Here is a 67746-nt window from a genome sequence, read left to right on the forward strand (position 1 = left end):
TCTGTAGGAGTTTCACCACCCATAGGCATTGCCTGGTGATGGTAAAAAAAGGAAGACACTGTTCTGGACAAGGCACTGGCTTGGTTCAGGAAGGACATCCAACACTGAGTCAGGCAGCAATGCTGCCAGGAAAGAAAAGGCACATTGGGTGTGAGAATCCAGCCGTGGGGTCCTAAGGAATCACCAGGGATGTGGTCCAAGGACCAGAGATGAACACATCAGACGGGCCCAGACGTTGTGTTTGGGCTCAGAGCTGGAGCAGCCTACCCAAGGCTGCAGTGCTGGCCACCAAATAAGGTGGCTGTGCAGCTCATTAAACTCCCACCAACCACTGTGGCCATCACTTGCACCTGCAGATGTGGTTTCCAGCCCCTCTCTAGCCCCCGGGGAGTGTTCTCTCCCACCACACATTCCAACATCACATGTAGCTTCTTTTCATTCTGCCTCATCCCCATAGCTCACAGATCTGCTCTGATCCCTCAGCACACCCAGGTCCTTCTCTTCTTTTGTCATCTCCAAATTAAGCATTCCCTGTTTATAGCTGATTAAGTAGTTACTAATCCCTGAACGCATGAATTTGCATTTGGTACTTTGAATGTCAACTGTTTTGTACTGCTCTGGTCTGAAGGTCCCAGTGCTCCCTCTGCAGAACATCCCCACCCTCTCCTGCTGTTGATGATAAAGTCTGGATGACAGTTAGCAGATTTCATCAGTGGACACTGTTTGTTATGGAAAAGATTGAGCCCCAGAATGGTTCTGGGAGAAGCCCTGCAGTAACCTCCTTCCAGCCTAGCGCTTCAGCCATCACCATTTACCCATGGGGTAAGTCTCTCTGCCTCGGTTTTCCTGCCTGCTTCAAGTGAACGGTCATGTCCCGATGGAATCCCATTTTTAGGAGGTCTCAGGCAGATGTGTGTGCATCCGCACGTGTGCTTGCTGAGGGTACCACTTGGAATCCACTTCTCAGAGCCATGGTCTGAGCAGTGCCGAAGCAGTGCAAACCTGAGCTTCCAGGACATCCTATTCTCAGGCCTAAGCTGGCTCAGAGCCACTTGGTAAGGTCACTCCCAGCACCCCTAAAACAAGTGGCTTAAACCCCAGACATCAGGACTCGGAGCCCAGCAAAGGGGCACAAGAGCCCCTTTAGATCGTGACACTGGGGGCAGCTCCACAGGCACCCAGGTACAGGGACCGGTGGTTCACAGGAGCAGAGCTTGGCAGATTTCCCCCAGGGCCCCCAGCCCTTTGCTCTGTGGGTCATCATTCCTGTCGGGCTAGTTCAGAGTGCCTCTGCCTTTACTCTGGGTGGATTAAGGGGTGGTTGAGCAGTTATTTTCTCCTGCTTTGTTGCTTGGAGATGGGGCTGCAGAGGGGAATGAATTGCATCAGATAATACATTAAACTGTCACTCTAATAAGTAACTGGAAGCCCTGGTCCCTCCCGGAGAACAGCACAAATGGCAAGAGAAGAAAGTGTCACGGAAGGTGTCTCCGTGTCATGCACACGGGTGGACCAACACGGACATAACACTTCTTCCCAGTAATTAATTTCAGTGTGTTATTAATTGTAATAACCATCAATGTCTAATGAATACACTTGGCCCTCATCAAAATCCCAGCGCTTAGTTGTCACAGTTAAAGTAACTGTTGTACTCCCTGACCAGTGGGCTCAGTCCTTCCATCTCCCCACCAGATCAGAGCCCACCTTACAGCTGGGAAGCAAGCCAGGTGATTGCTGCATTATCCCCGAACCTGGGGTCTCTGCTGAAGATTTTCCACAGGACTTTGAGAAAAACTCTCTTTTCCTCCCTCTCATGCAGTGATTAACATCAGTGCCTTGCTGCACTTGTTCATTTGGAGGTAAGGACGTGGCGTGACATCAAACCCAGTGGAACCAGGGTTTCATAGTGTGCTTAAGGAAGGAAAAGATGTGCAGGGAGAGGGGTTATCTTTATAAACCAGCTGCTAAGCTGAAATCACAGAGATGCTTTAGGGTGCTTACACATCTAGATCTGACTAAAAGCAACACATTCCAAGCTATGTTTAGGCCAAGAAAATTGTCCTTGGGTTTAACAGATTCATGCCGATCGATGAGAGAACCTGAGAGGAAAAGCACCTTGTATTTGTGCCAGGTTTTTGCTTGTGAGCACAAGCCCATGTGATGTTCATAAGGCTGATGGACTTTCAGGCTGAAACATCATCATGTTTTGTTGGCTGCAGGTATGGCCAGATGAGGTTCACAATGACTTGAACCGGTCCATGTAAGTGCAGCCTGAGCTGTGGGCAGTCATTCACTTAGTCACTTCCGTGCCCTGACACACGCACGATGCACACACCATGGCAGCAGCGAAATGTTATCACCCTGCAATGTTTTCTTAATGAAATCACTTGGCTGGGGACTGTGACCCCAGCCAATGCTTTAGGACAATAGGTGCATCTTGCCTCTCGCTGTTGTAACCTTCCTGCCGCTCTGTGAGCCTCCTCCCCTCTGTCCCTCTGCTTGCTGCAATCCTCCCACCGCACTCGGACCTCCAGGTCCCGAGTGGGTCCCATCCAGGCTGAGCTCTGGCTGTTGGCAGGCAGTGGGCGACTCACCCGACCCCGCGCGCACCCAGGTGGTGGGAGCAGCAGCAAACACATTTACATACATGTAAATGTGTGCCATTTGCTGTGCAAAAATATCCTGTCTCTGAGATACGGGGAAAACATGGTTCTGACTCAGAACTGATGCTATCTCTCCAGTCAAGATTAGAGTCTAGATTGTGCAACCCAGCTTAACTCACAGTATCAGTTGCTATGCAAAAGGCAGTGTTTCACACAGAGGTGTGGTCTGACCCACGATTGCAGCACCCACAGACCACAGCTGGTGGATTAGATCCAGCACAACTGGGAAGCTCAGCTGAATTTTCAGGTTTGATCCTAAAAGAAACTGATTATTCCTCGTAAGACTGGGACTGACCTCAAACCGTGGCGATACCAATGGGATCAAGAGCTTTGAATGCCTGTGAAGAAACTGCCCCTAAAGACAAAAACCAGAAAAGGTGAAAGCACTTAAAAAAAATAAAAATAAAGAAAAGAAGAAAGAAGCAAAAAGCTTTTTCCCACAGGAAACTTCCATCACTATTGTATTTTCCCTAAGGACATTTCTGTGTCTGTCACTAGAAATGACTGCTGTCAGCAGTAATGCATCAGAGGAACGGAGGGCTGGGCTTCGGTGGTCTGAACTGGGATGTAAACCACCAACACACCTTGGCTACCCTGAACAAGTGCATTGTGTGACAGCTCCAGCCTCGGCTGCAGGAAAGCTCATGTGGGGGAATGCGTGTGCTGCTGTCACAGGCAGGTGCCTGGTGCCTCTCCAAGGCTGGGGCATGGCTCACACGGGGCTCAGCAATGGCCACAACAGGCGGGTGGGAGGAAGGTGCCAGGGGCAGATACACTGAGCCCCACAGAGCCCCCCAGCATGTGCCTTACACATGAGTGGCGCCACGACCAAGCCTGAACCAGCTTATGTGGGAAATAATGGGAAATAACACCCTAGAAAATGCCACCAGCAGTGCAAAGCTAATGAAAAGGTCCCCTGGGAACAGTTCTGCCCTGCAGATAACTCGTCCCTCCTGATCTTAATGAACCCACTTGCAGCTTTGATGTGCTTTTCTTGCATGGCCCTCGATGCCCTGGAGACCGCAGAGCCCGGTGCTCCTCAGGCCCGAGGAACACGACAGAACTCCGAGGCAGTGGTGGAGGCTGCTAATTCTTCATTGCTTGCACAGGGAATAAAAGAGGCTTGTATGGAACTAACGTATGGGGAAATGTTCTTATCACGAGCAGCAATTGCAGTAACTGCCTCTACCATCCTCCTCAGGTAGATTTGAGGCAGACTTCGTTTCATCACTGCAGGTTTGTCTGCTAAACCCCTCTTTCACAACAAGATCCCACTGTGAGCCGTATCCACCACCCTGACCTCCTTGTGTTCCAGCGCAGCCTCCTCAGGGCTCCAGCTGGGGAAGCTGCAGGGCAGCGGTGCTGCACATCTCTTCTCAAGGATGCTTACCAAGGGCTTTGCATGGAGGGGTTTCGTGGCAGAAAGGGGCAGGTTGGCAAATCATCCACAGACAGGGAGAGTGGAAGGCCCTGACCCTCTCACTTCAGCCTGGTGTTCAACAGGGGAGGAGAGGTGAGGAAGGGTGTCTGCTGGCCAAATTGTTGCTGGATATGGACAGAACCAAATGGGATGAAGAGGGTGTGGACTGAAGATAGGGAATGGGATCTCTGGTGATGCAAGAACCATCTTTGTGCAAGGGCACGGTCCAGACTAGAGCTCAAGGCTGTGGCTGTGTCCACCCAGGCTGAGGTTCACCACCACTCTCTGCCCCATAGGGACAGAGGTTTCCTCTCCGAGCCTAAAGGAAGCCAGAAGAACCATGGCTGAAGAGGATTTCAGTCCCTGCTGAGCAAATGCAGTGGGCAGAGCTCCCTGCCCAGTGCGTGCTTGCTGCGAACCCCCTTCAGTGATGCTCAGCACCTCAAACCGTGAGGCCTTGGCACGCCGGCCGTCGCTGCTCCTGTGCTTCCCATCAATGCTGCTTGGGCTTTGCCATCACCTAACACAGAAAAGGGTCTTCCAAAGCTTTTCCTTCACTCGGCACAGGACAAAGTTACTCTCCTGGGGTTGAAATACCTCTTATCTGCCTGGCCAACCCACCGGGATGGTATCAGTCACTCTCCTGTCATGTAACTCGGTCTGGAGAGTGTGAACAAACATCAGCAGGTTTAAACCGCCACAGTTCTGCATCTGGGCTGAGCAGTGCTCAGGGCAGAGCTCCAACGTCATCTCTGCGTGTACAACCCCCTCATGAAAGCACCGGGTCCTGGCTTTCCCCCTTAGCTCCTTTAAGGAAGGTTAAAGCTTCACCCACGCACTAAAAACCTGAGGCCCCTTTAAAACCCCCGGCAGGAGAGGAGACACGTTGGATTTCACTGCGTTTCCTCAAGACTGACATTTGTGTTGGCTCGTGTAAGGGGAAGGAAGGCATCTCACACCTTTCTAAAGATCCTCACATGCACGAGCACCCCACGGAGCAAAGCCTCTGCCCTTCCCAACAGAGAGATCTTCAACAGGGATTTGCTATGAGGGGGAGACAGGGCTTCCGGAGCAGTGTCCATCCCCAGGGGAGAGCAATCGTAGTAAGGGCAGAGGGTTTGTCCCATCTGCCACAAGATCCCACAGGACCTCTGTGGAAAAGCTGTGTCTTGCTGCAGGAACAGCCTCTGCAGGCTGGGGGCTGGTAGCTCAGGATTTCGGGTGGGAATGTCAAGGAGAAAACTGCTTAAGGGGCTGGGGCTCCTGTCCCTTTCCTCATTTTTCATGCAGCTGGGTGATGCCAGGGAGCACACATCGCTTAATGCCAGCTGCTATGGCTCAGAACCAGGAGCACGAGGCAGGTCCCCACGCGCTGATACACCACTTGAGCCAGCTGGGACACAGGCAGTTCATAAAGGATGGCTCCAGGAAACCCCTGGTTGCCTGAAGGATCCAGGAACAATGACTTCCATTCCTGAAGGATGCAACAACAGCTCCTGCACACCTTCAAACAGGCTGGGCAAGACTCCTCCACAACTCCTGCTCTGCTCTCCTCACTGCCCACAGAGGCGCGAGGAGCCGGCCCTTTGCTTTCATGGAGAAGGAAGATTTGCTGTTTTGAGGTATTTCCTAATGGTCATGCCAGCAGCCTCCTCCGCTCCTCGCTTCCTCACCCCTTGCCCAAGTAGCTGAAGGCTACGAAAACCACTGGAGGTCTGATGGAGTCACCTCAGACTGATGCTGAAACTCCACATGGTGGAAATTCAAGGAAATCAATTTGAGTTTATGAACGGTAATAACTTCAGACAGGTCAGTAAAATGGCAAGGAGCAATCCTGCAGATGCTCCGGTTCAGAAGCAGCCCCGTTTCACACCATAACCACAGCAGGGCTCCACAGGACCACATTGATGCTGTACTGGTTCTCCTCCAGCCTGGCTCTAAAGACTCCGTGTTCCCACACCTGCCTCACCTGGTAGTTAAACACCCGACCCAGCCTGCACCATCCTGCACCGAAAAATCTGTATAAGAAACATATATTTTTAATGCAAACACATTCCTGGGAGCACAAAGGCACCTGGTGGGGACATTTCCTCATTGCTGGCTGCATGTGCCCAACTGCCATTAGCACTAAAGAAACATAACAAGAGCCTGGGAAGACCCGTCCTCTTGGGTGGAGGCTTATCTCAGTGCCAGGTCATCAGAGGACTTCTCAGGGTGATTCGCAGGGATTAAGACCTCCCATTTCAAATCCCTGACACTTTACACTCCCCATTGGGCTGCACACTTGTAAAATCACTGAGGGAAGTGAAACCAGGGCACCCTAGCACCAAAAGAACCACAAATCTTTGTGTGCAAGTCCCCTCTGCGCCTTGGCAATAGCCGTGCTCTCAGTTAACTGAACTCTTGAGCAATGTCTTGCTCTGACCATTCCCCACTGGGTTTCTTACACCATCAAAAGTGACTACTGACTTGCTTTCGACTTATCTGATAGACTTGAAAGAAAACACCCTGGCAGTGCCACGGCAGCACAAGAGAGGCTTTGATCACCTGGAGCTGCCAACACACCTTGAAGTGTGCTCACCAGACATGACCGGGCCGATGGCACTGCCTGTGCCCATGGAGTGCATGGGAGGCAAGGGGCAGCTCAAGGGAGAGGTGAGCTGGGTTTGGGTACTCCCTGAGGTTCTTCACAGGAGGAACTTCCAGCCCTTTGCCCAGCACGTTGCCCAGCTCAGGTAAGCAAAGGCCAGAACCTGCATTTCTGAATCACCTTTTGGCAAGAACTGACCTTTCCCCTGTGCTTATGGATGGAGAAACCTTCCAGCAGGGAGAAGACCCTCAGCAGCTCTCATGGCTTTGGGTGCTCATGGCAGCCCAGGGCACGAGGTTCAGCTCCATCAACAGTAGCTGCTCCCAGCCCAGGATGGTGATCCAGATGCCACACTGGACACCGCTATGTCAGGGTTCATCCCTCCCACCCCCTGCCTACCAAGACCCTCCAAGGTGAAAACAGCTCTGACACTGTTCAGCTTAAGAACCCAAGCTCAGGGTTTAGACTTGGCTTTTAAAGGCTTAGATCACGGGAGCAGATGGAGACAAATGCTGGGTAGGAAGCACACTGCTGATGAAATGCTACAACACTTTGTCACAGGCCGTGTGGGGACACCTCAGAAACCTCCTTTTTGGTAAAAGAAGCCCTAACCATCAGCCTTTTATTTCCTGCTGATGGCTCAGGACTCTTCCCAGTTCCCCTCTGCAGCGTGAAACACCGAGGCCGCTTCATCCCCTGCTCCTCTGGGAGCGTGATTCTGGCTTTGCAGGTTATCTGGGGTGGGGAGGGAGCAGGGCAGAGTGATGGGGTGCCGTGCAGATGACTCTCATTAATTTTGGAAGGAGTTATAAAAAGCAAGCTTTAAAGTCTATCCTAAATATAAGGATTCAGCTGATTGAGAACTCATCTGCCTCTATCTCTTGAGCAATCATGAATACACTTCTGCTGTGTCACTTCAAAGGCACAGCACAGCTGGGAGGGTTTTCATCAAAGCTCCTGCATGTCTGGGGGAGGTTTTCCCCCCCATGAATATACATCACTGGAGGCTCCTTTTCCCAGCTTTTCCCATGCCTCTCTCCGATTGATCCTCATTTCATTCAGATGAGCTCTTCCTCTCTGGATGGCTGAAGGGCAAGAGACAGCTCTCTCCGAAGCTTTCCCACTCGCCTGGATGCCTCTCGGAAGCTTTTCCTCTCATCAGAGAGGGGGAGGGAGGGAGCTGTTCAGACAAGAGATTGAGCCTTGAAATTAAATTCTTGTCATCTGAGGGCTGGGCCTGATAGCAGCGGGGGTGGGAAGCACATGCTCCCGGTATCGGGACTGCGGCCAGATCCTCATCTGGGGCAAACGTGTGCCAGGGGCCTGAGCTCAGCACCCGTGGCATCAACCCCACAAGCCTCAGACCTACAGGCTGCTGGGTGAGACCAGCATCACCCCCCATGTGCGCTCCACAGCCTGGGACACTGGAATTGACCAAGTCCCCTCTGTTTCGGTGGGGAGGGAGGGCCGGGCAGCTCGCTGGAATTCCAAACACTCAACCACCCTCCGCTGGGATTGCACAAGAGTCGGGACCCGGAGCGCATCCAGCACGTGCAGCATGGGCCCCTCTCCCGAGCCTGGGTGGGAGCGCTGGGCCCGCTGCCACCGCGGTGCAGAACACGTCCGCTGGCCGGGGGCCAGAGCGGCACAGCCTGAACCTCAGCTCTGCTCTTCTGCCCTCCAGCCTCTCCTTGCGCATCCCCTAGAGCCAGAAGGACCCCAGGACGCTGCTGCAGCGAGGGGATGGCACTGACACCACTGGCCCTGCTGGTGCAGGTGGATGAGGACATGTTCTGCTGATGAGTTAGGGTTTGCATTTTATGAATCTCCTATGCAGTGACCCAGAGAAAAGTGGTCCCCTTGGAGACCACCGATGTCTGCATGTCCAGTGAGATCTTCCTCCCTTCCAGTGAGAACCGCTGACAGACAGGGACCCTCCCTGAGCACAGGAGGGCTTGTTTCAGCAGGCTGCTCCAGCCTCCTGTGCATCCCCTCAGAGCTCAGAGCCCCACAAACGCTGGTAAATCCCTTTTCCAGGGAGATCAAACCAGGTCCCCAAGGCCACATCACCCTCACAGGGACTCTCCCAATACCGCAGCGAACACCAGGTTCCTGCTGGCACCTACAAACCTTTGTCCCCCCCACCCAGTGCCAGGCTGTGACCCTCCCCTCCACAGCAGGAGCCCCTCAGGAGAGGCACCCACAGCCGGGTGAGCTGTGCTGGTGGTGCTGGTGTCACTGGGACCTTCCCAGTGACAGGGAGATGGGATTTTCCCACACCAGTCCCCGGGATGGTTAACTGGATCCTGACTGGTTTATCACTTCTTTCACCGGGGTGTGTTGCTGGATTTACTTTGACACAAGCCCCTTTCTGAACTGCAAGCTGGCAACAATAAAAGGGAGAAGTCTTTAATTAGTTATCTGGCTAATTAACTTTTACAGCACTGTAGAGCTTTGGCATCCAAATGCTGCGATGCAAAACATCACAAACATTCAAACAGCGACGACCCAGCCCACCAGGAACCTGCTGCCATGGGTGGCTGGGGGGGAATCGCTTGGTGCAGCCTGGCCAAGGAAATCCAGCTCTGGCTGTGCCTGCACACCCACTGCTGCAGACACCCCACCTTCCCCTGACGCGGCTCAAATCACGGATACAGAACACACACGGCTTCCCTATGCTGTTCTCCTCCTCCCCAGCGTGTATGCTCAATACCATTGGGTGAAATCCACTCAAGACAGAATTTATTCCCTGCTTGTAAGTGGTGCGTAGAGATCCCTGCACCCTCCTGCCACGCAGTGGAGTTTCACAGCCAGGGCCGGTGTACCGGCACCCCGCAGCCCGGAGCCAAGGCAGGGTGACACCATGGCCCGTAGTAAGGGAGAGGGATACACTCCGAAGCTGCGGGGTGACCCCGAGAGCACAGTTTGGCTCAGGGAGTCCTACAGACAGGCTGCTAGAATCAAGTGGCTCTCTCTGTTGGAACATGCAGGGTCCCCACCGCTTTTCCCACGCTGATCGGTGAGAGCCGGGGGTTTCGGGAGGCACGGTGCCCCCAGGACATTCCCGTGTTGTTGTATCTGCACCTTGTGGGCTAGCACATGTTTTACTCCGTGCGCTCCGGAGTTTCGCCGTTCCGGCATGTCCAGGCAGGCTCCCTGACTGCTTTCAGCACGAATAAAAGGCACGGCGCAGGGGAAGGGACCGGCGTCAGGAAGAGCCAGAGAAGCAGCGGGCAATGGGAATGAGCCCACCAGTTGATCAGAACCACCCCACGCGTCTGCCCCATGGCCCAGGGCAGCTCGAGGGTCCCAGCTGTGCCCACTTGGTGGTAGTTTGGACTTGAGCTGAGGTCTGCGTGAGCGCGCAGAGCTGCACGCAAACAGCAGGGCACAGGGAAGGTAAAAATGCCGTCAGCTCCGTGCTGCGGCGGGAGTGACCTGCAGAAGGGGCAAGGCCCTCCCCACATCCCATAAACATCCCATAGAAGATTCTTCTCCCCATGCACTTGTTGTGAGGGAAGTGAAAGCTGCTGGCGGAAAGGATTTCAGTCCCTGAATGCCCGGTTTGTGTCTCGCTCAGCAGGGGCTTCTCTTGCAGAAGAAAACCCCAAATCTCTGCAGATTTGCACTTGCTGAGCACTAAATCAGCAAGGGATGGTGCAGGATGGGCTGAATGACTGCTACAGGGGAGGAGACAAGGGGAAGGTTGTCCCCTCTGATACCAGCGTGCCATATTAACAGTAACGAGGCTCACAGTGGAGGAGGGTCCTTCCCTTTGCCCTGGCACTACATGCTGCTTGTGCAGGTCTGAAAGGGCTGGGCAACACCGTACTCTCCTTGGGCAGCTCCTCAAGCCTTGTCTGACCACCCCTAATACCTGCCAGAGTATGGTGGTCTAATGAAACCATGACACAGGTACAATCCCTAACATGAAGGTTCACCTACGGGGTGCAGTGTCTGTACAGGATTGCTGTGTCCTCCTTACCATCAGGAGCAGCCTGTGCACATCACCTCCAAATCATGACCCCTGTATCAGAACTGTGTCAGCTACAGTGGCTGTGGACAGGCAAAGCTCAAGTTCCTTTAAAAACCCTGGCCCAGAAGAGAAAATAAAGGATATGAAATGATTCACAGCACTTGTATGGGGAACGTTTTATGGTTTTGTTTTTGCTTTTCATTCCAAGTCTTTTCAGACCTGGTTTTAAAAACAAATCAAGCCCATTATCTTCTCCTCCCGGTGACAGGCTGCCCAGATGCCTGTCTGGGTCAAGGGGACACTGCTGCATTTTATTTTACCATCTGGCATTGCCCAGCTCTGAAGCTCTTTTAACCTCTTCATTCCCAATAGCATTTTGGTCTTGGCTCATCCCATCCTTTCCCCACACTTTCTTCCCTAAACCTTCCAAAGTAACTTCCCCGAAGCCCGAACACTCAGTGACCTGGATGCCAGGCTGGTTTCTGAGCACTGTCAATCTGGATCACATTCCTTTAAGAAGTTTCTCCCATCATCCAGTGAGAACTACTGGGAGATGCCACTCTCATTCCCAAAGACTTTCAGTGTCCAGAATGTCCAGGACAAGTGCCACCTCCTGTGCCCACCTGCAGCGGTCCCTTAGGCTGAGCAATCCCACCCGCACAGGGTTGTGAGAGCCACTGGAGGAGAATGAGCTTTGTCCTACAGGAACTGAGAACGTTCTTCCCAGAACATGCTGAGCTGAAACTCTCCCATGTTTCAATAGAAACCTTGTCCAACTGCATCATCTTGTTCAATTCAGGAAGAAAAAAGCTCTCAGCATTTCAGAGAGAAACAAAAATAGGCTGCTTCATGTTTTAAGAAACTGGAAACACTCAGCCACCCCCTCACACAACCTGGTGCTGCCATTAAGAGCACACGGGGAATGTGCCATTCACATCAGGGATGCCCTGGTCCGTTGTTTCATGTGTGGGTTTGTTCTCGGTGGGATCAGTCACTCTCCAAAGCTCACCGGATGCATCACACACAGATCTGCAGAACAAGTGCCTGGGTGGGTGAGAGCAGAAGGAAGGAGCTGGGATGACACCACCTGGTGCTGCCTATTGCCTCCAAAGGTTTCAAAGGTTTCATAAAATCACACCCCACAGAGGAAGACTGTGCTTCCTGGAGTGCCCCTCCTCGAGAAAGGAAGGTGTCAGTCAGTCTGCCTCAGGACAGGCTGAATCACCCCTTGCGTGTGGAGAGGTGGGAAGCCGAGAGTTCCCCAGGTACATCGCTACTGCGGCAGACGGACCCACAGATGAGGCACTGTGACAGACCCATCCCAAAGCATTTATGCTGCATATGAGTAAAAGAGGGGAGCGCACAGGCACGGCGGCAGCGATGGGCAGTGACACCGAGCCCAGCCCTCTGCAGCACCGAGCATCCTGCTGCAACCCTCCGGTCCCTGCAGCACGCCCAGGGGCAGCCCTGCTGCCAGCCCATCGCACACGGGAGAGCAGACGGTGCGTACGGCACGAACGCTGGGCTGCCATGGGAGGATGCTGCTGGAAGCGCTCCTGCAGGCAGCAGCACTGCCCGCGAGGGCAGGAGGCGATGCAGAGGGCGCAGGAGCTGCGATGGAGCTTGCCAAGGTTTTTAAGCCGCTCTCGCCATGAGCCCACGGCTGGAGGAGCCCGTGCTTTGTCTGCCAGGCAGCGACACCTCGTGGCCTCCCCCCCGACATCGAGTGCCCGGGGCAGAGCCTCGGGCAGGCTCAGGGCAGAGGGAGTGTGGGCACAGATTTCAGGGCAGGTGAACCACCGGAGACAGCAGTGAGGGCAGGACTGACCCCTCGCAGATGCTCACTGAACATCACACGGCGCCTTCGAGAGAGGCTGCCCGGGGGCTCAGCAAGATCTCCGTGAGGTCTGCCCCTGGCTTGCTTCCTACTTGGCTCAGGAAGTGTAAGAGCCCCGTGCTGGCACCAGCTCTGCAGTCTGGATGCTAAAGGGAACAGACCTGCAGCCCTCCAGACCCTTAGCACTGGTTTTTCTTTATCAAGAATTATTAGTTCTATTTGCATGAGGAAGAGAAACTTGACAGAAATGAAACAGAGGCAGCAAACCAGCCATGGAGCAAGAAACGTGCTGGGCATGGAAGCCCATAGTAAGAAGAAATGGAGATTTTTGGAGAAAGCTGTGACTGAAGAAATGTGTCACCATGTCTTCTCCCATTGAGTCACACCATGTTCATCTGATGCCACTGTGATAAAGATACCAGCTTTTGCCAGCACAACCCAGCTCCATCACCTCTTCTGCCACTGAGTACCCAGAACCTGACATTCACCAGTGCAGCAAAGGGCCATTTGCTGGGGAGGGAGGGGTGCTCTGTCTTGGGAAGACGCCCCTTTTCCCTGTGCTGGTGTGACCTCCTGTGTCCCTCTCCCATTCCCCTTCCTAATGGCACAGGCCCGGAGGTGACTGTGAGGGGCACAGCAGGAGCCGATGTGCCAACCAAAGAGCACAACCAACGGGCTGTTTGTCCTCTCCCTGTGCTCGGGGCAGAGGCACAACCGGCACAACACTGACACATCAGTCAGGCTGTAACACCCCGTGCCAACTTCGAAACTGAGCTTTGCCCCAGGAGAGCTCCGGAGCTGAAGGTACCGTGTGCTGCAACCACAACCACCTCCAGGTTTCACAGCCTCCAAGGCCAAGGCCAGCAGCCAACACGTTCACCAATGAGGCCACACGGGGACAAGAACAATCCATGTGTTGGTACAGTCCTGGCTACCAGTCCTGCTCTTGGCTGGGGTTTTGGGGTTCATGGCTAATAACTGATAAGTGGCAAGCAAGGGATAAAGGAATTCCAGCACCAGCACTCACAGAGCCCCAGGGTTTATCAGAAGGACCCAAGTCCTTTCTTTTGTCCACGCTTTAGGGGCAGATCCCTGTCCCCATGCACTTCACTTCCCCATCTGTAAAAGAATTCCCTAACTCCTGAGAAACATTCTTAACCTGGTAACATAAATGAAGAGAAAATCCTTGATCTCTTGTAAACACAAGACTACCATAATCTCTCACGCTACTGACGGATGATTGCTTTTATTACTGCTAGGCTATTATTATCTACCTCATGCAGTAAAACCTCATTTGATTTGTATTAATATTTCACAGCCACACAGGTACATTCCAAAGGTCCATTTCCTAATGAGGTGCCTCACCAGGTAAGGTTCGTGCTGTTTCTAGCGCTCCTTCTACGCGTCGCCTGTGATCGGGGTTGCTTGGTTACACTGGAGGGCGTAGTGCTGCAATCTTTCCGCTTCCCTCTCACGGGCAGCACTCCCACATCTCGCATCACTCCTCTCCCGTTCCGGTGGGGTGCTGCCTCTGGGCCGCACCAGGAAGTGGGGATGCGCACGCTGTGCACTGCATTCACCGCTGCTCCTCCGTAACCCATACAGCTCCATACCGGAAAACAGCATGATGAAAACGTAGCAAGAAAGGAAATCCATTGCAAGTGGGAAAGTTCTGCTTCGGCATGTGCACCTGGGGAGCCGGAATGCTGCTGGCACTGTGCCTCCTGCGCCAGGCGAGAGGTACGGTACAGCCGCCACTGTTGCAGTCACTGCGCTGGGCTCTGGGGCTCTGCCCGTGGGAGGGAATTAAGCAGTTCAAATGGGAATGATTCACGTAAAGTGAAATATTCCACTGTAAAGAAACAGCAATTTAAAATCTGCCTATGGAATGTGTCTTTTGAAGGTGTGCAATGTATGTACTGATCTTTACTGTGAGGGTGCTGAGGCGCTGGCACAGGCTGCCCAGAGAAGTGGTGAATGCTCCATCCCTGGCAGTGTTCAAGGCCAGGTTGGACAGAGCCTTGAGCAACATGGTCTAGTGTGAGGTGTCCCTGCCCATGGCAGGGGGTTGGAACTGGATGATCTTAAAGTCTTTTCCAACCCAAACTGTTCTATGATTCTGTGATCTACTGGCAACAAAAGGTGCCAAGGAAGCCCAAGTGGGAAGTGTGCAATGTTGCATCCCAGGCGTTCAGGGTAGGATCTGCCTTCAAGGAACTGGGATTGAAGGAGCAGAGCCCTTGTGTCTGCCTTCCCTGGGGCTGGGAGGCAGGTTGGCGTCTGGGGGTTGAAAACATGTCACAGTGAAATCCAGCGAGACACTGGGGAATCCAATCCAAATGACAGAGCAGGATGGTTCACACAAACGTGGATGCTGATTTTAAAAGCTGTTGAGCTGAAGATGTTTGAGAAGAGATGAGGAGGACGGGACGACATGAAACACGGACCTGTTTCCACAACTTCCAGTCATGAATGAACTGTGAAACCCCCTTGCTCAAACCCAGGTGATACTTCCCACCCCCAAGGATATTTTAAATCCTTCATGTAATTTTCCCTTTCGATCAGGTCGTGGTCAACTCCCCCCTCCTCAAAACGTTACGCTGCTCTCGAAGGATTTTGACATGATTTTAACCTGGGCTCCAGGAGAGGGCTCTCCCCCCGACATGACATACACTGTGCGGTATGAAAGGTAAGTGCTTACAGAGGCTGTCCAAGGGCAGGCACAGCACCAGCCAACACCTCACATGCGTATTATCCCTGTCATGATGAACACTGACCTGGCTGCATCCTTTCACCAGACCCAATCCTTACCCAACTGGAAAATGCTCCAAGCTCTGAGCAAGATTTGGCACCCATCCTCCAACCCTCTCCCTTATTCCTGCTCTACAACAAACCAACATGTCTAATATTATGGTATGCTTGTCTCTTCCTTTAGCCAGGAACGCCTGGGCAAATGGATGAAGGTTCCTCATTGCAAAAATACCCACAGAACCTCTTGCAATCTGACCTGTGTGCTGCCAAGCTTGTTTGTTAAAGTCCGGGCTCGAGTAAAAGCTGTTTCTGGACAGCTGCGGTCACCATGGGCAGAATCACAGTTCAAGGAATACTATTTGGATGGTGAGTGTCTGCTGGGCTCCAGCCTGGATGAAGCTGGATCCCCAAAACAGTGCTGGCGTGAGCAGATGAGGAGGCCCCACACCATGGAAACAGCAACAAGGTGCCTTAGGAATAGCAGAGATTTGAGTGAGCACAGACAACGAGCCAGGATTGTTTGAAAATCAGTCTTGTAGCAAGAGGCAGGACTTGTTCATCAGTGCCCCGGGTGAACAAAGAGGCTTCCAGCTCTTCACAAAGCAGAGGGGATATGTTAGATAAAACAGGGGTATTCCCCTGCCTTCCTCCATCCTTCATGCCTATCACAAGATAGGAGTAAGAAGTGCAGATCAGTCACAGAGAAGTGTTCCTTCTGTGAAGAAGGGCACAAGCAAACACTCTTCTTACATCTGGTCACTCCATTACAGTGGAACTGGCTCCCCCGGAGCTACATGTGAAGGTCAAGGAGAACAAACTCCATGTGAATGCCTCCTTCCCTTTGGCCACCTGTGTGGAGAGCATCTCTTGGATGTATGACTTGAACCTCTGGGAAGCTGGATCTGATGACAAGGTCAGTAAAAGTGGCACGTAGATGAAATAGAGAATGATGCCCAGCTTGAACTGAAATAGCTTCATATTTCTGGGCAGGGAGGGACTGAAGAAAATGAAATGGCCAAACCAGAATGAAACCAAAGCTGGAGAAGAAAAGTAGATGTGTGTGAGCATCCTTATTTTATCGGTAGTTCCCTGTTTTTGTCGGAAAGATGTCATGGGGAGGCAACACTACAGTCAGTGTAACAGGGCAATAGCTGAGTTTGGGTACCACTAACAGCATGCCATGGCAGAACAGCCCAGCACCAGCTGGAACTCCCACCCTGGAATCCCTGTGCCCTAGGGAGATGCTTGCCACAAACAGCAATCAAGATATAAGTGCCTCTCCACGCACTTTCCAACCACTGAGCCACTCACAATGAGGGCTAAAAAGGTAGAGAACCACCCAAATGATGAAAGAATCAATTATCCAAGCCTCTGTTCTTTGTGTTTCTGAGCAGAAGCAGTATGAAGGCATCTTTAGGAAGAACACAGTGAGCATCGATGCCACTGCCCTTAGAGGCAACTACTGCTTAAGTGCCAGATCTTCCTTCCAGAACATTGACTTCAAGCACAGCAAATTCTCCCGACCGGTGTGTGTGCTGCTGAACCACAAAGGTATGGCCCTGCTGAGGACAGGATGCGGTGAGACATCAAATGGCACATTGAAGGCAAAGATTTCCACCCAAATTAGCCTTTCAGCTGAAAAAAATGGGCTTCCTGGGAAGTTGACTGACCGGAGCTTCTAGTGTAAGGTTCCTGCTTTCGGTAGCAACGTTTGCATTAGAATAATCAAACCCTGAAATACCTTCTGATAATCCTGAAATATTGCCCTTGAGTGAGGCTCACACTGAAATCTCAGGAATACTCAAATTTATCCTGAAATGTATGTGAATAAAGCCTCATTTTTCACAGTGCCAAGTAAGGCACTGGTGGGATCAACACTCCTTTGTGGCTGTGACTCTCACTTAAATTTCATCTTAGACAACTCTGTTTTCCCCTTTCTGCATCTGTAGAACACAGATCTTGAGCCTAAAAATCATTGAGATTTTGGAAAGACAAAATCAGTGAGATTTGGGAAAGCAAAGCTGAGTATAGAGCCCGCTGTTACTATAAAATATACCATCAGCAGGACGTCGGTTTTGTCTTTTTCAGCAGTGGAATGGAAGTTCCTGTTTTCTGCCACCATCCCTGTGTTTGTCCTCCCCATCTTTCTGACAAGTGCCTTCATCACCTGCTTGTTGACACAAGACGTTAAGGGAAAGAAGATGCCTCACGCTCTGGTATGGCCCAACTGGGAGGTCCCCTCCTGCGTCCAGGTCTCACTGATTGTCAGAGGGTAACTGGGAGTTCTGCACTTCCTAGTTTGTGTTCATTAGTCCCATTGTAAGTAAGCTGTCCTCTATCCAAACTTTTCTGTAAAGGGCATCACTAACTCGCTATCCATGTGTCTTGTTTCTTTCTCCTGGTAGGATTTCTCTCAGTCAAAAGCTGCTGGACCAGCCTTCCACTGTGAGCTCAGTAAAGAGGAGTTCTTCAGGGACTGTCTCATCTGCACCGAGAAGCCAATATCACAAAGAAAGACAAACAACACTTCAGGAAGAAACAACCTACCATGGGTGGCTTCTTCCCCATCATCAACATCATCATTATCATCATCATCATCATCATCATCATCATCATCATCGTCATCACTGGAGAAAGAGGAGGAGGAAGAAGACAGCAGTACTTTCACCCCATACACTGAAATGCAGTTTCCAAACAGACATCTCAACTGTCAAGCATCCAGAACAGCTCAGGGGGAATCCAGCTTGGACTCCAGATCTAGAGGCCTCTCCATGGACAGTGAATCTCTGCTTGACCTAAGTACCTTGGGTTTCTCTTTCTTTCCAATAAGAACGAATGAAGTGGACACCTCAGGATCCCAAGGGAATGAGAGGGTGCCCCTTTCTCACAGCTCCTCTTTGGGAAGAATATCACTCACTGATGTGAGATTCCCGGGTCCGAGGGAACAGGGACAGCAGGATACAGCCAGGGATGAATGCCTGGGAACGGCTCCTCTGCAAGCACTGATGAAGGGCGCTTGTTTCAGCCTCCCAGGCGGTGAGCACTGCCTGCACAGGCAGGGTCATCATTCCCCTGGGTGTTTCCAGCAACCAGAAGCTGACCTGCAGGCCCGGCTCGGGGAGATCTCCTGGCTCAGTGTGGATCCCAGCATGGAGCTGCTCGTTTCCTTACAGACATTACAGGTGGCAGAAGATGAAGGCATTGCAAGCGACTGTGACAGTGAGAGCTTTATGGAGGGGACACCCCCCACACCCACAGTGCTCACGGATCCATCTGAAACTTCAAATATGGAGGAAAAATACGATCACAAGTTTAAATTCAAAGGCTACGAGCACACACATTACATGGGAAGGAGGTAGAGTGCCCCAGCAGCTCTGCAGTGAGGCCGATGCTGGAGAGCTCCAGGTATCCAGGCAGGGATACCCAAACGAGAGCAAGGATAGACAGAGGTGCTTTCTGTATTTATTCACCCAGAGTTTCTACTGATGTCTGGCCTATCGAGGCATGTGGCTTTAGGGAGACAAAAGGGTTCTTTTTGGTGCTAGGTAACGAGTGATGCTCACCATCCCTCTGTACCACTCAGCCGTGGTAAGGTGCGATGGCTCTGACCCCGCCAGCGGAGCAGCGCGCACTGACACCTCCCCAGGGTCCTCTCTGTTTCAAGAGAGTGAAGTCACAGTGAGAAGCGTGCACACGTGTGTGTGTGTGTGTGTATTTATGTGGGGGTTACACAAGCACACTTTCCGAAGGTGGAATCCCCCTGCGGTGCAGAAAGGCTGAGAGCTGCTTGATGCAGAGGCAATAACATTTTGGTACATAACTCCGTGTGTGCGTGGTTTTCTGTTTCCCAGAACTACAGAGGGTGAGGGTATCTCCCCTGACAAACATCCCACTTTAAATCAGGACCCCATTATGGGCTTCCTATTGGAAGTGGCATCCCAGGAGCTTCTTGGCCATATCACTTTGGGTCACTGGAAGCCCAGGACTGTGACCAGTTCTCTGAGCAAAGAATCTGATCAGAAGTTCACAAGCAAAAGGCACAGGGGAGGCACGAGCAGTACCAATCTTTTCAGTGTATTTCACATCCCACAGAAACAAACTCCCTCATTTCATTGCAGTAAAAGGACAGGCAGAAACGCAAAGGGTTAAAAGTAAGATGGGGGCACACAACAGCCATTCTCTGGATTCAGAGTTGGATGAGGAAAGGGTGTTGAGGGTGGGTACTGAAGCTGACATCCTCAGGGAATCCAGAGAACAAGCAGAGAGGCAGGGGTGGTAGGAGGGGTTGAGAAAGGAGATGTGCAAATGAAGGCTCTGAAGTAAAGTAAAAAGGGGAGGTGGGAGAAAAGATTTATTAACTAGAACTTTGCTTTTCTTTCTTATCTGTCCTCCACAAAGTGTCCTGGGTACCTCCTGCACTGCAATCCCTCCAGCTCCTTTAGAAAGATACAGACCATCCATAGTCACCACCCATCTTCTTGTGCAATCAAGGAAAAACCTCCACGCTTTGAGTTACAGGAAGATCTGAAGTTGTGCAACCTCTACAGAATTATTTTGGCATGTCTCAGCTCTGCAAACAGGGCCTGGGATCAGCTCTTTGTCTTGTCCAGGTTTTGTCAGGATGGAACTGCAGGAAAGGCTGGGGCCAGAAGGGCTGCATCCCGCTGCTGCATGCCTTCTTCACTGGGATCTTTTGGAGATGTTCAGGTACCAAAAGATTCAGAGAGGTGGATCCTGGGCTATTTGAAAAGTAAGTAGAGAAGGGCAGGCAGAAATAAAGTTTTAAGTTATAGCCTTAAAACTGAAGTCTCACGTGCACTGCACCTCTGCCCTCTCCTGGCTCCTTTCGCAGCAGAAGCATGAGGGAAGGAAAGAATGGACCTCTTTTTAGCAAGTAGGAACATCCTGACGAAACATTGTCCCTAAGGAGATGCTGGCCATGCTGGTGGGTAGATGTGTCCTGTGTAGTAAATCTGTGAGGCCTCTCTGCATTTGTCCAAGTGAGAGGAGAAAGACAAACTGACAGCTATGCAGCAGTGGCATGGCTGGAAGAGCACAGCCCTATCAATCCCAGAGCAGGCAGGGAACTTCAGGGACAGAAAATCCATGAGATGAAGAGGTAAGCAGAAGAGGCTGCAATTTAGAATCATAGAACAGTTTGGGTTGGAAAGGACCTTAAGATCATCCAGTTCCAACCCCCCTGCCATGGGCAGGGACACCTCACACTAAACCAGGTCACCCAAGGCCTCGTCCAACCTGGTCTTGAACACCACCAGGGATGGAGCATTCACAACCTCCCTGGGCAACCCATTCCAGTGCCTCACCACCCTTACAGGAAAGAATTTCCTCCTTAGATCCAATCTAAACTTCCCCTGTTTCAGTTTTAACCCATTACCCCTTGTCCTATCACTACAGTCCCTAATGAAGAGTCCCTCCGCAGCATCCCTATAGGCCCCTTCAGACACTGGAAGCTGCTCTGAGGTCTCCACGCAGCTTCTCTTCTCCAGGCTGAACAGCCCCAACTTTCTCAGCCTGTCTCCATACAGGAGGTGCTCCAGTCCCCTGATCTTCCTCTATCATGTTTGGCCTTAAGGCTGGAACAGTGACAGCAGAATTTGTTTAGTGCACAGCTGGCCTCTGTGGTTTAGGGTGGGTATTCCTGTTAAAGGTTTTCTAGGGCTGAAGCAATCCCAACATGAACGTTCTCAGTGCTCCAAGAGACAATCCAGTTGGATTTGCTTTGGTGGAACCTCATCTTCATGCAGTGGTCCAGTTAATCCTAGGCAAAACAGAGGACCGTGGACAGGACCTCCCCATTTAGGGAGCAGTTATGACCATGGGGTAAGAGTAAACCAGAGAAGTAAGCCAGGGAGGAGGTAACCCAGTTTGTGGCATAAGAACAGCTGTAACATAAAAATGGAGAAGCAGTGGTGACAGGAGTTTCCCAAGCCTCAAATGCAGGCTGCACGGGTGAGGCTTTCTCCCCTTCTGCCATCCTGGGAAGCAGAAGCAGCTGTTCGGAGGTTACACACATCTGGTGGTTCCAGATCCACATCTGGGGACAGGCAATTAGCTTCCACTTCTCACTGAAGAAGGAAACATCTCTCCCTCTTCTGAGTAAAGCCTGAAAATGTAACTTACCACCCTGTAAAACTCAGCCTGCTATGGAACAGGAACTGCATCTCTTTCGTGTTAGATTTCACACAAGCCTACAGTTCTTTGCATAGAGCATTCAGGACACTCAGTAGAGCTTTGTCTTGCAAGCAGCCACAAGAATGGACTGTAGGTCTACACTGGCCTCTGAGAACAGCCACAGACAGCACGGGCTCTTCCTGCAGGAAGGTGACTTCTTCCCATGCCAAGAGAGACCCTCCGGGCTTGAGGAGAGCGACGAGGACAGTGGGAGAGCTTGAAACCAGTGGTCCTCTGACCTTCCTTTTACAAAGTTATTGGACGGTGTTTCTTAAGTAAATGGGGGCTTGCTCCCAGCAGTTTCCAGCCAAGAGGAGCACAGCACTAAGGCTGAATTTCTGGAGTTTTGTGAGGCGAAGTTACCCGCTCAGAAAAGCAAGCCCCAAACCTGAGAAAGTTCCGTGAGGGCGCTGGGGCAGGAAGCTGTCAGCAAAATGGCACTTGGCTCTCTTTCAAAAGCTGGAGATTTTCTAAGCCTCTGGCCTGCGCACCTTTGTACAGGGAGGTGTGCGCGCCCAGCAGGGAGAGGTGCTCCTCTTGCTCTTGGCACTCTCAGCTGCTCTCACACATGCGCACAGACCTGTAGCCGGTGATCTCAGGTGTGCGTGCGGCAGTTCAGCAGCTCCGCAGCCTGTTACTGAGCAACAAATCCAGCACAGCCTCCTCACAAGATCAGCTCCTGGAGAAGGTGATTCACCTGCACGCAGACCGGCTGCCTGCTCCCCAGCCCAGCTCACACAGCTATTCATGAAGAAGCTGCTGATCGTCTTAGCTGCACTTTCAGTGGTCGGTAAGTCCTGATTCTCCTGTCACTGATGATGGTTGTTTCAGTTTGATCCTGTAGCATGGGAAGTAGCCCAATAGTGCTTACTGAAACAAGACCTGGAGAACAAGCTGTTGCCTGAGGTTGTACAAAAGCTCTCTTCTGCCTTCCTCTCCTTTTAAAACCTTCAAGGTACTCTGGGTGTGCTCTGTGTTCCAAGGATTAATAGGGAGAAGAAAAGAGCACTTAACTTCAAAGTGTTTGCCACTGATGTTACAACCCAAATCTGCAGGAGTAAAGGATATTCACTGACTTGGGAAGGTTTGAATCAGTCCCCATGAGTCTTAAGCAGAGACACAAATGAACAGGCCAAATTCCAAACGAGATACAAACAAGGGATCCCTAAAAGCCATTTAAACCTACTCCACATGTGGCAAACTCGCTCCAGGTGAATAAGGGATAAACTTGCTATGTTTTCAAATGCCACCTTTACCGCAAGAAACCTTATCATCATCTGCTCTTGTGCTGGTGATCTTGCACTGGCGGGAAGGCACCTTCCGAAACTTCTAAACCAGAGGGACTTTAATGCTGGGGAATATCCCGGGTTTTCCCTGCCCACACTTGACTGTGCTTGTGTTAACTGCTTTGCATAACTGTGTTTTAGTATGGATAAATGTGGAAAAACAATGAGAGCATTGGTGACTCAGTTTTCATGGAACTCACACAGGGAAATCCACTTGCTTTGGACTGACTGCTGCATTTCGGCCTTGCCAGGAATCCTGTGCTGAGTCTTCCATGAGCTGAACTGCAAGGGCTGAACTGCAGATGAGCTCAGAGCAAAAGCCAGAGCAGACTGCAATCCATTTCAGTGCCGCTTCCCTTCCCAAATGCCAGACACAGGACTGAGAACTGGGTCTATGCTGCTCTGCCTAATTCTCTCCACCTTTAGAGAGGCAGCTGGAGGGAATGCTTGGAGTGAGGGTCCAGGAACTGATGGGCTTTAGTCCCTCCTCTACCGCAACTGCTCCGTGTGATCTTGCCCAAGTCACCCCCATTCAGGTCCCCAGTTTTCCCATCTGTAAAATGGTGCTGCTTTTACTTACTTACCACACCACTTTTTCATGGGGGCACTCACTGATTTGGAGTGTCTGTTTACCACCACCACCACAATGGGACTGTTTGTCTCCAGCTAGGGCAGGCTGAAGGCCGGGTGTGTTCAAGGTGTTTATCCATACTGCAAACCAAGAGCTGAGTAATGTCCAAAGTATTTCCCTTTGAGGACACATCTGCAATTCGAATTTAAACAGCTTACAGATTCTGAAGGTTCCTCTGTGGTGCCTGCTCAGAGGCAGTTTGCTGCAGGTGGATGGCGGGGTGTTCTGCTCTAGAGGCAGCTCAGCCAAGGGGCGTGTTTGTCAGGGGCAAGTGGCATCTCTTACCAGAGCCAGGACCCATCCTCCGTAGGGAAGAGGCACAGGGCTTCGCGTGCTGGGAGCTGAGTGAGTTGTTTGCCTTCACGCCGGCACACCCAGATCAGAGTCCAAGCGTTGGGTCTTAGCACATCGCTGTGAGCAGGCAGGCTCCATCCAAGCAAACACGGAGCACTGGAGGTTAGCGGCAGTCACAGCTTCAGTGATGTGAGACTCATCACAACACGTCACTTCCCTGAGTATGGGCAGAAAGCAGAGACATTCACAGCCATGAATCCAGCCCTGAAAACAGGTTACTGTTCTTGGGTTTCCAGCTATTTAATCGCTTTAAAAGAAAGCTGACAAGGAACGGAAGGATTCTCTTTCTGACTCATGAGGTTTTGAGGTTCTGTAACAATTCCTGACTTACATTTTTTGGTGACGAATCAACAATCTGCAAGGTACCTACAGTGCTGTGTGCAGGGTCTCAAGTCCTGTCCCATTCAAGCGTCTGCTATGCAGCCCACCTTTACCAAACTGGAGGTGCTGTGCCTGGTACTTCTGTTGGCTAAGAGGCTGAACAGCACCAGGCCCACATTCAGCTGAGGGCTGGGATGCCACATTATGCATTTTAACACTAGTTTCTTTGCTCCGTAGGCATTGTGACTACACAGAGGTCATCATGTCTGAAACGTGCAGCATTTTCTTCTACAAACTTTGAGAACATCCTGATATGGGAAACAGAAGCAGACATTCCCCCTGGCACCACATTTGATGTCCAATATAAGCAGTATGTGAAGTTTGCTTCTCTCAGAAGTGCTGTTATTCCTGGGGACACTGTTCTCAGAGAGAAAAGGCCCAAGAAAGAAAAGCAGATTTTGCTGTTCCTGCCACGTGTTTTACTGTTACGGAAACGGTTCTGCTCAGACAAGAACTCAGTACAAGACAGGGTTATTTAAACTGGTAGATGGTGCCCAGTTAAGCAAATAGTTTCACATCTTGGGTTGCCAACTCTGCTCCATTTCTGAGCTACTCTTTGCCTTCAGCAACTTCCTTCTCTCTCTGCTGCAGTTTCCTGTAAATACAGTAATAGCAAATGTCTTTCTCTGGTTCAGTCCCTAAAATTAAGCGAAACCAGACCAGCGCTGCGCAATAGCCCTGTCCTTCGGGGCGGTCTGCAAACCCTGCAGCAAACCCGCAGTAATCATCCAGTGTCAGAGCTGGGCAGAGAGCCCCAGAGCCACTGACTCGCAGGACACTCCCGTGCATACCTTGCAACAAGCTGCACTTCCTCAAGGCGATCGCCACACACAAGCCAGCAGCCAGAACAGGCTGGAGTCCAGGGGAGGTTCCCCTGTTCCTTTGCCTGCCCATCCCCTGCCACTCGCTGATTGCAACAATACATTTAAGAACCACTAAGAGTTGGTAAAACAGCCTGTTTGGGTCATTGTAGAGGAGGGCTGAATTGCTTCTGTTGTACAAAAGTGACTAACAGCTTTTTTTGTCCTAAGGTATGGAGAAAAATCCTGGCTGAACAAGCCTGAGTGCCAGAGCATCACACAGCCCTTCTGCAACCTCACTCGTGAAACAGAAAACTTCACGGAGCACTACTACGCCAGGGTGAGGGCCACTGCCCAGAGCCACTGCTCCTCCAACTGGGTACGCTCAGAAAGATTTGAACCCAGGAAAGAGAGTACGTACCCCTGCCGACAGCTGTCATCCTGCTTGGGAGGGCTGCGTTCCAAGTCTTGCTGAGGGTCAGAACAGTGCCTCCTCTCCTTCCAGTAGTGCAGCACTCCGTGCTGGCTGGGAAGGGAGGGAAGGCCTGAGGGAGGCTGGTATGGGCAGTGAGCCTGAGGAGAGATGCACACAAGATGATCTGGTAACATATCAGCTTTAACTTCAGCTGCCTGTTCTATCTTTTCCAGCTGTTATTGGAGCACCAGCAGTGGAGTACATTCCGTATGTACACTCCATAAAGTTCCTTATCCAGCCCCCCTACACTCCGCTGAGAGACGAGGATGAGCAGCAGCTAACCGTAGAGGATGTCTGTAGCAAATTTGGTGCTGTGGAATATCACTTAACAATATTCAACCAAAGGACACACCAAAAGGTAAAGCACAACCTCTGGCCGTGAGCCACTGACTTTCCTATGTCACATTTCACGTAAGACTCTCAGAGCTTTCACCTGATGAATGGGTTTCTCATGTGCAAGGGAAAGTGTCAGAGTCTTTGACTCGCAGTAGACAAGAGGAACTTGTCTAAAATTCCAGAAAAGATTCCAGAATTCCTCTAAAATTCTAGGAAAGAACTGGAGATTCCCAGGGTATGGGACTAAACCAAAGAACCACTGAAGCAGTGCAAGTCTTAAGGAACTCAAATGTAAAAATTCAATAGAGCAACAGGTGAAAGCAAGTGATATATTTCGGATCCTGTATATATAGAATTCTAGTCCTGTAGCATCTTCTTAGTAAACAAAACGTGATGCTGAATTTTGCAATCTGAAGAAAATGTATGTATTTAATCTCTCTAAAATACAGAATTTGCTTTTATTGTAAACAGTGGACAAAGAATGAGCACAACAAAGAATTTGAAGTTTCCAACTTGGACCCAGACACTGACTATAATGGAACAGTATATTTATCTCTCCTCCAGAGAAGCAGCAAATCTCAAGTGTTTTGGGTTAAAACACTAGCAGGTGAGGCTGTTGACTCTGCTAACTTAAAAATCCAGCTGGGATACTGGATACACAAAAGGGACTGATTTTCAGCTGGTTTAAGATAAAGATACTGAAGCAGCACTGACTTCTCTAATTTAAAATCTAGTCCTATGAGCCTAGACTTAGAACATCACTCGTCTCATCTCATGGTTCTTCTAACCCAGCCCTCTGAAGCTACCTTTCCACTTGTTCTCTGCCCCACTAACCAGACCACACGTGGCTCCTGTACTGCTCCGTGGCACTCGCCCTCTGCACTGGACTAGTGTTTGCTGCCGTTAGCCTTGGGATCTACAAGTACGTCAAGCAGCAGAGCGCACAGCCCATGTCTCTGGTAAGTGCTCTGAAGCACTGCAGCAAAGCTCTGGAAGGCTGGGATGCCGTGCAGGCACTTACCCAGCGTTGCTGCCCAACAAGGGTGCATGGTCTGTATTCCTATGAAGGGTCATTCCCCAGGAAAAAAAAACAGAATCCTTCTGCCAGCAGAGCAGATCCCTGGGGGTTGTTCCTGGCTTTTACTGATATTTCCCCAAAGAAAATCTTACAGAATCTAAAGCAAACTTCTAAAAATCACAGCTTCCTGTTAATAACTCATGTCTTTCTATTTATGTCAACAGGACTTCAGAGGGATTTCGTCGTTCCAGCCTCTCACACTGACAGTGGAGCATATTATAAAGCCCATTAATTTATCCAAACCTTCACTTCTGATCTCTGAAGCGCAGCTACCCCAGATCAGCCAACATGTGGACACAGCACCGGAGCCACCATGGTCTTCCCGTCCACCAGAGACTCCGTACCGGCAGCAGTCGGATGTGCCCACGCTCTGGCTGCCTGCGCAGCCGCCCTGTGTGGCCACTGCAGCTCCCATGGGTTACACTCCCCGCGGAGACCAGCAGAGCATTCCCACTGCCACATCCAGCAAAGTCCTGCAGAGCATTCCCACTGCCACATCCAGCAAAGTCCTGCCCCTCACCTATGGGGTGTGTGTCGACAGCACAGACCATGCGGACAAGGAGAATGTGCAGCCAAAGCAAATGCTGAAGGGGGTCCCTCCGGATTGTTCTGCTGCTGGGAAGCTCAGAACACAGGTGCTGGGCAAGAGCCACGACCATGGGAATTACAAAGAACAGGGACCAAACCTGGCACTGTGGGACAGCAGTGACACAGGGGAGACGGTTCTCTTAGAGGGGAGCCCTCAGCAAACACAGCAGCTGCTGCTGCAGACTGACGGGATGGGAAGGAAAGTGCTGGTATCCCGGCTGCCACTGCCTTTGCCGGAACAAGGAGGATGCTACAGAAAACAGACAGCAGAAGTGCCTGCAGTGACAGCTGACACAGACTGTGCTCTGGAGGACAAGCTGCTGTCACCCCTGTCAGAAGCTCTCCTTTTCTCAGTCAGTGCTGGCAACAGCTTCCCTGCGGAGCGCACCCCGGAGCGCTGGGTGTTGCCAGGTTCATTCTCACATCCTGCAAATAAACTGCAGTTCCCAGAGACTCAAGAAATGGAAACGTTAACAGCAATAAAGGGGCTCAGCTGCACAAAACTGGGCAACGCTGTGTCCCAAGACACTGCCACAGGCCGGGACAGCAGCACTCCTCTCACTATGCTGTTCAAAGACCTGGACTTAAAAGTACTGTGGGATCAGGATGAAAACACGGAGTTTTATTAAGCTGCCTTAATGACACTGAATTCCAGATTACTTTGCTTGTATGGAATGGCAGCCCACCCTGCAAGCCATGCAATGCACAGAGACACAACTCACCTTGGCTGTGTTACTGGCTGTCAGGCTGTTCCCCCTGTTCTGTTGTGGAGACGGTTACCCTTGCTGATTTAAATCCTTCTTGGCACGCTGCAATACTGTATCTTTGCACTTAAATAACAGGCCTTTATTTCTTGTATACTCTTCACATGTATTATGAATTGGACTACTTTAAAAGCTGAGTTAAGATTCAAGTTCAAATTCCAGATTCAGTTTACTGAATTAGCAAAATTCACAACAGAAACCGTGTTTGCTCTTTACCAACACAAGGACCCAGGTCCAAGACATACCCATCCTTTGAATTCAGGTGCAGACATACGCAAACCTAAAAGCATTAAATTCATCATGGTACAGTAAAAGAATCAACTGTCTGTTGGTGTTCTACCCTTGGATATATGCTTTGTGCAAAACAACAGGCTATTGCCATGAAGTGGACTTTGCCTTTAAAGCAGCCACGGAAGCTGTACAAATAGCTCCTGGTGCAGCAGTTCTGTGCCCATTAACGCCTGTGGGCAGATGTCGTGGTTTAAACCCAGTCAAGTAACTTGTTCACTCACTTCCCCCCCTTTTCTTGCCCTCCCCCTGCTCTCGGAGGGACGGAGAGGAGAATCGAAAAGAATGCAGCTCCCACGGGTTGAGATAAGAACAGTTTAGTAACTAAGGTATAACACAAATCACTACTGCTACCACCAGTAATAACAATGATAAAGGAAATAACAAGGGAAGAGAATACATCATCTCACCACCAGCCGACCAATAACTCGCCCCCCCAGCCCGACCAAGCTCTGACCAATACCTCCTCCAACCCTGCCGTCTCCCAGCCCTTCCGGCTAACTCCCAGTTACCTCCTGGGCATGACGTGCTGTGGTATGGAATACCTCTTTGGTCAGTTTGGGTCAGGTGTCCTGTCTCTGCTTCCTCCTGGCTCCCCCTCCTCCCTGGCAGAGCATGAGGCTCACAAAGTCCTTGGCCAAACCAAAACATTCTTGTTATCAGCTCTGTTCCCGAGCTGAAAGTCAAAACACTGCACTGCACCAGCTATCAAGAAGGAGAAACACGACAGCTACTGCTGAACCCAGGACAGCAGACAAAGCCATTCTCATCTCTGCCACAGATTAGTGCAGTCTGGGCCCTGCCTGGGTGTATTTCTCAGCTGCTGCTCATTTCTTTCCCTGAAACAGACACACGTTCCCTTAAAATCCCCCGGGACAAAGCAGCCAGGAGCACATCCCACAGAGGCAGGAACGTGGGGATTTACATGACTCTCCGTTCAACCCTCAGTCGTAATTCACACCAATCTCAATTCATGCACTCAGTAATCTGTGAGGGAAACTAGGGAGGTCTTGAGCTGCTTCCTCCCACCCTTCACTGACACTGTGGATGAGGAACGTGCTCCCTTTGCATGGCAAAGGATTGCTGAGCCCTCCCCTGCCCCTGTTACCAATGCAGCCACCTCCAGGGCTGGAATAAACCAAACCTAGTGGAAACTGAGAGACAAATTCCTTTAGCACTGCACCTTTACCAAAAGCAAGTGAAATGGTGTTTACCGGGGGACAGAGCAGGCAATTGGTTCATTAAGGGGAAAGCAGAGTTCAGCCTGCTGATTTCCACTGGTGTGGTGAAAAAGTGGAGTGTGTGATGACAGCCGTTGTAGAGAACTGAAACTGCACGAATGATCCTGGCTGCGAGTGGCATGGGAAGCACTCGCTTGGAAGGCATGGCCAGGGAAAGGCTGACAGAGCAGAGCTCACCTGCTCCCACCGTGAGCCCCTCACGTGTTCTCGCAGCCCAGGGGAGCTGAGGCGAAAGCCCAAATTCCGCTTGTTTTGGAGTGATTTTGCAAATAAACCATAGTCTCATGAAGGAAAGGGGTCTGATGACTCAACCCAGCATTACAGGATTAGTCTCAGAACCTTCACAGGCAAAAGTTCAGCCCCTGACTCCAGCACTGGTAACGAACAAAGCTGATGAGGCCAAACGGTGAAAATGCCAGATGCGGTGCGGAGCTGTCCCGGCACTGGGTATGACTGGTCTGAGGATGTGCACGCTCTGGGCAGCAAGGACGTTTCCATTGTGTCAGCTTTACTTCATGCCATTCGGGATCAAAGGTTTTGTGGAATGTCGTCTGAGCTGTTTCATGTACTGCGTCCAAACTATGGCACCAAAGCCTCAGCACCCAGCAACGCCGGCGCAGAGCCCAGCTGTGCTGTTCCCCACGGGTGTGAGACCCCCCCATAACATTCCACCCTCCAGCTCCCCCCGGAGCGGCTGCAGGACAAGCCAGTGATGCCAGTTACCTTAGTCAGAGTTGCCTGTGAGCTGCATATCTTGTGTCAACAGCATTCCCAGGGACGCTACCCAGGGAGTAATCAAATGCCACAATGACAACATTTTGGCTCCTGTTGTGAAACAGGACCCTCAGCACCGGCTTAGTAAGGGCAGCATAGTGTGAAAGGGGAGGGGGCCTTAGGAGGGCATTTGAAGATACAGCTAGAAAATTCATTTTCCATTTAAAAGCCTTTTCAAGTCCCTCAGCAGAGCCCTGTCACACAGTCTGATCACATCCAGCCTGTAATAAACTATCATCCTGGTGGCCCAGGAGGCGAGATGGGAACCGGGGCACAGAAAGCCGGGGACCAGGTTTTTAGAGCGCATGTGAAGTGATTGACAGCTATATTCCCAACTTCCTGCTCTGATCATGGATGAGTTATTGTCTTTTAGGCCTTGATATATTAAGCAGGAGGAGTTTGATTCTTGTCTCATGAGTCACCTCTTAAATTTAACAGGAAGATCATCCCTTCTAAAACTATTCCTCTTTGGACAGACTTGGAAAGAGATGTTGCCATCACTGAACTTTATTGTGGCTGTGTGAGGAAAGTGCTGGTCCACCCCCATCACCATGCCCTGACTTTACTGCCTTCATTTCATGGCTTTTCAGAATCAAACTGACAGACTTGTCTGTGTCAAAAGGCATCACAGCAAACAGGTACAGGACACGACTGTCCCATCTGTGTAAGGACATTCAGGATTCAAAGGCCTCCCTGTATCAGCCATCCCTACCTTACAGCAGCCTGCTCCTCCTTATCCTGACTTTTCCAGATAACAGTTTCAATAGCTCTAGATAACAAGAACTCAAGTGCCTCGCACAAAGGCCATGCTAATTCCCAGGCCGAGGACAGGTGAGCACTGCAGTCCCAGTTGTCACAGGGGTATCAGCACACATGCGGCAGCTGTCCCCCGATCGCCACCATTAACCTTTTGTCCTCCCGGCTCAACCCAGGAGCCGTGTCTGCCCCGGCACAGGGCTGCACACGCCGCTGAGGCTCGTGCTGTCCCTCCTTTGCTCTGCCGCTGAAGGGTGCCCTGTTTAAAGACTATAAAAAAATCACTGATGACTTTTTAACACGTCCGTGGAGGAAAATCTCCCTCGGGAACAAACTGAAAGTGCCGAATTCTGGAGGCGGAATGAAGCAGAGCTATGGGGCAGCTCTGAAAGTCCTGGGCGCCCTGGTACAGCAGAGGTTGTACCTCAGCTCTGGCACCACACTGGCCTACCAGCTCTGCTGTTAGTGACAGGAGATTCAGTGCAGCAGTGGCCTCACGCTTGGTTCAGAGGGTTTAAACTGTCCATGAACATCTCCTTCCTTCTCAGGCTGAGATAATGAGAGCGGTGAGACATGAGCAGAGGACATTAGTGTGAGAAAAAGGTGACAAAAGCGGTCACCATTCAGATGGAGAGAGAAGCTAAAATTCTTCTCCTTAAAACACGCAACAGAGGGTTGATTTGACACGAGGTTAAGGAAATTGTTAATCTTAGGCAGAACAGATGATAATTACTCATTACTTCTCATAATACGAACGCAGGAAAGCACTCGAGTGGTCACGCAATTGTTCAAAAGCAATAAAAGAGCACATTCACCTTGACAGCTCAGCTTACACCAGATCATACTCAGCCATGCCTGCCCAGCCACTCCTCTTCATTGCTTTCTTAGGAATATTGGACACAGAGCAACTAAATCAACTTCACACAGAAGCCCTTGTGTGTGGAGCAGCAGGGCTTCACATACACACAGGGCTTGAGGGGAGAATGATCCTGTTGGGGTTCATCTTGGTTTTATTTTGATGATGAAGCAAACATCAGTTCTTAGGAATGGATCCTACCGATACAGGTAGGGTGCCTCCAACTGTGCCAGGTTTGGTGGTGGAATCCACTTACACAGGACCCTGTGGAGGCCAGAACCAAAGAGTGTTCAGAAAAGGATAAGATTATTAGAAATAATAAAGCACTGATTCCAGCTCAGGACAAGCTACAGGCCACTCTCGAGGCAGGACACTGGGCTGAACAGACCTTCAGCTTCATCCAGCATGGCAATCTTCTGTTTGCACACATCCTGTTCCAGACTTCCAGCAGCCCTGAGAAGCCCACGACTGATGTGCTGATCCTCTAATAACACGTAGCTGGAAAATACCTGGCTCACAAGCTGGTATTGCAGCCCCAGAGCTTCACTACGTTCAAACCTTCATTTCTCCTTCTAACACCACAAAAACCAGGCCCCACTTCTCACGTTGCTGGGAAGAGTTTATGTTTATAGTGAATGCCAAAACCACAAACCTGCCTCGAATGAATGGCAAACCAGCAGCCACTGGTGTTTTACCCCACCGCAGAGGCTCAGATACCACCACGGGCAGCTGGACCTGGGTGCTCAGTGTTCTGGCAGCAGCAAGGTTTCCTTCGCCTGCAGTAAGGGAAGTGCAGCAGCTGCAGCCAACCAAGACATGAGAGCTGCTGTGAGCTCCCCATCTAATTATACACTGACATGATTTGGCTGGAGTTGGCATTCACTAGAGATGTCAAAGCAAACAATTTCACTCAATAGCAGCAATAGTAACGTTAACATCAGGGAAATTCCTACAGGAGACTAAAATATTCATCATTCATTTTAGATGCTTTGTGAGCTTCTATCCTCAATGAGCAGATGATAATCCAATACCCTCATGCCTGAATTTTGGAGACGCCTGTCTTTCCTTACACCTTTTGGCAAAGATGCTTTGCCTGATCTGAACAGGAGCCTGTGGTTAGTTGCCACGGCAGCAGCCCCGTCGGGTCTCCACACTGTCCCCGCGGTGGCACGGCCGGACGCTATATTTACGACTCCAGGATGGGCACTCAAACATGGGGAACATTCTTTTGGGGAGAGTCATTCTTAGTGTCATCAAGAGGGAGAAGGAACTGCTCCGTTGTCCCTTCTCCTCCCCGAGGACAGGCACTCGCACTGTTGTCTTCACAGGGTGAGTTTGGTTTATCTGTAAATAAACTACTGTTTATAGTAAGATTTTATAAGATCTTCATATCAGCATCAGTTATTTTTATGCTCACTGTATTTGAATTGCATTTCAGAAATAGACTGCTTTGTGACTGGATCTGCTTTAACGTGTAATTGTGTTTTCCCAGTGTTGTTCTTCTGAAAATACTGATTTAATTCACATTCTCTCACAAGAATCTGTTCTGGGTTACTGGTCTGTTTAGAAAATCAAATACTTGGATTGAAAAGTACAGGTCAGTTCATTAACAGACGCAAACACCGCGTCTTTACGTTAACCACCACATTATAAAGCACGGGCAATTTTCCAAGGAAACATAAAAAAGATCATATTGAAAATATTAATTGGGGTCGATAACTATTCCTGAACGTGGAAACAAAGATCTGATGCCCAGTGGCCATTCTGCAGCTGAAACAGTCCTGAGGAGAGGAGTATCCTATGACATTACACAGATACTTTTTCCATAGCAGCCTGTTTTATTTTCTCTTCCTTATACTTGCCAACATTTCTTTGTTTCTTCCAAAGTTAGTGTCTGCTGAGGGTATATTACGATGGTAATTCTGTATGTTCATTTGCATTTGGGACTATTTTGCATTTACCACAACTCTGCTTTTGCGTACAACTGTGCTTTTCCATGAGCCGCTTTTAAGGAATGTGTTTCCATTAACAGCAAGCTGTAGTGCTGTAAAAGCTGAGGGGTTTGGGCTGTTTATCCCGTTAGGATTAGAAAAGTAAAATCCGGGTGTGGAATTTGCCAAGGGAAAAATTCAATACTGGAACATGAGCAAGGGAAATCTTTGCAAGTGTGACTGAACAAATATTAGTCAGCAACAATTACATTTCCAAAGCTGCTTTTACAAAGCAACCTGAGCTCTCCGAACTTGCATATGTGCACAGGGTAAGGGCTGTACGTTTGTGAGCCCGCTGCAGGACAGAATGAGGTAAGGAAGGACACCTTTAAGATTTAGTTTGTGTAATGCCCCCTCCTTACCCAGCGTCCGAAAGCAGCACTCCTTATTTCCCGACAAAAGGCTGCAGCAATAGCCCAGCTCTTCAGCAGCAACTGCAGGAGAGGGACGGGAGCCAGGAACACCGATGCTGCTCCCTGTGGTTCACCTGCAGGGGAGGGATTGCTCTGGGAATGCTGCTCTGTTCGCTGACCAGCTCCTTTGAAGAGAACTTTCTGAAGGGTGCTAAGCTTTCTCCAGGATTTATCAACCTTCTGTAAGTCCTAGGAAGACACACCTGATCTCTCTGGATCCAGCCAAAGGACTGGATAAAGCATTATCCTGAACTGCACTGAACTGTACCTTGTCAGCAGCCCAGCTAGGCGGTAGGAATACAGCCTGAAGAAGTGCTCTACCTCAGCACCTGGAACAGGTTAATTCCAGAAAACCCACTCGGATTTTCCAGCTGCCACAGACTCCCAGTGGTTTGTGCACAGCAGCATCGCCCACCTAACCCCACAGCTCCAGGCTGGGTCAGCACACAGGGCCATCACCACTGGCTGTGGGCTGCTTGGCATCACACCTACCCCTGCAATAGTGTTTGCAGACTGAAAAGTTGCTTATTTCCTAAACTCCTCCTCCATCTCTCACCATCTGGTGTTCTTTATTTTGTCCCTAACCTGTGTCCCTCCAATCCCTCCTCATCCGTCTGCAGGCTATATTGGGGCTCTGATCTAATGGAACTCCCTGAGAGAATATCCACCAGATTTAGAGCATAACCTCAGTCCCAGGAAAACAAACCTACCTACAGAATGCTGACTGCTTACTGCTGTGGTACAGCTTTAGCTGCCTTTGGAGACTTACTGATTTCTTCTTTCTCCATCTCATTCCATTTTTCCCAACAGCATCTCGAAACAAACCCCTTTCACAGTCTGAATGCCACAAGACAATATCCTATGAACTTTTGTTCGCAGCCCTTGAACGTCAAAGCAAAGCAAGGACTTAGGATAACCTAAAGAGGTTCTGTTACGGTGTCTTATTTAAAAACCACTTTATATCTTATTCTAGTCCAGCAAGAAAATTCATTTCTGACTTCCCAGCATGGGAACCCGAACCTTCTTTCACCAGAGAGAGGAGGAGCACAAGGAGGAGAGGCAACACAGCTTGCAGATGACCTCCACCACTAGGAAGAAAAAGTTCAAAACCAGGTGAGCCACAGAGCTGGGGACAGGCAGGGAGAGCCGGGTCCAGCAGGATGCTCTGTACCCCACACTGAGCATTCCCACCTGTTGAACTGTGAGTTTATGAGATTGTGGAACCTTGTCTGGATTCTTTTACATGTGTCTGCCTCTGGAAGTGAGGAAGAGGAGACTTTCAGCCCTTCAGAGTTATCGATAGCAGCTGCCCTTGCCTTGACCTCCGAAATCCCACTGTAAGTCAGAAACCAGCACTCCCATACAGCCATTATATGCACCATCACACACATACGTATATATATTTCCAACTCGTTTTGTTCAGGTTCAACCAAGAGGCTCTTCCTTTAAAAACAAAACCACCCAACTTCAACTACAATGCAGGAAATGAAACTGCAGCCCCGTGGTACCTGTGACAATGAGCACTACTGCCCTGCTCACAAGTGAGGGTGTAAGAGAAACCAGGTTTTATAGGAATAAACGGCAAATAGGGTCAGGTTACTAAAATAATGGTAACAGACGGAACTCCCTTTCTTTCCTAGAAAAGCAGGGTCTTGGCAATGACCCTGCTGCCCACCCTTCTGTCATGGCTGAACAACCCCAGTAGTTAGCAACATCCCTCCTCCCTTTAATCCTTCTCCCAGTGCCCTGCCTGGGATTAAAAGTGGTCAAATAGTGGGACCCCTTCTTCTGCCACTAAAGTACTGTTTCTCATGGCAAAACTGCTGCTTTCTATGAGGCACACTGGCAGGATGTTCTTACTCACACCACATGCAAGCTGATGTTTCTGTCCTTAACACTTATCCTGATGTTACCAAAAATATGCGCTGCAAAACAACAACCAAAAAGACCAAAACAAAATGAAAAGCATTACCCTAACTTCTGTTGGCTTTTATCATCCTGTGTTCCAGGGATTACAAGATAAGAAGAGAAGCTGACATCCTAGAGCTAGAACAGAGGGGGCAAAAGACAATTCGGTTTGGGAACGACATGGAGAAGTTGGAAAAGGAGGTTATCTGGAACTGCAGACTGCTGCGTGTGAGAGCTGACCGGAAGGCCCTTCGGAGGAAGGTCAGATCAGTCATAGAATCATAGAATAGTTAGGGTTGGAAAGGACCTTAAGATCATCCAGTTCCAACCCCCCTGCTGTGGGCAGGGACACCTCACACTAAATCATATCACCCAAGGCTCTGTCCAACCTGGCCTTGAGCACTGCCAGGGATGGAGCATTCACAACCTCCCTGGGCAACCCATTCCAGTGCCTCAGCACCCTCACAGTAAAGAACTTCCTCCTTATATCCAACCTAAACTTCCCCTGTTTCAGTTTTAACCCATTACCCCTTGTCCTGTCACTACAGTCCCTAATGAAGAGTCCCTCCCCAGCATCCCTATTCAGTCATCTCTATTCTAGCAGAAATGCCAACATGAAGTAGAATTCCAGAGAGGATCCTAAACCTGATCAGGTGTTGGGAGAAACTCAAAACCATTAGCGATAGGGACAAGGCCTAACACTCCTGCACTGAAGCACTATCACACATGTCCCTTTTGTAAAAGACTCTGTGCACTATTGCCTTTACTTGTAAAAGAGCCCGTGCCACTATTGCCTTGTCACAGGCTCTAGAAAAGGCTCGTATGGAGAAGGAATACATTGAGCTGCTTTCGGGGCGAGCGCCGATGTTCTGGATCCCGCTCAGAGTCCACACTGTCTGGGAGAGGATGGAGGTGACGCTGGCATGCACGGTCCTGGCTTCCCCCCCGCCGCAGGTTACATGGTACGTCAGCCCCAGCCGTAACTCCTGCTGCTACTCACAGCCTGTGTGTGTCTGGGGAAACAGGCAGGGGACTAACAGCTGTGTGTGTCCTGCTAGGAGGAGGAAGGGAGAGCTTCAGAAACCACAGAAAACACCTCAATCCTCCAGTCCCACTGTTAGGGCCAATAAAGGCATGAACCATTCAGTGGGCTGCAGAGGCAGTGGAAAGTCCCCTGGGGCTCCTTCTGGGATAGGGCTGATATTCATGTAGGTTTTCCTGCTTCCCTGGCTGCTGACCTCCAGCCCGAGTGCAAACTTGGGATTTAAGTCTGAGAAACCAGAACTTACTGTCAGCGCTAAATCACTGCACACATACACACCACCAAGGGGGGGGGTGGACTCTTTGGCTACCGTGGATACCATGCAAGTTGTGGCACTAAACTGTTACTGCCTCTACAATTTGTAAAATACAAAGCAATTCTTTCGTTTACTCAGCGCTGCGTATTTCCCAGACCACAGGAGAGGAAGGGTGATGTACTGGGCCTGACTGCAGCGTTTACCATTAATAAAAGAGGGATAGAAACAAATGAAAGATCAGCTCCGAAACAATTTGCAAAGTGTTTTTGGATCTGTTTGTTGGAGCGATTAACCATTCCTCCCATGGAAGGTTTGAAGTATGCAAACATTTGGATTACTAATGACTTCGTAGGCAGCTACCTCTGCTATTGTCAGAGCTCCTGACGTCCTCTGTCCTTCCAGAGCAACCTCTTTGGATTCTTCAAAGAGCAAAGAGAGTATGAACCTCCCACAGATCCCCAGTGGGGACAGAAAAGCAGGAGCCATCTGCTCCGACTCCCTCCCACAAGCTGCAGTGCAGGGAGCATACACTGGGGAGGAAGCACCAACGCAAAGCTGCCACCACAGCCTGCAGCAGGCCTGGGGAAGGGGCACGGACAGGCTGGGGGATGCCTGGTTGCTTGCAGGGCTCTGCTCGACTGACATGGGAGACCCCTGGGAGAGGGAATGGTGTCTGCTCCTCTTCCCTGTTGTGCCTCTGTTGTGCTTGACATGGCTCATTTCAGAATAAAGTGGGGTTTTCCCAGTGCATTTCTCTGCCTCTCAGCACGGCTCCTTTGCGCTCACGCAGGTACAAGAACGGGGTGCGCATTGACCCTCGCCTGGCCCCAGCAGGAAAATACAAGATAAAAAACAAGTTTGGGATGCTGACCCTGCACATCAGCAGGTAACGTGTGTGCTCCTGTCTGAGCTGGTTTTCAGTTTAGTAAGACCTGCTCTCCCTAAAGCCCCACTCTGTGCATGCTAAATAGAAAAACATCATTCTCTGAAGCCTGACCTGATTGACTGCAGCATGATGGAGCCAAACCTCTGCCATCAGGAAGCGATCTCAGCAGCAGTTCATGAGGCTTAAAATGTCTAACAAAACATGCAGAACCTTTTTGCCTTTGCCCCTCTTTCTAGGCATGGCCAAAATGTCCTCATTCAGGGTAAGGCCATGCCCGTTAGGAGCATTTCATGAGCACACATGCCACTGTGATTTAGCATCTATGTAATTGATAGTTCAGATCTGCAAATTACACGTGCTAAAGACGCACATGTCTTCAGTGGAACAAAGTGTTCCACACGTCTTCTGCTTGTTCATCACTTGAGATGCTTTTCTTCTGGGTACCAAGACAAAAAAATTGGCCACAAGTATAAGAAATCTTTGTAATCAAGTGAAACAGGAGCTTCTTGCTAAAAAGCCAGTCTCTCCTTCTGAGTTCTGGGATTAAAGGGGTGCTGTGACAAATTCAAGGTCACAAGGCTGAACAATAACTGAAAGCTAAAAAGGAGGGGAAATGTTGGGGTTTTTTTCAGATGCTCCATGGAAGATTCTGCTGAATACAGCGTTGAAGTTAAGAATCAGTATGGCGAGGCTTATTCCTTTGCCACAGTGCTTGTCAGGAGTAAGTAGAAAATGTCCCTTTGGTTTTAAACTTTCAGATTCCTTAGATTCTTAAAACTATTTTCAATGCTATTCATTATATAATGTATATAATATATTTTGTATATATTATATCTACAAATATATATATTTGTATATATTATATATATACATATTTTGTATATATACATAATATTATGTATATATATTATGTATATATAAGAAAATAATATATCTAATCTAATATAATACAAGACAAAAAAAGAGAAAGAAGTGAGCACTCTGTTAATAGGAGAGAACTCTCAGCTATTAGTGAGGAGAAAGCACAACTGGCTAATATAATCCTTAGCTACCACTAACTGGCATGTATGTGCCTGATACAAGGGCTCCTCTTTCTCAGTTGCTTCTGGACTGAGGCAAAATCTTTCAGATTCCATAGGGACACAGCTGTCCTTATGTGCTGAAACTGTACTAAATTGAGGCACTTACTTCTTCTGGACTGGTACGAATCAGCTGTAAGTTAAACATGTAACAGGCTTAGAAAGAGTCTGCTGCATTTCTAACAACAGGCATGTGGCTTCAGAGGGACACTGCAGTGAGATGGTGCACAGAATACTGTATTTCTCTCTCAAACCAATAACTACCAAGAACAAATACAAGGTCTTCTTCATTGATCTCTGCTGTTCTTAAAATAGCTGGCGTAGATTCATAGATGCACATTCTGCACAAGCCAAATCCAGACATATGGTGAAGGAAGCAAACTACCAGCACCTCAAAAGGGGAGTTATATAAAGCGCTAAGAAATATGCAGTGCAGTCTCATAGGATAATAGTTTTGCTGTTCACATTTCATCTATGTATATATATGCATATATATAAAAAAATAACAATTTTGTCATAAAAAGCCTGAACAGAATAGACTGACAGAACTGCAGAGAACTAAATGCTTCAGTGGGACTGACCAAGCCCAGGGAGTAATTCCAGTGGCAACAAATGACAAGGAAGGGAAGAGGTTTGCTTTGGATCTTACTGGTCATGAAGAGATGGGTTTCTTTGACTGACTGAACTGCAAAGCCAGCTCGAACTATTTCTTCAGTCAGAAGGGGTCTTCTTTGGTTTAGACAGTATTTTTATTGTTAGTGCTTTAATACATTCTTGGCTCTGTCATGGGTTATGTTATTCACACACTTACTCTTTGCATGAATGCCGTTTGGGGATATACACACGTACAGAAGAATGTGGCTCCAGAATTGGTCTGAAGTGTGTTGCTTATGGCAGTTCCAAATCCTTTAATTAAACAGCGTCACATTCAGCATATCTGGAAATATGCAGCATGCATTTACCAAGTGTAAAGAGACATGTGAATAGCCCAGAAAACCTTCAGCTGCAAGTCTGCCCAGGTTCCTATTCCCCTGACCCGAAGGCAGAAATGCAGCAAAAGCCACCAGGCGTGCAACACTTCTCTGCTGTAGAGGTTCTTATGGTATATCCAGACCTCAGGAATGGAGCCTTTGCCATAAAGCACAGGCGGCTGTCTCAACAATAAAATCCATAGCAATAATAACAGACTCCCCCCAATTCCAGTCAGAATCTTTAGGGTCTGATGACCTGATGATAAGAGTAAGGGCTGTGATGTGTCCCACAGAACCTTGGAGGGGCCTGTTCTCTTCACCTCTAATGCCTGACTGAACTGCCCTGCATCAGCCTGACCCACATTTCAAACCCCTTGCAAACACTGCTCCTTGTGACTGCAGGTGAGAGGCCTGCTCTGGTCCTTCTGCCTTGACCCTGCCTGATGCCACCCCAGTAACATGAGTCTTCCTTTTTCTATTTGCATTTAACATTCTGAAAATAGAGACTACACCGAGGCCTTAATCCTGCCTCCACTGGAAACATTCCTTATCCTGCTAGGGAGGCTGACGGCATCTCTCTTCCCAGCCCCATGCTGTCTGGAATACCCTTGATGCCAGGGGAGGGTCTCTGAGATCCGTGATTCCTGCAGCAGCAGTTCACCTTCCCTAAAGACATTGCTGAGGGTCTCACAGGACCCGGGATGAGGCTTGCACTCCACTTCTCATCATTCTATTTCTTTCCTCTTCAGCTGTTAACACTCAGTCCTCATCTTTGCTTGTGAGTGAGCTCTGGTACTGTCAAGCTCCATTCACTGAAAAAAGAGACGTTATTTTATGTGTGTTTCTTGAGGCTTATAAAGATAAGAAAGGGAAGCATCTCGGCTGCACCCTGTGTTAAGTGCATCACTTCTTAGATTGCAGCTCCAAGCGATTCATTTAGTGCTGCCATGAGCAGTGCTCACAAGCTAGATCAGTGAAGCACTCAGGTACAATGCTTCCAAAGAACCCACAGCTGTTGAAGCAAGTGTTTTGGTAGGAAGCACACTTCCCTCAGCTCCAGGAGTTACCTCAATGTCTCAGGACAGATAGCCTTTACTTCAGTTAAAGCTTGAAGTCCCAGTCACTCGTAGTCTTCAAGAATCCCACATCATCCGCTGGGAATGCTGCTTAAACCCAGGGGTTTGGCCAAATCCCACTTTCAGTAACGTTTATAACCCCTTTTCTGTGCTGTATGTGTCAACGAGTCCCTGTCCTGCTCGGCCTCCAGACAGGGACATCACTGAGGCACTGCAGTTATGGGTGATCCTATGGGACACTACCATACCAGTACACTCATGCGAGAAGCTGCAGCTCCCTGTACGCAGGCTTTGATCCAGCAAAACATCCCCAGTGCAGCTCACCGAGGCAGAACCCCAAGCGGAAACCCTCAGCTCTGAGCAACTCACGAGCATTAACAGCAGTACTCCTTACACTTGCACCATATGAACCAGTTCCTGGGGAGCTGCATCCTCAGCTGTTTGTGACAATCACCAGCTGTCAAACAAATGCATGTGTTCCCCCATGACGACACTCTGAAGGTTCACAGTAGGAGCTGGTTTGAGGGAAAAGCCCAGTTTGCTGAGTATCATTGTATGGGTTTGAGGGGAAGATAAACACCGGCAGGAGATTTGCTAAATGTGTTTTCCCTTATCTTACAGAGTATTATGGAAAGGAGTCAGGATTTGATTCAGAAATATACAGAAGTGAGTAAATGATTGCTATTGTTCTTATTTCTTTGTAGAGCCTGAAGCAATTTGATTCTTTTTGAAGCTGAGCTATAGCTTTTCCTATTGGCCTGACTGCATGTGAGAAGTGCAAGGCTTAGGTTCCACTCCAAATACATGATAATAAACACTACAAGGAGGAAGGTTCTCAGAAGTTTATCATCCTGACTTCTATTCTTATTTCACAGGATCCCTTATGGCCAGAGAAGCAGATTTTGCTTTTCCACTGAAACCCTTATTTGCAAGAGAAAAGGAGCCTTTCACCCTCTCCTGCTACTTCTCCTCTGATTTACCTGAACACCAGCGAAACATCACCTGGTTCAGAGATGGTTTGTATGCAACAATGTTTATATCCATTGCCCTATATGAATAGCTTTTATTCCCTAATTCACCTGAAGCCTTCACTGGACTGCAAGCTCTTCAGGGCAAGGACCATCTTTTTGCTCTGTATTTGTTGTGCACAAAGAGGCACAGCAGCACAGTAGGGTCAGAGTCCACGGCTATAACTCAGAGACACAACAATAATACCAGGAGTGGTTTACAGCTCCCTTGTCTTGCGGGGTGTTTTTTTCTGCCCTTGAACCACCGGTGCTGGGGGAGTCCTTCACCCCTTCTCGTGCTTCACAGGAGAGTTGCTGCAGAACTCTGAATGCCAGGAACTAAAGTACCAAGATCGGGAGGCTTCTCTGACCGTGGCATGTGCTCACAAAGAAGATGAAGGATTCTACACTATCCACGTGCCCTCGCTGGATGGATATAAAGAGCAGACCACTTACGTGTTTGTTAGAGGTACAAGGATTCTACCTTACTTAGAACAAAAGCTCCTTTCCTAATAGCTTGGCACAAAGGAATTCACAACCTCACACACAAGAAGGTATCTCCTGATTTTGTGCATGGATACAAATGTTATCAAAATGTCCAAATGTTACTTGCAGTAGTGACTGAGGTATTAGAAAATATGACTTGTGTTATGGGATGTAAGCCCTTAGGCACTTAAAATTAAGCTACTGAATGAAAATGTGGGTACAGAGAATAAAATAACCCTAAGCACTGTCCCTTGGTGTTTCCACAGATGCGGCAGCAGAAACAGCTGGGGCACCCGGGTCCCCACTCAACGTGAAATGCCATGATGTCCATAAAGACTGCTTGACCCTCTCCTGGGTGGCACCCAGTGATCATGGAGGAAGTCCGGTCCTGGGCTATTATATTGAAAGGTCGGTATGTTCACCACCTTTGGCAAGAAAAGCTCATGATGGTGCTGTGGAAAACCCATGCAGGACGTCCATGGGCTGTGTTTCACCTCAGGTGTGTTGTTGGGTCAGAGGACTGGGTCCCATGCAATGAGAAGCCTGTGAAGACCTGCAGACACCCTGTCTTGGGCCTTGCTGAAGGACAGACATACCAGTTCCGCATAAAGGCTGTCAATAAACAGGGCGTAAGTCATCCTTCAAAACCCAGTGATCCAGTTACAACGTATGACCCCAGCAAGGACAAGAGAGTGACAGGTTTGTACTAAACCCAGGGAAACGCGCTCCTTAAGTACAGTGGGAGGCTGCAGGAATATCTGAACGGGGTTCGCCCAGGTTCTCCCCATGCTCACAAACATCACTGTGGTGCTGCCACGCTGACCCCACCTCAGTGCTCCTGGGAGCAGGGAAAGATCAAAATACCCGTTATGACATTTCACTGCATGTGTAATGAAATGGATATAATCATGTGTAGTGAAGTGACACAGTTCGGGGCTCTGCCTCTCCTGACAAACCCCAAGCATCTCCTCTCGGGGGCTAACATGGACGTGTTTGATGTTACAGTTATCCAATATGACGAAGGCCGGACGATAGAAATCCTGAAGGATGACCTGGAAGGTAAGTTCAAATCTCTCCTGAGACATTCTCTCAGCGAGGAATGATTGTTCCACAGTCATGAGGTCTGTAATAACCTGACCCTGGAGAAAACACAGGAAAACAGACACATGAAACCTCATTGTAAGGGGTGCAAGGATCAGAACCCATCCTGAACAGCACAGCCTTTTATAATAAACTTGGTTTGCCTCTATGTCCCCAAAGGGTTGAAGACTCCTCCTTTATACTGAAGAATCTTACTTTATAGTGGGAAAACATAACCCATTGTAAAAGAATTCTTTGTTCCTACAAGTCTCTAACTAAAGCAAAGCCTATTCTGTCTTCCCACAGGACATATTAAAGTTCCCTTGCCACCCACCAATGTTCATGCAAGTGAGGTCAGAGAAGATTATGTGGCTTTGGCCTGGGATGAACCAGATCCAAGAGGCAAAGAGCCACTGCAATATTATGTGGAAAAGGTAAGAAAATAGCATCACATAGGAGGGGAACCTGCAGAACAGAATCACTTTTTCCTTAGGTCTGTAGCACAGGCAAGGCTGTTCCCTGGGTTGTAACCAGAGAACGACAGCCTCACAAATGGCTTGCTCAGCCCCTCTGCAGCTCCACAGCACACTTGAGCTATGATCCACACTCCCAACACCAATTCAAGTAGTAATGATAAACAAAGAATAAAGTTTTACACCACAGAATAGTGGCAGAGTTTTAACAGGAAGACTAACGTTAAGTCTTCCTATGTTGCCCATATGGCTCCTAAGTGTGGAAGAGCTGTGCACAATGTCAAATTGGCTCATTTTCCTGCTCCCCACTCATCATTTTGCCAGCTAGTTTGTATCTCCTATCCATCTCCTTTCATACATACTCATTTCCCACCTACTGTACCACTTTTTGTTGCAGAGGGGACCTCTGTTGCCAAGGAAAGAAAGTTTGGGTTTATCAGCAAATACGTTATTCAGTAGTTTTGTTGAACTACTTTCCTGTAAAGATCAGCTTTGTTAGGAGGGTTTTAAGCTGGAGCTGTAAATCATCACCTTTCTCGTTACAGTCACTTGTAGGCAGCAACTCCTGGCAAATGGTTAATCTGGACATGCCAGCCAATGCCCCAAGATTTGCACTCTTTGATCTTGTTAAAGGAAAATCATACTGCTTCCGTGTGCGGTCTGTGAACAAGTATGGACTCAGTGAGCCATCCCTGCCCAGCGAGCCTGTCACTGCTGGAGCAAAACTGGGTAAGGGTGTCATTAGTGTGCTCTACGCTGCTGATACAGAGAAGGAGAGGTACTCTGAAAGTAATGTGTGGGTTCCCGTGCCCCCCCTTTCCGTTAAACCTCATGGTATATGATTACACAGCAGTGGCTTTGATACCAGGAAATCTCCCAAAGCCTTAAATCCTTGTTTAATTGCTTTGCAGTTGGTCAGTGCAGTGTAAATCTAAGCAAGCAATGATGGGGAATTACATTTAATAAGCTAAGAAACAGTGGAAGCCTGTGTTTAATCCGTGTCTGCTTCCAGCTCTGTGTAAGAGGTGACAGGGACCGGGGAGGGAGGGAATGATGCTGCTGTGGAGGCAGCTTGGCCTGCTCCTGTTTCACAGCAGAGGTAACCAGAGTTACTACATGAGTGTTGTTTCTCCTCCACCTCAGAGCAGGCTGATCAGGTGTAACTGCAGCAATCAATGGGCTGTACAAGAGAGGAATATGAGATACAGCAAACACAAACGCAGAAATACAGGCTATAGACCGGGATGATGCCTGTGATATTTGCCCTGATTTGAAAATGGTGCTCTGGAAAAGGTCAATAAATCAAACAGGCCAAGTCACTCATCGTTTTTAGGTTTAATTTATAAATTTTAATACCCCCCCAATCTTTCCCTGTGCTTTTTTTAATTTTCTTTTTTAGCTCCTCTGCCTCCACCATCCCAGGTTTTAGCTTTCAGAGACACCAAAACATCTGTTGCTCTGCAGTGGGATAAGCTAAAGGATGGTCTGGAGCCCCTTGGCTATTACATATACTGTCGGGAGACTGGGACAGAAGAATGGCAAACTGTCAATAATAAGCCCGTGACATGCAACAAGTGAGTTCAGCTATTACACCCCATTGGGAGCAGACAGGGTGCCAGCCTGGCTTTTTCTCTTTATGGCTGGAGTCAGATTTCAGCTAAAAAAAGAACTTTCTCTGCACACACAGAGGCTTGCACGCCCACAGCCACCACGGCCTCTGTTAGCGTGAACTCATGCTCACAGTCTCACTTCTACATCCAAAGCCAGACTGACAGCAAAGTCTGTGTCCATCTTCAGGGACTCAGGCTCTGCAGAGGGTGGATGGACCTTGTGGCACCAGCAGAACCACATCCCAGTTTTCTGCTTGCTTTCCCACACAGTGAGTTGCTATCACTCACACTTAGGATGGAGAATACCTCTCTAGCTGAGGGGTGGACACAGCAAGCAGAAAAAGTCCATTAAAAATGCCTATGTATTCTACTGACAACATCAGCTAACCCAGGCAGAGGGGTACCTCTCGGTCTGATTTATTGATGCTGTTTTACATGACACAGTGTACTTTAACGTGGAATGGCAAGTAATGGTTTTGTCAGTAACAACTCCTCACTGAAATGCCTTGCTGTTTGTTCAAAAGACTACTTACCTGTGCTCTGAACAGTCAAACACTAACAGATTGATTTCCTCTCCCAGATTTACTGTTCCTGGGCTGCAGCCTGGAAAAGAGTACGTCTTTTGTGTGAAGTCTGTCAGTGAGGCAGGACTCAGTGAAAGCTCACCAGAAACAGATCCCATCGTTGTACGGCCAGCTATTGGTAAGTACTAACATCCACGTGTGCCCTACACACTGAAATCCAATCCCTCAAACATGGATCTACCTGCAGAGCTATTATTACACAGAATGGTAATGTCGAGCAGGTAAGTGAAGCATCAGGGAACTGAGTTTCTTGCAACCTGCAGCTTCCGCCACGGATTGCACTCACCAAGGGTGGGCAGTTCATCACCATTTGGCTTAGCTGTGTGTTACATCCTCGGGATTTGGCACTGGTACAAGTGACCACACCAAGTGCTCAGTTGTGCTGGTATCTGAAACCAGCACAGTGAATTCCTTTGGGTTAGTTACCAAACCCTGCCAACCACATGAGCCAGCATCTAACCTTCCATCTTCTCCACTTTATCAACCCTCTGCTTCCTGTTTTCTGGCAGACAAACCGTAAAGCAACATGCAAGGAACATCCTGAGACACATCCGTGACTTTTGCTGCAACTTCCAAAGAAGAATCTGGTCATTTTCAGATACTTTTACACTGCAAAAGTGGTCTTGGGGGGCCTTAACACAAACAGAATCACACCTGGAATGAGCAGAAATGTCCTCAGCCCAGTTCATCCCAAACCTACACCGCTTTTCCCAATCCCTAGATCCCAAACATGCACTGAATAGCCGGTCCTCTCTCCCTTTGCTGTGCAGCTTGTCCATCAGCACCGCACGGGTTTGTTTTCCTGCACTGTGGGAAGACCAACATGACCATTGCCTGGAAGCCCCCGAAGCGCAAGGGAGGAGCAAAGATCCTGGGTTATTTCCTAGATCAGCATGATACAGCTGAACCGGACTGGCATGAAGTCAACATTCAGCCCACTCCTCAACGAGTTTACACGGTATTCACTTAAGATACAATAGTGGCCTTTAAGCACAGTGGGAAATGCAGCTGCAACAAGGGTTTGAGGGGGTTTTCCTCTAGTTTCTCTAGCCTAGAGCTCTCGTCCTCCCCTCATGAGATGACAACCACGCAGGGCTGTGCTAATAATGTGTTTGCACTTCCAAACCCAAAGGTGAGCAACCTTGAGGAAGGTCACCTGTACCAATTCCGTGCCTCTGCTGTGAACATGGCTGGTGTAGGGGAAGTATCTGAACCCAGCGACGCGTTCAAATGTGAGGAATGGACGATGCGAGAACCAGGTACCTCTCCTGCAAAAACAGACATAAAAATATTATGGGGTGTACCAGTTATGTCCTCACCCTCCCCTGAATCTGAGGGACTTCTGAAAACTATAGGTCTGTACAAGAGTGCTCCCAGCACAGAAAGCACAGACACTCACAGGGAAGTTCTGATTCAGAAGCAGGGTATTATTTATGCACAGACAGCATCTCCTGTGGAACCACTACTCTCTTGTTATCATAAACCTCTGCTTTCTGATCTCAAACTCAAACAAGATGCAGACGGTTGCATTTTTAATGTCACCATTTGACAGCCTGCCTTTCTTTGAACAGGGCCCCCTTACGATGTGCAGTGCTTTGAAGTAAGGGATTCATCCTTGCAGCTCCGCTGGGAAGCTCCACTGTACACAGGAGCCTCTCCAGTCACAGGCTACTATGTGGACATGTGTGAAGCAGGGTCAGAGGATTGGAAACAACTGAATAAGCAGCCCACAGCCACCACCCATATGAAGGTATGTACACTTGCTTAGTATCTACGTGTCACTTCTTGTTTAGTCTTATGATAATTCCCATCATTGTTTCCTGCAGGTTTCAGATCTGGAGACAGGGAAATGCTACATTTTCCGAGTAAGAGCACAGAACAAAGCTGGAATTGGACCCCCTTCACTCCCCTCAGATCCTGTGGTGGCTAAAACCAAACCTGGTATAAAACTAAAAGTGGTGAGATTGTGCGAGTTCGTAAATCCTATGATGATTCCAGTAAAAACCTGCTTTATGAATCATCAGCTTCATCCTTCATAGCAAGAATGAACCCCAGACAAAATGAAGATTACAAATCAAACTGCCCATATTAATTCACTCAAGCTGTACACTCTAGCTAGATGACCAGAAGCTAAGCCTTGACCTGTTTTGGTAAGGAATGTCTTGTGGGTTTTTTGCTTATACAGGCACAAATGAAATTGAACTTGGGGTCGATGAAGAGGGTTTCATTTACATGGCTTTTGAAGCTCCTGAAAAGAATGACTCCTCTGAATTTATCTGGACAAAGGACTATGAAGGACCACCAGATGCTGACAGGGTTCAGATGGAAGAGAAAGGCAATAAGTGAGTATATAACATACCCTAAGAGAACTATCTGCAAAGAACATACTACCACTGAGAAAAAGGAGAAGCCAAATGTCTCTCTCTCCCAGCGTTCAGCCAAAATACATAAACACTATTGAACTGCATACCTCTGACCCTGATCTCAACTCTGGTGTCCACAAAATGGGGCATTCAGCGCTATCTCCAGGTCACAGAAGGGAAGCATCAGCCACCACGTTGCTGATGTGTTTGCCTTGCTCCTCAGTGTCATATACAAATGACAACAAGCACTATATTCAGTGTTCTGGCTGTACCAAATGTGTTGCACTCTGTTCCAGAACGATTTATGAGGAAATTGTAATTTTCATTGTTACTATTTTTATTCCTAAGATCTAAGCTTATACTGAAAGAGCCATCAGAAAAGGATCTGGGCATATATTCCGTGGAGGTCACAGATGTGGATGATGATATCTCGGCCAGCCGCACTTTAACAAAAGAAGGTAAAAACTAATAAATGAAAAGAGCAAAGATCTGATGAGCCATAACTTGCTAATATTAGATGTCGAGAGGAAAGTTTCTTGCAGAGGAATAGTAAGTGACTGACATCACTTAGCGATAGTGGCATCATTAGAAAGATGTTTCCCATTCCTTGAAGGCTCAAGGGCAGTTTCTTTTACAGTCCCCTGAGAAAGATTCCATGCTGCTGGAAGGTTGTTTTTCCATCACAGTTCAGATTTCACACACAGATACACTATCACAGTGATTTAAAACTTCTGTGCTTTCTGAACTGATCCAATCAATATTTTATTCAGACGTAAATAAGAATCTTCAGAACCTTTTCTAGTTTTCCCTGCTACTGAATGTTTGGTACTTACCTTCTTCCTGACATAAATAAAGCTAACGAGCAAATTACATTAAATCGATACAATGCATTTGGCTTGGCCTGGTTGTACTAATCTTGTTATTCTTTGCACCTCAGATCTGGACAAGTTACTGAAACGCAGCCATGAAATCAGGAACCCACGTAAGTTAAACCAGGAAGAAGCCACTCCCATAAGGACAGACTGGCACGACCCTGGCTGAGCCAAATCCTGTGCTTTGCCTGTGAATTCCCTTCCACGGTGCTCTGTTTTCCAGTGATCAAACTGATATCTGGATGGAACATCGATGTTCTGGAGAAAGGAGAAGTGCGGCTATGGCTGGAGGTTGAAAAGCTGTCGCCAAATGCAGAGCTGCATTTAATCTTCAACGACAAGGAACTCACAAGTACTCCGGTATGTTCCAATTGTCCATAATTCTGACTCCCCCCATGCTGAACAGGGAGGTAGAGCAAATGGGTACATTCCCAGTTCCCTGAATTCCCATCAGATACTTTGATGGGTGCTTTTGGAAGAGCTTGGCTTGCCACAGTGCATAAACAGAAAGCCAAGTGTGTGATTCTAGCTGCCTAGTCCTAGCATCAAGCAAGGCTGCAGCACTGACACTGTCAGTGCAGTGTTCCTCAATGCTAAGGCCAGCAAAACCTCCGGCAGTAACACTCAGAGAACATCCCTCCCTACCCTGCTTCCCTGGTATCCACCCCCTCCCTAGAGGCTGCCTCTGGCAATCCTGCCCTTTTCTAAGGGTATTTTCTGACCACAAACCTCAGCCATGTGTAATTCATCTGACACCACAAATGCACCCGTGCTGCTCAGAGCCTTGTGTTGGATGAACAAACTCATTTCAGTGGGTGCTAAAGGAACACCATCTCTCACAATGAAGTAGAGTACTTTTTATCTGCTTTACCAAGCAAAGCTGCAACTTCCACCCTGTCTGCTTGAACTGAACGCGGACAAATCTCCTGAGTTCCAAGAGCAGACAAAAGTGATTTATTTGTCAGTCTGAGGCCCTGGAAATAACACTCCTCATGTGTCACAGTGCACCCCAACCTTCCAATACATTTTACAAATTGTCCCAGCCTCTCCCTTGTTTTCCCATATCAAGTTAATATTGTAACATTTAGAAAGCATTTGGAATGACAGAACCAGAGGGGAGAACAGTTGAGAATGAAGAGCAGTATAAATCATTCGCCTGTGGTTAAACACAGTGGAGTATTGCCAAGACAACAAACAGAGCAGATGCAACAAAGGGATGGGACAAGGCCAGGGGATTTCAGAGCTGTTAGTGCCACTTTGGGTTTTTAAAGCAATGGGGAGCAAGTTTATTGAAGGCTTTATCTAGCCTAAGAACTGTCTTTTCTATACTGGAGGACTGACATGGCTATGCACAACCACAAGGTATTTGTTGAGCTCTTTGTAACGATAATATTTGCTCAGAGAAAACAAGGCAGTGAGCCTTTATGGTAGGGCAAGGCCTTGATATCTGTGCTCAAGCATCTGGCAGGTTTCAGGGGGTATGTATAAAGGGTTCAAGAGTGCTTTCACGATGTCAAGAGGGTGGCAATATTACTCATCATTGCCCAAATATGCAGTTTAATGCCACAGACATGTAACTAAGTGCAACGCTTCAGTTATACTAAAAATCATACAGATTCTGGTAAGCTGAGAAGTCTGTAGTATCCAACAAGGAAGAACATATTGTGCAATGTGGTTTTAACAGAAACTTTCTCCCAGAGAAAAGTTCTGCTGTGAGCAATTGCACGCTACCCCTATACATCACCAAGCAGGAGACGAACCTCAGAATAGAGAACATCAGAGTGCACTGGCTTCACCACTTCTCTCAGATGAGGATATGTATACGTAAGGATATGTATATAAAAGGACTGTAATGTCTGAGTGTTGAAGAAGCTGCTGTGCCAGGATCTGACCTCAGAACAGTTCTGCTGCAGAAACACTATTCAGTTTCTCCTATTTCCTTTGTTTTACACAGACACATAAAATAAACTTTGTCAAAGAGAAAGGTCTCGTGGAACTGATAATCCAGAACTTCTGTGGTGATGATAAAGGGCTGTACACAGCCCAGCTGCAAGACGGAAAAGCTAAAAATCAATTCACCCTCGTTCTTGTGGATGAATGTAAGTGGGAATTCAAGATCAAATATAGCCTGCCATGCTCAGTGGAAACTTTTCTAAGCACTTAAGGCCCTAAAGTATTTCTGACTGTTATAATGGCGTACTGAGAATGGGGAGAACAAGTGTTTATTTTAGCACACATCTGACGTCCAAGAATCATGTAAGAAATTTCTCTTTAACATAAACTGAAGCTTTTGGTCTTATAAATAGGGTCCTTGAGGATAAAAATGGTCTGTTAAAGAAAACATACAGTGGAATGCTCAGTTATTTTTCCAAATGTTTTACATATTATCTTGCTAGGGCAAAATGTACCTTGGCAGTAAACTCTATAACATGTTATTATTACCTGTACTCATTTATCACAGGACACAGGTTGAATATTCAGTGTATTTAACAGCTGGTTAATTGCATTAAATTGAATGCAATGAAGAAACCAGTGTCCACTGTACTCAAGGAGTCCAAGCACCAAAGCAAGCTGAACACAAAGCAGCCAGGGTCCTTGTATATGCTGGTACAGAGAGCCCTTTTATAATTCATTAAAAATAGAAAGTAACAAGATTCTCATTCAAATATTTCCCCATAAAGTGTTTCTTTTCAGTTCTTGCAAACAGTTTGCTTTCAAGTGACCTTCTAAAGCTTCCAAACTTTCTGAATGGAAAGCATCTACAAAATGTCAAATCTACTTGACTCCCTTTACAGCTGGTGGAGAGCAAGTGGCAGTTTTAGAGGGATTCAGCACATGCTAAGATCAGGATATAAAATAAGTTTGATGAACTGTGCTCTAAAAGTGCCCATTTTCCTTTCCTGACAATGAAAGGAGAGATGGTCTAAAGTAGAGGTAAATTTTGTGCTCTCTGTGCCTTTTGTGTTTCTTACTCTTTAAACATTTTAATTTCAGGGTTTCCAGCCCACCTTTCTGTATGGCCAAAACCCCTGTTTTGCTTGCTAAATGCAGGGGTTCTCAGTGGGGATCAGGGGCGGCTCATGCACTGAAGATGTCCTATGGCCAAATGCCACAGCTCTCAGGATAATACTTTTCATGATTATGTTTCTAAAGTGTTACACTGAGAAATAGTGGGAGCTGTTAACTCCGACCACTGCTGTTCTCACAGGTTTTGATAAAGTCGCGGAGGAGGCTGATGCAAAACGAAGACAATGGAAGAAGAAGCAGGGTAAGATGAGCTGCAGGTTGGCAGAACCTGAACAACTCCACTGAGTGCTCTAAATACTTTGACATCCTTTTTAATTCTTTTATTGAAGCTGATTAACACATTAGGGCAAGATTGCTCACTTTAAGATAGTCTGCCCAGACCTTAAAACCCTGAAGGATGTATACAGACCATGTGAGCCACAATCCTCAGTACAGAGCTTCCTCAGCAGTGCTGGAAGGCTGATCATTTTTTTGAACTCTGGAAACTGTCCACTGTGAATATATACCATGGAATTCAGATCCACCCGTTTGCCTTGTAGAAAACAGGATTCTCTAGAATGCATTCCACTTCCATTTTATCCCCCATCTTATATCCATGAATAAGGAAGTTTATAAAACTATTTCAGAGAAAAAAATCCTACAATTGGAAAGGTGATCCCCTTCCAGCAGGGATAAAAATAGTCACTTAATAACAACTGTCATACCAGACTATAGGTCCAGTTTCCTGTTTTCAGAGATGTTCAGTGCAAGTGGCTTTTCTATTCTATTGGGATTCCCCTGGGAAATGCCTGTCAGCTCCTACACTGACTTGATGCAAAGCCGAAGGGACTGCTTAGGCAGCATCGTTAACTACACTGTGAGACAGGATTCCTCAAAGATGCGCTACCTGCGGACATTAAACCCCAGCAAGACTTACATGCTCTAACTGCGGTGGCCACTGCATCCAACACTCCACTTTGTGAAGCATTCCCGACGCAGGGCACCACGGGGACCCACCGCTAGATGGGAGCATCTCCGCAGGTAACCCTGGGGAGAGGTGGAAAACCACTGGAAAGACAGCGGCTTTCTTTTACAGGCCCGCATTTCATTGAGAACCTGAAATGGAAGGTTACCGAGAGCTGCGAAGTACTCCTGACGTGCAAGGTACTGCAGACGCTGAACTGCTTTAACGTTAAATTTTAGATGTGAATTTTAAGGGAAGGGTGTGAACAGTGCCCATCCAAATGCTGATTTGCAGACAAATGAAAGTTAAGAGAGAGAAAATCTTGGACAGAAATGTTGGTAGGGAAGGAAGTTTCTAAGATTCTGGAGCAATCCTCTAATGCAAGTGATGTTTCACATCAGGAGATCCAGGCAGTCAGAAACAAAATGCGTTCGGGACACTGACTTGTAAATGTTGACTTCAAACAGGCAGCAAACCTGAGCAAGGACACCATCTTCCAGTGGTTCTTCAATAAGAAGGCACGAGCAGGTGGCACGTTTGATCCGCAGACTGGGATAGGAACACTTTGCATTAAAAAGGTAAAAACCACAAAAGAACTCAAAGGGTTTGGTGATCACATGAAAATGCGAAAAATACATATTCCATGTGTTGTTTGGGCAGTGCTACATGAAAGAAACTGAGCAAATGCTGAGAAAAGCACAGAAGAATAAATGGTCTTAAATTATAGTCAGATAGATCTGAATTGGAAATAAGATGTTTTTAACAGCTTCTAATCTTAACTCTGCTCCAAAGAAGATGCAGCTGAGGACAGGAGCTGGACGGTACAGTCACTTTTAGCGCAATCTCTGTGTGGCTCAATGTGAATCTTGTTTGGGGTCAATTTTTCACCTTGATTTCAAACAGCCACATCACCTATAGGAAACAAGTAGCTTAATGTATGTGAAGGGGAATCTCTGCTCACGTGAGTCTGAGAGCCAGCAGGACACAGCAGGCTGGAAGTCAAGAGCATTGGCAAAGCCACATGAGGCAAATTCAGCATCACCAGTCCCAGATACACCTCACGCCATCGCGGGCACCCAGGGTGCTGCATGGCAACGGAGGGCAAAACCTGAGACAGACTCCCCTTAACTGACAGCATCTTGGTTCATAATGAACCAGAGCCCCCTCCCACCCTTCAAAAGAGGCTCTGGGGCAAAATGCCTCTTTTTTTGTCCTCATTTCTGACCAGTCCAGCCTAATTCACTGGGAGGGAAAAAGAAAATCTCAGTTTCTTCCCCTTTTCCAAATCCTGCTCTATTTCAATATGTGAAATTTCTGCTGGGCTTTTGGGTATGTGTTTGTTTTCAGATTTTGGGGAGGGGGGCTGGTGTTGGTTTTTTTTTTGGGGGGGGGGAGGCAGAGATTGGGTTTTATTTCAATAATTATGCCATATGTACATATGTATTTGCTAGATAACCAAAGCAGATGAGGGCCAATACAAAGCAGTTGTTTCAGACGACCGAGGAGAGGACTACACCCAACTTGATCTCACAAAAGGAGGTAAAAGAAGCTTGTACCAGGCAATAATACACATTCACACCCTGCCTGGGATTCAGCTGGAATTTAAAATCTAATTTCATAGCTTTCTACCACACTGTTACTTGCCATAGTACCTACACGCTGTTATAGGGGTTAAAACCTGCCTTAAAAGTTACTGGTGAAATTTAAAGAGTTTCCTGATCTACTATACCATGTGTGTGTGTGTGTGTGCATGCTGAACATTTGAGAAATCACAAGTATTTCACTTGCGACTGGAGTCATAAAATGCACTGTGTAAACCAACCTCTTATTCTGGAAGTTACAGAGCCCAGTGAACAGAACAACAGTTTCCTCTGTATGTGACCTCAGGGGTTTTTGTATCTGCCCATACTGTACTTCATTTGATATTCCACAGAGAGCTTTTCCCTCCTGGAAGTTCAGCCACTCCTCCAAAGCACCAGAAGCACAAACTTCCACTCAACATCCCCCACAAGTGAAAGAAATTCTGGGCTGAATTCTGACAGCAGAACAGTAGCTAGAGACAACCTCCAGTGGAAACAACCCCATGTTACCACAGATTCCTGCTGCACATCTCAGTGGGCAGAATCTGCTCTGGAAATTGAAACATAACGCAGTTGTGACACCCCAATGCCATTTACACACATCGGCATTTAGCAAGCTGTTAACGCAGTATACATGCTGGCAAGCACCAGTCAGTAATGTTGCAGTCACTTCAACTCAGCATCAATCACAAGATTCTGCTTTCCAAGACTAAATCTTACCCTGATTCTTACTCTTGAATCTGTCACTTGAATCTGATACATAAATCTGCCTTCTGCAAGGCAGTCTGTGGAGTGGTAAGGAAGAGAGAAGCATCTAAATTTAGTACAAAATGCCCAGCATCTAAAAATGAGACTGTGGCAAAAACTCCATTCTTAGCAAGTTTTGTCACAGAAAAAGACAAGTAGCTACTAGATATAATACATCCTAAACATAAGTTGGTAGTTGGTAATCTGCTAAATACTGTACTTGTAGACACTTAAATCTTTATGTCTTTGCAGCATTTGAAGACCTTCTCAAGGAGCTGTGCAGGATCAGTGGTATGTCACTTACTCACCAGCTGACGCAGTAATAGTGGAAAGGGAAAAGATGGGCTGTCACTATCAGAGCCAACTGCTCAAGAGCTGTCCTGGGCTTGGATCGGGTACACCACCACCCACTTCCCATGGCTGTAGTGTCAGAAGTACCTTTGAACTGTCAAGGAGGGTGGTCAGTAAATAAACCCTGGGATATAAGCCCCTCTGCACTTACAAATTAATTCTGTGAGCTTTACGTGCTACCACCTGCTCCTTGTCACATCACTTGTGATGTGAATTTGGCCAAGCTGTACTATTTCCATCTACAAGATGTGTGTTCCAGACCCAAATCTCTAGAACGGATGCTGCTAAAAGATCCAGGGTCTCCAAGAGGTAGACTACCATCCTACTTTCAACTATTCACATTCTCCTGAGAGAAATGTTAACAGGTTGCTTGGGATTTTGTTTGCCTAGCATGTAAAATTGTGCATTCTTCAGCATCCTCCTCAACTGTGGTCTTGCAATTACACTTCCAGCTCTTTCTGCTACACCTCTCAAAATTCAGCCTACTGCAGAAGGCATCAAAATCTACACAAATGTGAAGTACTACACAGACTACATGAAAACAACCTGGTATCACAAGTAAGTTCCCAAATACATTCACATGGCTTCTGCCATGCTGCTGCTTGTAAGTGTTTATCATCAAAATTAAACACGCTGGGCCTGAGCCCATACCTGAAGGCAATGGTAGATCTGCCTGAGCAAGGGCTAAAAATCGTAATTCGCTCTGTACCCTGAAACACATCTGAGAAATCCAAACTAAGCAGTCATGTTATTTTTATCTTAGCATTGCAGAAGTGATCAGCTTTCCTAGAATAATAATGATGCATTACGATGCAAAACTGCTCGCTTACAGCCACCTTAGGTACAGACAGGAAAAGGAGTTGGTTTGTTTCAACTTCTTTATTTCTACTGCTTTGCACTTCCCAAAACCAGTCTGTGTAACAAATATTCCCAAGCATTGTAAAACTTTTTTCAAACACTAATTTAGCCTCATGATGTCTTCATAGAGAAGTGGTGTTTTATTAGACACCACCTACACATGTATATAAGGAAGCCAATTTTTAGTAATGTTTAATGGCTAAACGCTTACAAATACTCAACATTTAATCCTATTTAATCTCCTAAATCAGAACTAAGAGGTCTTTTGTAGAGTTTGCAGAGCTCTGGCAAAGTGCCCAAAAGCAGAGCTAGGTGCCCCAGGAGGTTTTAAAAAGTGACTGAGTACGTAACTCTCCATGAAATTAACCCTGAGATCCTGACTCCCACTCCTACTCTAACCAGAACAGCTCTAAACCCAGTTAGTGCTCTAATTCATACAGCTCTGCTCAATACGTACTGAAATTATATCACTTGTTTACCTAGGGAGAAACAACTGGAAAGCCGTGACAGGCTGAAAGCTGGGAGCACCATGAACCAGGTCTGGCTTCACATACTGGACCCTACAGACGCAGATAAGGGAAAATACACCCTGGAGTTATTTGATGGGAACAGCTCCCACAAACTGTCAACTGACTTGTCTGGACAAGGTAAGGGGAGTCACAGAACACTGCCACAGGAATGAGGTTCACCTGAGCTGCCTGCCAAGATCCCTTCACATCATGGGCAGCTCCATATGTGAGCTGGAGCTCCACACCAGCACACTCTGAAACTGGGTTAAGGACGATGAAGGGCCCACAGAAGTCAGAGCAAGCACGGGGAGCAGAGAAGTGTGCAGCAGGAATGAGCAGAAGCGCAGCCTTTTGGGAGCCTTGCTGCCATAGCGTGAGGCATTCCCAGGTATAGGATGAGTGGGGGAGCAGCTGCTCCTGGATGTGTCCAAGTCCTCCACAGGCCAACGGGTGGCACAACACACGGGTGGCATCTTGGAAAAGAGCGTGTGGCTTCAGGCTCATAAAGGTGTCTCCAAACTGCTCAAAGTTGAGGTTTTTCCTCCTCTGAACTTGTCTTTGGAAAGGAAGTACCCAATCCCACTTATTTCAGTAGTATATACAGTCATATTTCCTTAGGGCAGATACAGATACTGTCTAGATGATAATTACACGTATCTGTGTGCACAAATACCTGTAATTCCAACACTGATGCATTATATTAAATCCACTAAGTCCTAAGTCAAATGAAACAAATGGCAACTTTCCCTAAAATCTTTCATTCCTTGCAGCTTTTGAAGACGCCCTGGCTGAGCACAAAAGGCTGAAGTAAGTTCCTGCCTAAATATTTTCACAGCTAAATCTATTTTGAGTGTCATATTTTGTATTGAGAATATAATGTCTAATAAATGAAACCCCTACAATTTTGTCTCTCACTTTCAGGGAAGCCGCAATAGCAGAAAAGCGTAAGTAAATTCATTTCCTTTCCCCTGTGAAGCAAAGCCAAGGGGTATGCTGACAAGTAAAAGGTCGTATTTGTTCATTCCCAGGTCGTGCCAGGGTTGTTCAAGGTCTGCCAGATGTTGCCACTATCATGGAGGACAAGGTAATATTGGGCAACTGCTCATACAACTGGCCCCTGCACAGGCACAGAAGAATAACTGACGGGGAGAGAACTACTTGTTTTCCCCTCCCATGGGCTCACAGCAGCTGCTGGCAGTGGAGAGTGGTACCTCCACAATACTTGGGTCAGCCCCTGTATTGCCAATGGTACTTCCAAACACGCACATGCTTCTGCACATACAGGTGCTCTTTGTGGCACAGGACCTCTTTCTCACAAATTCTGGGTGTCACTGCTTACTAGGTGTCTACAGAAGTATAAGGCTCTAGTAGATACTGGCGCACAGTGTACCCTGATGCCAACAAGCTGTCTGGCTAGGGTTTAAACCACGACACTAGGTCTGTTTCACTGCCAGATCTTTTCTGTTGTCTTCCCATTGTACAGAATTAGACCAAGGCCTTTTAAATGCGGGACCGGATTTTCCCATCTGTCACATAGCAACTTGCTGCTGACAATTCTGAGCCACCATGTGCCTAAGTGTCAACTTCACAGCTCAGCGTCACTGTACAGCGTAAGAAAGCTATATAAGGACAGGAGCACAAATATGAGTCAGGCCCAGGGAATTCAAACAGGTTAATCCTGATTAGACTGGAGGATATCAAGAAAAGGAGTGGACAGTCCCGGAATCTCACCTACTGAAAATCCAAGAGACTTGATCTTTATTTTTCTTAATTTCTCATTAACTGAATTTCCTTGCTCATTTCTGTCTTCATAATCTATTTCTGCTGTTTTTACAATAGACCCTGTGTTTAACTTGCTGTGTATCTGGAGATCCCCACCCAGAAATCACTTGGTTCAAAAACGAGAAGGTGATTGTCTTCAAAGATCGCTACAAAATGGATGTGAAGGGGACAGTTGTCACAATTACCATCGAGAAAGTCTGCAATGAAGACACAGGAAAATACAGCATCTATGTCAAGAATAAGTACGGCTCCGAAATAGGGCAGGTTACTATCAGTGTCTATAAGCATGGAGAGATACCAATAGGGATGGAAGAAATGGAAATCACAGGTGGGGTTGTCACAAAAAAGCCTAAATGAATTAGACAATTATGAATTTTAAAGGAATTTAAATTCATTTAAATTTAAATCCCTCAGATTCCTTTCAGTATCTCTGCCCTGAAATTCAGGCTCATTTATTCTAGTAATACTGTAGTATTTTGGTAGTTGTTAGAGAACAATTCTCGTGTGTTTGTGTGAGAGTGCACACACGTGTCTGTGTACACATGGATGCTCAGCTTACAGAGAAACTCTTCCCTAGTAAACCTGTTTGGGCAGTACCAGAGGGTTCACATACTAGAACCAGGTGTTCGGTGGAGGCTTTTTGTACTAAATCACTATGTGTTACTGATTACCTTGTAGCTGACAAATGCTTGTGTGTGTGTTATTAAACCTATACCCTTGGTGACACCTCAGCACTGCTGTCCAGTACATCCATCCTCAAATCAGTCAGTCCATGTGTGTATGGGAAGAAAGGAGTTTTCTCAAGTGCACTGCTGAATCCACGCCTTAAAGCATGCCCCTTTACAAACTTAAGCCCCGAGAAGAACACAAGGCAGGGACACGCTTGGTTCTTTCCAGAGGAATACATTCAGCTCCCACATATACACTCTTACATTAGATTATTCTGGATGTGGAATAAAGTGTGGCCTCTCAACTGCTCTGAAGCCACAGCTACACTCCTAGCCCCACCTGTAAAACCCTGTCAGTGAGTGGTAAGTGACTGCATTCCTGATACAGCCATTAGGCTAAGCAGATTGATTCAGCAAAACAGCACCTTACCTTGCTCCACAAACTAGTATAAATTGTCCTCACAGCAGCAGTATTTTTCCTGGTTACTTGAGGGATGCTGCTGTCCCAGTATCAATGTAAATGAGCCCAGCAGTCCTCTATGGGGTTACCAATCATGTGAACAAAGGCAGTTACATTTCACACATTTCTTTAGATTAAAAGTATATCATTTAATTATTAAATGTAATAATACTAAAAAGTAAGTTTAGCTAATTGCACAGATTTACTTTAAGAATGAGAAAGAAAAGCAGGCCCTTCTGTCAGTAACATCACTGTGGAAAACCAGGTGAACTGTGTCCTAGAGTAACTCCAAAATAAACATGCACTTCTAAAACCCATGTGTGTTAAACACCTTCCCTTCCCCCTCAAAAATACAGCTTTGTCCATTATCATCATTTCATTCTTGCTACTCGGGGATTACCATATGGGAATGTAATTATGGAATTGGCTCTTTGTTGTGAATTTTCTTCAAGTTTACATAGTAAAAAAAAAAAAAAAAAGAAGTTGTTGTGAATTTGTACGTTCAGCATTGGTTTTCTATTTAAATAGAAGAATTGCTGACCGGTATGGAGTAATAAAAGTTAACTTCGAAAGGTCACCTACCCCTAGGATACAGACTCTATTTGAATTAAGCAATATAACTGTAAGGCACAAAATCTAATGAATGTCTTCCAAAATCAACAGTCACGCTTGCCCAGACAGTGAGGAATATCACTCAACAGCTCCAGTGAGTGAGGAATTCGTGGTGCGATTGGTGAGAAGAGAAATAATACATCCTGTTTACTTCTCTCAGCTCAGCCTCCGAGCAATGGTCCACCTTTTATTTTACCTTTAATCCTCTATGCATGCCATGATTATTAGAACAAGCAATAATAAACTGAATTAAATCAGATTTAGATGTACATCACTGACACCTGCTGGCTAAACTCGTAACTGACTGTCCCACTCCAACACCACTTTCCTCATCTTCATGGAACTGCAGGCCCACATTTCTGGAAGGAATAGCTGCAGATTTTATTCCCTCCATTTAAGGTTCAAGTGCCCATAGCAGAAGTTGAGATAATTACGAAGTTCCTGCTGTAAGACAGTAATTACCTTACATCCATTGCAAAGGATGCCATTTTACCTGAGGAATTCTATCCACACCACAGAAAATGTATTAAGCATTGAACAGAACAAAAACAAATTAATCTATGAAACACTTTACAACAATTATGAATACCCGGGTTCAGTAACCCACAATAAACAAACCATCCCAAGCCAGCCGGTCATGAACTAGAGGTTATGCTCATTAGAAACAAATAAATGATTAATAATTGTTCCTCCACGGTTAATAATTCACCAGTCATCTCACAATTTGGGCTTGTGATCCCTTTCCATAAATAGCATCTGGATGACCAGGGAGAGCCCTCACTTTCCTGCCAGCACCACCACCCCAAGCTGTGTCATACATCCATAATGGCATTCAATGGAACCTGGCAGGTCTATGCTCAAGAAAACTACGAAGAGTTTCTGAAAGCTCTTGGTAAGTGTCTGGTTACTTCTGAAATCCCTTCCTCGGACTGCAGCACACACTTTGCATGGCATCTACCATCACTGCATTTCTGTTTTCTTTCTTTTGTTTGGATGACAAACTACTCCCTGCCCGGCGAGGCTGTCGGGCCTAATTTGTAAAAAAAAGAAACTGAATATCATACAAATCAGCGTAGAAAGGTTAGAGATAACCCCCAAATCCCTTTCTCAACATTACATGAGTCCCTCATGAAAGAAGAGGCATAACAGAAATCAACTTGTTTTGATTAACACATAACTTTAGAAATACATTTAACTAGAAACAAACTGTCAATGACCTACAGATGCATGAGTGATTAATGTATGTGACTGGTGCTTAGTGATCTGTAAGGAACAGACTCGGTGGTTATGATTTAGTAGGTGTCTACATTAATAAAAATGCACTTATCCTCTTGACAATCTTGGCAAAACACGTTTTATTTGTTTTTAAGAGTATTAAGAGTTTAAGGGGTTTTAAGAGTATGCAAGAGCTACTCAGCAGAATAAGATGCAGTTACAGTTGACAAGCCTACCCTGACAGTACAACGCCTGAACCAGTCCCTCTGTTGCTAAGGGTGATACTCTCACAACATGCCAGAGACGCTCTGATACAGTAGTCTGAGGCTACATGCGCTGCTGCAGCTCTGACTAGCCACACACTAGCACCTCCAGTCCTCCTGGGACGAGGTGAGGGAAACAAAACAATACACACATGGTTTTTGTCATGGAGAAACACCATCACATGGCAAACCACTATTGAACAGAACAATGCACACTCTGACGCAAGAGTAGCAAATCTAATCTACACGGGCTGGACAGAATGGAACAACATGCCCCCAGAGAAGTGAGGAATTCAAACCAGGATTGGCCTTTTAACCTGGACTTCACTTTCTATTTCTTTTCTCTTTGGAAAAACAAATTTGCTCTTTCACATCAACACACTTCTTCATAACAGAGAAAGTCCTTTTTTGCCTTTTTTACAGCATTGCCAGATGACCTTATCAAACTTGCCAGAGATATTAAACCTGTTGTTGAAATACAACAAAAAGGAGAGGATTTTGTTGTGACATCAAAGACACCCAAGCAATCTGTAACTAACTCGTTTACACTTGGAAAAGAGGCTGATATTACTACCATGGATGGCAGAAAGCTAAAGGTACTGCATTTCAGGAATGGCTGCATCAATTCGTTCATCCTTATACTTCAGTTTCTGTGTCTGAGTGAGACTTGCTTGTACCACTTCTGTTAGTGCACAGTTCTATCATTTCAACAAAAGTGTTTCTTCTAAAACTCCTGTTCAAATGCTGTGGTCTGCAGTTGGAACTTCACAGATGTGATTATGAAACACTGACATCGTTTATTTCCTACAGTCATCTGCTTATTCTAACCAAGCTCCAAACTCTAAATGTTTTACAACTTTTAAATCTGCTTCAACAGTGCACTGTGAACATGGTAAATGGGAAGCTCGTGTGCAAGTCAGACAAATTCCATCATGAGCAAGAAATTAAAGGAGGTGAAATGGTGGAGGTATGTGTCAGAAAATAATGGTGTGTTAAAAAAAATGTTGAAGTGTTCTGTGCTGTTTTTTTTAGTGTAAGCTCAACACCTTATACAAATCCTGGCCCCAGAACTACCACATTACTTGTGGAATTCCTTACAGGTGCTTAAATCTGCAGATACAGAAAACAGATGGAGTATTTCAGACTAACCACAGGTAGCGGAAAATACTAGCAGTACCTTTATTATTCCTGTTTCTTATTAAAACCAACTGCCTTAACTGAATCCTCTTTCAACACTGCCCATATATTTAATGGAAGGTGCTCAACAAATCTTTTTATTAATCACCACCCTGGGGCCAATTCTAGTGCGAAGGGCTGTAGCTGCTTGAGCACGGAGCAGAAAGACTCCTCATAAATTCCTCTCAATTACTACAGCAGCGTTTCCACCCTTACCTTTATCTACAGCATTCCTGCCGAAAAGAAAGTAAAGGCTGAGTCAAACCTGAAAATGTACAATACACTCATTCCACCTATAATTCTTCAAAGTTCTTTGGTTAGCTCTAAGCTGTTGGGTAATGACAAACCTTTTCTCTATAGTTAAGCTCACTTGGCTTCTAAGAAGCACCCACTTGGGTAAAGACTGCTACAAGAACTACTACAGCTAAGTGCACTAAGGTCCTATGTTTTGGACATACAATACCCTAAGATCATTTTGAGTATCTCCAACTACTTTTCTAACATTAAGGAAGCACAAAACCGGACAAAAGAAGCAATAGCTATTTGGGACAATGATTTCTCTTACAGGAAGCATCATCTATGATACCCCTTAAAACAGAGTGAAAAAATGTAGTTGATGGTGACATTTATATTTAGGTTTTCAATTTCCAGAGCTGGTTTTGTAAAAATACTTTTCTTGGTATGAATGTTATACACATGTTTGTAAGCAGGTGCTGTAAATGTATTTGCTTGTGGAATAAGATGGGTTTAAACATAAATTACAGAAACTTCCAACCACTTAGCTAAAAATAGACTTCCTAAAGTCTAAATTAAAACCAAGTTATGCATATTTGTCTTCTACAGACTATGACTTATGGTGGAGTAACGCTTGTCAGAAGAAGCAAGAGGGTTTAAAGCCAGATCACTTTCTTTGTGACATCTTTACATACCTAAAGTGCCGCTTCCAAAAGGTGTGATCTTCATTATGTGACAAAATAGAACGGAAAATAACTGTGACTTCTACTCTCCTTTCACACACACACCAATTCCCATAATTCCCATAATTGTAAGACTGTATTTTCCCCCTGAGTACACTTCTGCACTCCAAGTGACAGAAGTCTGCCTCCCAGACAACCAAACCTGGATGTTAACTGGAACACTGTGATTTATCAGAATGATCCTTGGGAGTGGACAAAAGCTGACAGAAATGCCTCGATTTTTTACATGCTCAATTAACACATTTAGCTTTAGTTTCTTTGTCTAATAAAGTTTCATCTTCTACTAAAACCCTTTCTCTGTATCTAGCCAGCAAAGAAAAATTAGACCTTGGTTTAGCTGATCTGTAACAGAAATAGAAACAGTAATATTTTAAAAGCAATGAAGTATTTAACAGTCATAAAAGTAATAATAGGAACGACTGCTCTTAAACTGAAGTACACCAGAGTACAATTAAACAAAAATGAGGCACCACAAGAGCAAAGGGAATAAAACACTCTTCCAATTTGCAGAATAAATTAAATTCAATGGAGTTACACATAACAAGATCAGAACAGAAGCCAAGCCACTGGTAAAACTCGGGAGAAGGCTGCTTTAAAGCACTGGTACTACAGAAAGCCATGTAAGAGCTTGAAACACCTCTGTTTGGCAGTTGCTTGGTAACTGCTGCCAACTACACACTGAAACACGACAAAACAGCACTGTTGTCCAACAGCAAACCCAGAGAACACTGCAGGTCTTCAATGATCAAATCCTGAATCGGTTAAGTGTAGGCTACAAAGTACAAGATGCTCAGGTTTATTTCTAAACCAATACAGAGACAATGCATTTCCCTGAAGACCACACTAGTAAAGCCTGTTACAAGTATTTGCTTTGATGCATTATAACGGGAATAAAACAGGAATGATGTTAAATCAAAACATATCTGCTTTTGAAAGAAACACAAGTCTTGTTTTGGTTCAATAGCTACTCATATATTCCCAGCTCACTTGGCCTAATCTGCCTTGCAAACTCACTTCCTCCCTGTTCAATCCCTTATTAATGTTCAACCTCAATACACAATGGGTATACAAAGGCAGTTTAAGTTATAGATTGTAGATAATGCATACTAAAACCACATTAACCTATACAGAACTTAAACTGATGCTAAACCATTTTAATTTGAAAGCACTACAAGTTCTTGAAAGCAGACTTCATCTCCCTCACTTCTCATTGTGGTGATTTAGCATTTCCAAGAAGCAGGCCAATCTTCTCAATCCAATGGCAATGTACTGTCACAGGACACCCCACATTTAAGTGAAATATTCAGTGCAGCTCCATAAAGGATTTTGATCAGATTGGGACCCTTGCCCCGCTGTCCAAAGTCATACATCATTTCGGGATGACAATCTTGTATGAGTTTGGACAATAGAAATGGATCCACTCTTCCACAAAACCAAAGGAATTTTCTGCAAAGGACCCCATGGGAGTATTTATAACGTTATTTGGATGCTGTTCAAGACTGCTCGCTTCCAATTTGAACAGCTCCGGAGAGGCAATCCTGGCGGGAAGTGTTTCTGCCCATCACCAAACCCCACTCCTCGGTGGCTCCATTGTTTCTCAGAATGTCTCCACAGAATAATTTCGTTCTGCTTTGTGCTACCCATCCCCACCAGAACTCCAGGCTCCCACGCGCTTCCTTGGCTTGATTCTTCACATTCTTTTGATGACTCGTGGAAGCAGATCTGTGCACGGATCACATAAGGCAGCAGACTCAGCATGCTGCCGGCATGCTTAGAGCAGAGCAACGTTAAACTAAACTCTAAATGCAGGACACACTGAGACCCCCATCTCTCTTCTGCAGTCCTGAGCAGAGAGCACTGAGCATACAAGCACCAGCATTTTCTTCTTTTTTTTCAAAAAGCAGCATAAATAGTTGGCATAAATGTGTCCGGGATCAAACTTCACCCGTCAGTCACACCCTATGGTGTTCTTAGTGTGAGATTGCCGGGATGCAAGCAGCAGTGTTTGTCCACCCACTGGAGTTTTCCTTCATGTTCACTCATTACACATAGTAAAGCTGAAGTACACCAGTGACAAACACACCACAACTGCATGAACTCTGAAGTCTCTGTTCTCTCTACACTGCTGTTTGGGGAACATTCCTCACACCAACAAAGGTGGAGACACTTTGCTTTACTGAACCCTTCATCACACCAACCTGACTGCCCATCTACCGTTTAACACCGATGGCGATCAGCCCCTGGGGTGTTAAGGAACAATCTCTCTACCCACCTACTTCATTGCTCTCGCCACACAAACGGCTTCAGTGAAAACCCTGCTCTGCACGTGCACGGTGACGAGCCCAGGAGCACAACACCGCTGTCAGTGACGGGGCTGCAGAACAGCGATGCCTGCAGGCACGGAGGCAGGCCCGGCACAGGGCCCCTGCAGCCCGGCACCGCGG

General features: G+C 47.3%; 4 protein-coding genes across 4 annotated transcripts; all 4 read left to right on the forward strand.

Annotated features, from left to right (window-relative positions):
• The first annotated feature begins 14047 nt into the window (after nucleotides 1–14047).
• IFNLR1 (interferon lambda receptor 1) lies at nucleotides 14048–19071 on the forward strand. The gene is made up of 7 exons (XM_062628744.1): nucleotides 14048–14226; nucleotides 15052–15175; nucleotides 15422–15603; nucleotides 16008–16150; nucleotides 16632–16788; nucleotides 17326–17453; nucleotides 17643–19071. The coding sequence occupies exons 1-7, from the start codon at nucleotides 14169–14171 to the stop codon at nucleotides 18594–18596; spliced, it is 1746 nt and encodes a 581-aa protein (XP_062484728.1). The 5' UTR covers nucleotides 14048–14168; the 3' UTR covers nucleotides 18597–19071.
• Nucleotides 19072–21479: 2408 nt separating this feature from the next.
• IL22RA1 (interleukin 22 receptor subunit alpha 1) lies at nucleotides 21480–28569 on the forward strand. The gene is made up of 7 exons (XM_062628745.1): nucleotides 21480–22219; nucleotides 24259–24391; nucleotides 25113–25294; nucleotides 25530–25714; nucleotides 26164–26299; nucleotides 26530–26651; nucleotides 26935–28569. The coding sequence occupies exons 1-7, from the start codon at nucleotides 22177–22179 to the stop codon at nucleotides 27985–27987; spliced, it is 1854 nt and encodes a 617-aa protein (XP_062484729.1). The 5' UTR covers nucleotides 21480–22176; the 3' UTR covers nucleotides 27988–28569.
• Nucleotides 28570–32861: 4292 nt separating this feature from the next.
• MYOM3 (myomesin 3) lies at nucleotides 32862–60662 on the forward strand. Its single transcript, XM_062628753.1, has 37 exons — nucleotides 32862–33366; nucleotides 35420–35554; nucleotides 35704–35778; nucleotides 36451–36610; nucleotides 37154–37311; nucleotides 38438–38533; nucleotides 39166–39254; nucleotides 42281–42325; nucleotides 42535–42675; nucleotides 42974–43135; nucleotides 43419–43560; nucleotides 43652–43851; nucleotides 44158–44211; nucleotides 44539–44666; nucleotides 45251–45434; nucleotides 46105–46279; nucleotides 46896–47017; nucleotides 47670–47857; nucleotides 48032–48158; nucleotides 48471–48649; nucleotides 48726–48840; nucleotides 49085–49241; nucleotides 49611–49720; nucleotides 50200–50244; nucleotides 50358–50494; nucleotides 52089–52233; nucleotides 53343–53402; nucleotides 54237–54304; nucleotides 54572–54682; nucleotides 55556–55643; nucleotides 56684–56722; nucleotides 57235–57340; nucleotides 58124–58287; nucleotides 58920–58956; nucleotides 59071–59093; nucleotides 59178–59233; nucleotides 59989–60662. Exons 2-37 carry the CDS (start codon nucleotides 35448–35450, stop codon nucleotides 60286–60288), a joined length of 4293 nt encoding a protein of 1430 aa, XP_062484737.1. The 5' UTR covers nucleotides 32862–33366; nucleotides 35420–35447; the 3' UTR covers nucleotides 60289–60662.
• A 1750-nt stretch (nucleotides 60663–62412) lies between these two features.
• LOC134168733 (fatty acid-binding protein, liver) lies at nucleotides 62413–66220 on the forward strand. Its single transcript, XM_062628754.1, has 4 exons — nucleotides 62413–62563; nucleotides 63573–63745; nucleotides 64027–64116; nucleotides 65169–66220. The coding sequence occupies exons 1-4, from the start codon at nucleotides 62497–62499 to the stop codon at nucleotides 65217–65219; spliced, it is 381 nt and encodes a 126-aa protein (XP_062484738.1). The 5' UTR covers nucleotides 62413–62496; the 3' UTR covers nucleotides 65220–66220.
• The last annotated feature ends 1526 nt before the right edge of the window (nucleotides 66221–67746 follow it).

The sequence above is a fragment of the Pezoporus occidentalis genome, unplaced genomic scaffold, assembly GCF_034315485.1.
Source record: "Pezoporus occidentalis ecotype Australia unplaced genomic scaffold, CSIRO_AGI_Poc_V1 ctg321, whole genome shotgun sequence".
Taxonomy (NCBI): Eukaryota; Metazoa; Chordata; class Aves; order Psittaciformes; family Psittacidae; genus Pezoporus; species Pezoporus occidentalis.

Excerpts from the sequence above, each read along its gene's own strand:
- IFNLR1 (XM_062628744.1), top strand. The coding sequence starts at position 14,169 with ATGTGCACCTGGGGAGCCGGAATGCTGCTGGCACTGTGCCTCCTGCGC. Across the intron at positions 14,227-15,051 it reads CCTCCTGCGCCAGGCGAGAG|GTCGTGGTCAACTCCCCCCT; the intron begins GTACGGTACAGC and ends CCTTTCGATCAG. Across the intron at positions 15,604-16,007 it reads CAAGGAATACTATTTGGATG|TGGAACTGGCTCCCCCGGAG; the intron begins GTGAGTGTCTGC and ends ACTCCATTACAG.
- IL22RA1 (XM_062628745.1), top strand. The coding sequence starts at position 22,177 with ATGAAGAAGCTGCTGATCGTCTTAGCTGCACTTTCAGTGGTCG. Across the intron at positions 25,715-26,163 it reads ACCAAAGGACACACCAAAAG|TGGACAAAGAATGAGCACAA; the intron begins GTAAAGCACAAC and ends TATTGTAAACAG. Across the intron at positions 26,652-26,934 it reads GCGCACAGCCCATGTCTCTG|GACTTCAGAGGGATTTCGTC; the intron begins GTAAGTGCTCTG and ends TTATGTCAACAG.
- MYOM3 (XM_062628753.1), top strand. The coding sequence starts at position 35,448 with ATGGGAACCCGAACCTTCTTTCACCAGAGAGAGGAGGAGCACAAGGAG. Across the intron at positions 35,555-35,703 it reads AAGAAAAAGTTCAAAACCAG|TGAGGAAGAGGAGACTTTCA; the intron begins GTGAGCCACAGA and ends TGCCTCTGGAAG. Across the intron at positions 43,136-43,418 it reads CACTTACGTGTTTGTTAGAG|ATGCGGCAGCAGAAACAGCT; the intron begins GTACAAGGATTC and ends GTGTTTCCACAG.
- LOC134168733 (XM_062628754.1), top strand. The coding sequence starts at position 62,497 with ATGGCATTCAATGGAACCTGGCAGGTCTATGCTCAAGAAAACTACGAA. Across the intron at positions 63,746-64,026 it reads TGGATGGCAGAAAGCTAAAG|TGCACTGTGAACATGGTAAA; the intron begins GTACTGCATTTC and ends CTGCTTCAACAG. Across the intron at positions 64,117-65,168 it reads AAGGAGGTGAAATGGTGGAG|ACTATGACTTATGGTGGAGT; the intron begins GTATGTGTCAGA and ends TGTCTTCTACAG.